This window comes from Trifolium pratense, linkage group LG6, assembly GCF_020283565.1.
Source record: "Trifolium pratense cultivar HEN17-A07 linkage group LG6, ARS_RC_1.1, whole genome shotgun sequence".
NCBI classification, from domain to species: Eukaryota; Viridiplantae; Streptophyta; class Magnoliopsida; order Fabales; family Fabaceae; genus Trifolium; species Trifolium pratense.
Window position 1 is genome coordinate 3,041,729 of NC_060064.1, and position 72,089 is coordinate 3,113,817.

Genomic DNA, 72,089 nt, shown 5'->3' on the forward strand with positions numbered 1-72,089 from the left:
TGTATCTCTATCTACAGCTGAAGCAGAGTACATAGCTGCTGGTAGCAGCTGCTCCCAGCTATTATGGATGAAACAAATGTTGCTGGAGTACAATGTGGTACAAGATGCTATGGCATTGTACTGTGACAATCTTAGTGCCATCAATATATCAAAAAACCCTATCCAACATAGCAGGACAAAGCATATTGATATTAGGCACCATTTTATTAGAGATCTTGTTGAAGAAGGAGTTGTGAAGCTTGAGCACATTGCCACTGAAGAACAACTAGCTGATATTTTCACTAAAGCTCTTGACGCAGTTCAATTTGAAAAATTGCGAGGCAAACTTGGAGTTTGCCTGTTTGAAGACTTGTAGCAATTACAGTTTGGAGAGCGTGCAGGTGATTTCAGTTTTCATTCATTGGTGCACGCAAAATTAGGAAGTAACTACCACAACTTCCTCCATTACACGCTAAAATCTCTCCAACTACTCCAATTCATTTTTTCGCATTACTCTCTCCCGTTCTCTCACTACAGCGATCATCCAACTTCTCGGTTCAATCTCCATTCTCAAAAACTTCATCCTATTATCAAAATCATCATGTCAAACTCTCCAATCACTTCGCCGACCAAGAACAACGACGAACCACCACTAACACCTCCAATCGACCCACTCTCGCAACAAATCACCGTTGCTTATCCCTTACAAACCGTGTTTCCAGAAGAATCGACAACGAAGAAGGTCTCGTCAAGTAAGAAGGGGAGTCGAGCACGCAAATCAACTTCATCCCCTGCTACAACGAAGGTTTCGAATCAAAAGGGTAAGAAATCGAAATCTAAATCTGTTTCCAAATCTGTTCATACAATGCATGAACTATACATTAAGAACTTAGAAGAACCAAATGTTGATGCTAGTGCTGGAGCAACTGTAAATGAGAAAACAACCTCTCCGTTTGATTTAAAGTCTGTTCCCTTAGGTTTATCAAACCCTAGGTCTGCTGAGAATTTGGGGAAAAAGGATTTAGAGACCTCTGTTAGTGCTGATGATGATATTGGGGCTTATTCTAAAGCCAAATTTGACTCTGTGTTGGAATTAATTAAGAAATTTTCCACTGAGCAGGATGCTGCACATCATGCTACAGCATCTACAGTGCCTGTTGATTTTAATAGCTCTTTGGTGGCTGATTCTCCTGAAAGGAATGTTGGTCCTAACAACACTCCTAACAAGACTGTCCCTAATTCTACTGATCCTAATACTCCTATTATCCATCCTGTGTCTGATAATGTGATTGATAATACTCCTGATGCTGATCATTTGTCTAATGCTGCTGCTAATGATAATCCTGGTAATGGTCATCAAGTTGTAATTGATGTTGACAACTTCAATTCTAGTGGTGTCAGACAACCTCCTGCCTCTATGTCTAGGAGGTTAAGAAGTAGTGCTAGCAAAGAAAAAGATGTCTCTGGTACCCCTGCCAAGACTCCACAAAAGAAGGCTACTGCTGTTGGTCCTAAGAAGCAGTGGAGTAAGGTTATTGGACCCTCTGAGTCCAAGAAGAAAAGCCTGAAGAGAAAGGTTGTCTCCTCAAGTGATTCAGACTTTGAGGATGATGCTGCAGCACCTATTGCAGCATCCTCACAGAAGGCTGCTAAGAAAAAGAAGACTGTGGAAGATATTCCTCCTGTTCCTATTGATAATATATCCTTCCATCGTGTAGAAAATGCAGAAAGGTGGAAAATTGTAGTTAACAGAAGATTGGCTTTGGAAAGAAACTTGCATGAAGACTTTCTTGATTGTCAAGAGATTATGGACTTGATCAATAAGGCTGGGCTGCTGAAGACTGTGACTGGTCTTGGAAACTGTTATGAGAAATTGACCAGAGAATTCTTGGTCAATGTTACAGCTGACTGTGGTAATCCTCTAAGCTCTGAGTACTTGAAAGTTTTTGTTAGAGGAAGATGTGTGGACTTCTCTCCAGCCATCATCAATCAAAGTCTGGGAAGGAGTACTGATCCCACACCTGAGTTAGAAGTATCTATGAAAAAGATCTGCAGCATTCTCACAGGTGGTGGTATGAAGACTTGGCCTAGGACTGGAAAGTTGCCTGCTGCAAAATTGACTGCCAAATATGCACTTCTCAACAAAATTGCAGCCTCTAACTGGGTCCCCACTACACATTCCAACAGTGTAGCTACAGGTCTGGCAAAATTTATATATGCTGTAGGTACTGGCACATGCTATGATTATGGCACTCATATTTTTCATGCTACAATTCTCCATGGCTCTTCTACTGCTGTAAAAATGCCTATAGCATTTCCCACTCTGATCTGTAGTATTGTTTTGTCTCAACATCCTGACATCTGCACTAACTCTGATGTGCCTGTCTCTAGACCTTCAGCTCTAACCATGGATTTTAGATTATTGGAAGGCAAACATGTTGCAGACATTGCTGCAGCATCTGCAAAGACACCAGCTGTAGGAATGACCAAGCAACAGATGATTGCTAATCTCAAGGAGGTTAGTAAAATGCTTGGTGAGAAGAAGGAGCTGGTAGATGGTGTAATCCAAGCCCTAGAGTTTGCTCAGCCACAGGCTAATGAGGATGGAGTCGGTCCCTCTCATGATGCTTCTCATGATGATGATCTTGCAGGTGGTGATACTGTAGAAGAGGAGATGGCCTCTGATGAAAGCCCCTCCATATGAGCTGCCTATTTTCTTTTGGCTGTTTTGTTTTTGTCTTTATCTGGATTTTATTTTTGAAGGCTTAGGCCTCTTGGGTTGTAATATGTACTATGTGATCCCCTATCTTCTGATTTCTGTGACTTGGTACTCTATGGATCTTTGCTTTGATCCTATTCTATGACACTGACTTTATTTGTCAGAATTTATGGCTAAAAAGGGGGAGTAAAAGTGTTTGTGTGCATGATGTGATGAAGAATGCTATAGCATCTAGTATAGCATGTTATATGTGATATGCATGTTTTGAGGGGGAGTGAATGTTTATGCATAAATTGAGGGGGAGTAGGTAGAATTTATTTTTCTACTACTTTTAATATGCATGCTTATATAGGAATTTATTTTTCCTATTCTCTGTGGCGTTGCTTAAATTTTAAGGAGTTTATTTCTCCGATCTTGAATCCACTATGTGAGAGTTTATTTCTCTCTATCTGTACTTTGAGGCTAAGATGTGTTATGTTCCGCTGTTGCATGCCTCTGATGCTTACATGCTAGCTACCTTTTCATCTGATGAAATTTTACTTTCTTTCCTAGTTGTGTGCTCATGTTGACTTGAAGGAAAGTTTAAATAGCCTAGCATTGTTCTACTTTCTTTCCTAGTTGTGTGTTTATGTTGACTCGAAGGAAAGTCTAGACAGTATCTCTCCATGCACTGGGCCAAAGTTGTTTTAGCCAAAATTTGCCAAAGGGGGAGATTGTTGGGTTTTGTGTTTGGCTACATTTTGTAAAATCCAACTTTGCCAGATGCTGGACAAAGATGCTGCAGCATCCTCGTACAGCATCCTGATGCTCTGTTTTAAGTGCAGAATTTTTTCTGTCAATCTCGTTCAAGATTTGCTTCAAATATTAATTCCAGCACGTGTGTATATGCAAGACGAGACTTACTGCACAAGAATTGTCCAAGTCGGCCTAAGGAAAGTTATTAAAAACAAAAACATATTTGGTACAACACAAAACATATTTTCAATTTTAATCTAGGTTTGGCCGCAGCTGCTGCAAGGGTTTTTGTCTGCAAACCTAACTTGGACATCAAGACATTGAAGACTATAAATATGTGAAGCCTCAAGCTATTTTTTTCATGTATTTTCTAAACCGTGTATTACTAAAGCGTGAGTTTTTTTAAGGTTTAGTGTGTCCTTTTTGTGAGCCTTTCTTGTGTCGTTTTTGATGCAAGTTTAGGACTGTGTTTGGGTTGTTTATTGTAAGCTGCTCCTAAGCTTTTAAGCACGGAGTTAGTTTGTGTGATTCACTCATAAGCTTTTAAGCAAGAGTGTGGTCTAGTTTCTAGGAGAGTGTCTCCATCTTGATCGTTATTATTAACAGCAACATGGTATGTGTTGTTAGAGGGAATTTGGGACGGGGTCTCATTATCTAAGAGGTTCTTAGGTAGGATTGCACGGGTAGTGTCTAGGTGATAAGTCAAGTACCGGGTGTTGGTCGAGGGCTTTGAACTAGAGCTATTATAGTGGATTCATTCCTGGATTGGTATCCCCCAGAGTAGGTGACGTTGCACTGAACTGGGTTAACAATTTCCTGTCTTATTTATTGTTCTGCAATTTATTTATTTATTTACTGTGTTCTGCGACTGTCTTGCTGCAACGTGTGCTATAGCATCTTGTGCAGCATTGTGTTCACTGCGTGCCAGATTTCAGGCTCAGCATTTGTTCCTCTATTGCAGCTCTCTTGGTTCTCTTTGGTCACTTGTCAGCTCATGGATTGGTTCTTCTTCGGTGACTGCTCAGACTATTCCAGAACACTTTGTTCAGTTTACGGATTCAGCAGGTGGTTCTAGAGATCGACGTTCTTTCATGCAGCTTGTATGGCTTGTTTGTGTTTGGGTTGTGTGGACCGAAAGAAATCATCGATTGTTTACAGGCTCAGCAAATTCAGTGCATCATATGTTGGATAAGATCAAGACGTTCTCTTTTAGGTGGTTGAAAGCGACGAGTAGCACTTTAGCTTTGAACTGCCATAGTTGGTGGTCTAATCCTTTGCTTTGCTTGGGCCTTGTATAGTTTCTTTTGGTTCTTGTATTTTTTACTCTATTTGTAACCTTGTTTAGTCTTCTTGGCGCGTCTTGTGCTAAAAGACTATTATATATATATATATATATATCATTTTGGCTTGTTCAAAAAAAAAAAACTAATCTCATTAGATTAGGAATTATAGATGATTCTCTTTGAAACTATCTGAGCCATGTAACTACGTGTTCTAGTTTATTCAATGAAAACTTATAATTATTCAGTTAATCTTGTGTTTATTGCTTTTCGTTAATTGATCACTTTCGAATTGATTTTAAGTTATAAATCACTATTGACCCTAGGGTTTATACTGGAACTAGATTAATTGTTTGTCAATCGTAATTGCTATAGGAATGTAGAATTAATTGGCATGATTGTTAATATAACGTTCGTTAAAGCTTTTGATAATATTAGTTTCGCCTAAGGAATTATGGTACTTTATTAGATAAACGAGATTGATGAGCCAAGGAATTGGACTCGGTCTATTTTGTTATATTGTCGTAATTATAAGAATTTCATTGTTGAGGGCTAGAACCTAGAGTACCAATTAGGGACAAAGAGAGGATTCAAAATAATTCCTAATCGTCTTTCTCTCATAAAAGTTTACGTTTCAACTTTCTTGCAATTTTAATTATTGTCATTGTTACTACAAATCAATCTGAAAACTCCCCTTTGCAATTTATTTATTAATCCTAATTTAATTTAATTGTCTAGTTGAAAATAAGAACAATCCCTGTGAATACAAATCTTATAAATTTTATTACTTAACGACGAATTTAGTATACTTGCTAAAATTGTCATCGATAACAAACATGATTTCCTACATAGTTCTTACGTCATTATCTCATTTTCAAAACTAAAAAAGTTTTAATAATTAATGCTAATGAATTAGAACAAAATGTGTTGCCAGTGTTTTAAAAACCGGACCGGTCATCGAATCGGCGATGACACTGGGTCACTGGTTCATTGGTCGAACCACTGGGTCACTGGTCGAACCGCATGACAAACCGGATTAAACCAGATTAAACCGGTGGAATGAACCGCTCTCTATATAGTTATCGAACCAGTATCTATATAGTTAAAAAAATCATAAAAAATTTGAAAATTTGAAAATTTCATAAACTCATAATGTCACAAGTTCTTAAATTAAAATCCTAAACATTGTCATCATCCTCAACCTCATCCAAATTTAATTGATCTACAATAACATCAATTTAGAGAGCTTAGCAATTGACATAGTAATAAATTAAAATAACAAAATTGCAATCACAATAACTAACAACATATCAATTCCATTAAGATAATATCAATATATAAGTTTTTTGTTTGAAACAGAATAATATTAATATATTATTATATAAGTTAAAAATATAAGCAGATGCACATGAAGAAAAAAAAATGCGAACTATATGTTTCTTTTTGGAATGGAAAGATCCTACTTATAGCATTTTTATTAAGTATTTTAATATTACTCGTATTTATTTTAATGAATTTTTATATTATTATTATTATTATTATTTTATGGCTTTGAATCAATTATTATTTTTTGGAATTTTTACATTTTAGACTAAAACAATTTACTGTTCACACACATTCAAATGTTATTGGGCCAAGCCCAGCCCAGTTGAAAGTAAAGAAAAATACCCTAATTATATTGAGTTTCTCTTATTGCTTTACAACAAACAAGTGCCGTTCTCCTTCTCTCCATGAAAAAGCAGCAACAACACTATTCTTTGTTCCTATTGTGTTTGTTTCTCTTACTTCATCTTTCTCTTTTCTCCTCTTGTGTTGCTAAAAGAGATATGGAAGAGAAAAAGAAAACACAGTTGTTCTCCTACTATATTCCCATTCTCCTACTCTACTCTCATACTCACTGAAAAAACGTTGTTGTTCTCAGATCCTCACTGAAAAACGCTTCTGTTCTCGGATGCAAAAGAAGCTTGTGTCAGCGCCAAAAAAAAATAAAAAATATGTAAAACGACGTCGTTTTGGATCTGTCAATGCAAAAAAAAATTGCATGTAATCAAACCGACGGTTCGGGAAAACCGCCGGTTCATCGGTTTTTCCGGTTTTTTCCGGTTTTTTCCGGTTCCCACCGGTTCAATAACATGGCCGATCCAACGTCTGGACCAGACCGGTCAGCTTCCGGTTCACGGTCCAACCGGTCCGACCGGCCGGTCCGGTCCGGTTTTTAAAACACTGTGTGTTGCTTTTCCAGTGGGACATTCACGTATAAGTCAAAGCCATGTGATAATGTTTGATGACTTGACCCTATCTTATCCATCCGATTAATGAGTATAGATGAATCAGAGCCGTCAAAAATTGATGTGTATAACCTTGGTAGATAGGACCCAAAAAGTAGTATTATATGGAATGTCCTGTGAATTAGAAAGTCAGATATATATAAATTCAAAATGACAATGTCCAATCACAACTTTTTCTTTCTCTCAAAGGCTCTTTCTTTCTATTTTTAACTTCTAATAAGTTCTAATAATTCATAAGTTCTTATTCTTATGCTATAGCTGCTACCTCTTCCTTCAGAATATATATCCACGTAGGTTCTGACACTTGAATTTTAATAAACATTTGAAAGGTGTTAATTTGAAGGAAAGTGCACATGGGAAGACATTCTTGTTGCTATAAGCAGAAGCTTCGTAAAGGTCTTTGGTCTCCTGAAGAAGATGAAAAGCTTTTGAATTATATCACCAAACATGGTCATGGATGTTGGAGTTCAGTTCCAAAACTAGCTGGTATATTATATGGTACTAACTATATGTTAATTTTATATTAAATGTTTCACATAGTTAATTAATATATAGGACAATTATCATATATATGTCAGGTTTGCAAAGGTGTGGTAAGAGTTGTAGATTGAGATGGATAAATTATCTCAGGCCTGATTTGAAGAGAGGAGCATTCTCACAACAAGAAGAAAATTCCATAATTGAACTTCATGCACTCCTTGGCAACAGGTACTATAAATAGTTTTTTTTTTATTCTGTACGAATCGAAGCAACAATGACTGAATAACCATGTGCTGATGTTTTGAATTATCAATTATCAGGTGGTCACAAATTGCGGCACAGTTACCGGGAAGAACAGACAATGAGATAAAAAATTTATGGAATTCAAGTTTGAAGAAGAAGCTTAGACAAAAAGGGATTGATCCAAACACACACCAACCACTGTGTGAATTAGCTGAGATCAATGACAAGGACAAGCAATTACCTGCAGATGACAAAAGCAATATTCTTAAGAAAACCTCTGTGGGATCCAATGAAGTTAAGAGTCTTTTTGATGATACACCAAATCCAAATTCTATTCCTATAGAAAACTGCAATTATCATCCACTTGAAAATTTTACTTCAACTTCAAAAATCAACAATTGCTTCATACCTTCTTCTGATATGGTTGGATTAGGAGGTTCATATCTCTCTTTTCAACAACTTAACTATGGAATCAATAACATAGCTTTATCTCCAAATTCCAACAACAACAATAACAATTCACTTTGTTTCATACCAAGTACTAGTGGTTCCAATTCAACTTGCTCTCAAATGATGTCTGAACTCAATTCTTCAACCATGTACCATTCTATGTTCCAAACAGCTCCAATCACAAAACATATAAATCCTTCAAATTCTATATCCTCTGGTGATGTTGATGGGATTCAAAACTGGGAATTCGGTAACAACAACGCGAGCAAAAGCAGCAATGGAAGCAGCTGTAGCAACATTAACTTCATTGATCATGAAGACATTAAATGGTCTGAATATCTAAACAGTACTACACCATTTTTTCAACAGCAACATCAAAGTTCAATCATCTACAATGATAATGAGGTTAAACAAGAAATGGGATTCATTAATAATAGAGATGAATCAAGTAGTACTACTATATGGAATAATAGTAATAGTCACCATCAGCAACATTTTGAAGGTGCTAATTCAGATATATATAGCAACAAAGATCTTCAGAGATTCTCATTGGCATTTGGACAAACACTTTAGCTTCACTGCAACTTGACAGTGATGCCGACATTTCCAACGTGAATTTGATCATAAACTTGTCCTTAAAGGTGTGTGCTGTAAATTTATTTTTTTCTGTTTAATGTTTTCTACTTCATATTGTAAATGTGTCTGATACAAAAAAAAAATCTCAGAAATTATCAGCATTATATGTTACATAAGGCTTGTTCCAGATCTTCCATTCTTACTCTCTTAGTTAATTAGTAAAAAAGTTATTTATTACATTTATTGAATAACTGATATATCTTGTTTATACTATAAATCAGATAAGATAACATTAGTTACCAAATGAATTTAAAAAATAATATATTTTGACAGTATTTTTTACATTTGTTTATCTACCTCAACTTCCTAGAAGGTTTAATTTGTTTCTCTCTATTTTAGTTTTTACGGTTCAATTATTGGTTCAATTTTTTACATCAGTTACCAAATGAATTTAAAAAATAATACAAGTTCTAACAATCTTTGACTAGTATTTGAAAATGGCTCAAAAAGTATATAACTACTTACTACATCGTTGTCTAGAATTAAAAGTTCACCATATTTTTTTTTTGTTAGAAAAAAAGTTAACCATATTCTTTCGTGTTACGATTAAGATGGTGGTCTGATCAGTATTAAGTTGACGCATATATAAGGAAACATAAATATGCGTTGAGTATTTACGTTTTCTCTTGTTTTTGTCAAACTTACACTGATCAAACATTATAAGATTTTAAACTTCTCCTTTCAAAAACCGACGACGACACGAAAGTTATGGGTCAAATACTTGCCTATCATCCAGTGTTTTAAAAACCGGACCGGACCGGCCGGTCGGACCGGTTGGACCGTGAACCGGAAGCTGACCGGTCTGGTCCAGACGTTGGATCGGCCATGTTATTGAACCGGTGGGAACCGGAAAAAACCGGAAAAAACCGGAAAAACCGATGAACCGGCGGTTTTCCCGAACCGTCGGTTTGATTACATGCAATTTTTTTTTGCATTGACAGATCCAAAACGACGTCGTTTTACATATTTTTTATTTTTTTTTGGCGCTGACACAAGCTTCTTTTGCATCCGAGAACAGAAGCGTTTTTCAGTGAGGATCTGAGAACAACAACGTTTTTTCAGTGAGTATGAGAGTAGAGTAGGAGAATGGGAATATAGTAGGAGAACAACTGTGTTTTCTTTTTCTCTTCCATATCTCTTTTAGCAACACAAGAGGAGAAAAGAGAAAGATGAAGTAAGAGAAACAAACACAATAGGAACAAAGAATAGTGTTGTTGCTGCTTTTTCATGGAGAGAAGGAGAACGGCACTTGTTTGTTGTAAAGCAATAAGAGAAACTCAATATAATTAGGGTATTTTTCTTTACTTTCAACTGGGCTGGGCTTGGCCCAATAACATTTGAATGTGTGTGAACAGTAAATTGTTTTAGTCTAAAATGTAAAAATTCCAAAAAATAATAATTGATTCAAAGCCATAAAATAATAATAATAATAATAATATAAAAATTCATTAAAATAAATACGAGTAATATTAAAATACTTAATAAAAATGCTATAAGTAGGATCTTTCCATTCCAAAAAGAAACATATAGTTCGCATTTTTTTTTCTTCATGTGCATCTGCTTATATTTTTAACTTATATAATAATATATTAATATTATTCTGTTTCAAACAAAAAACTTATATATTGATATTATCTTAATGGAATTGATATGTTGTTAGTTATTGTGATTGCAATTTTGTTATTTTAATTTATTACTATGTCAATTGCTAAGCTCTCTAAATTGATGTTATTGTAGATCAATTAAATTTGGATGAGGTTGAGGATGATGACAATGTTTAGGATTTTAATTTAAGAACTTGTGACATTATGAGTTTATGAAATTTTCAAATTTTCAAATTTTTTATGATTTTTTTAACTATATAGATACTGGTTCGATAACTATATAGAGAGCGGTTCATTCCACCGGTTTAATCTGGTTTAATCCGGTTTGTCATGCGGTTCGACCAGTGACCCAGTGGTTCGACCAATGAACCAGTGACCCAGTGTCATCGCCGATTCGATGACCGGTCCGGTTTTTAAAACACTGCTATCATCACATGATCCTTTTTGAAATTTAAGAATCCAGTCATATGGTACCATTTTTCTTAAATGGGTGTCCATCATTGTCTCCTACGATAAAGATTGATTTTATGATTTGGACATATTTGAAACTCAAAATATCCATTCGAGTTAATGAGCATACATAAGAAAATATTTCACTTACGACTTTCTAATGGACTTCTGGCAATGTATGTACGCAATCAAAATCTGTTGAATTTTTTAATACCCATGAGCTTAATATGATTGATTCTAGTATATGTAGGACAAAAATCCACCTTAAAAAAGAAGGGAAAAAAAAAAAAACTTATGGCATGCCACCGACTAATTAAGTGCATAAACGCCACAAACACTTGTTTAGAAGAAGATTTTTTTAATGTTAACGTAAGGACACGAATTAAGAAGCCAAATTGACAAAATAATGAAAAATGAAATGGACATTTCCTTAATTTTGCTAGAGATAAAACTGGGTTGTCAAAAAAGTTGTGAATGATTAAAGTGAATTTTCGTTTTAAAATCAAATATAATTCATGTCTGGTGATAGTTTTTTAAGATTATATTTAATAATTTTAATGTTGCCTTTTTCAAAAAAAAATAATTTTAATGTTGCTCGTCCACCTTTTATTCATATGTAATTATTATAATTATAATATATATCAAATATATTTTTCATTTTTATAAAATTAACGAATTTATTTTAGGGATGAAAACTAAAATTAGCTAATTTTATAGGAACGAAAAATGTATTTAACCCATAAATTTATGAATTTTATTAAGAGGATACAAAGGTAGTAAAATTTATTGATTAGTTTTAAATTATTTGCATTGATCGATAAAAAATTGTTCTCATAAAAAATTAAATTTGAGTTCTTTCAAACGATTTGTCTTAAGGGGAACTCATTTATTTGAATACAATGCTTCGTTTGTCTGCATTGACATTTGAAAGCATACTGATGATCAATAACGTCTCATAATTTAGGTATCGTTTGACCCAACTTTTTTTAGGTGAAAAAACTATTCTAACCATAAAGCTTTTTTTTTTTTTGTTAAAAGTTGTTTTTTTATTATTATATGAGGATTAAAAGATATGTTTGATAATATATTATAATTTTTTTAAAAATATTGAAGCTTATTTTTTTTTACTGGAACTTCTAAAGAAAAAGAAGAGGAAAAAAAACTATGTCAAACGGTACCTTACACAAGATTTATTTTTTAAAAATTTCTTAACCCTCTAGTATCCAGAGGAAGGAGGTCCGATAATTCAAAGTTTGACTGTGAGGTAAGTAAAGTTTAACCAATAATTGTTTCCACTAAAAATCAAACTCGGATTCTTTCGAACGATTCGTCCTAAAATAGCTCATTAACCACTTGAATTTAATGTCTTGGTTACACCCGGTTTAAAAGTTAAAATTTTAGCTACCAAATTATTTGAACATTGTTTTTAACCCAAATAGACATTTGTTAAGATATTCTAGTACCTCTAAGATATTTTACGGTGAAAATTTCGTACCTCTAGCTTAAAAAAAATAAAATTGAAATTCTTTATAAATCTTTCTTCTGAATAAATTTTGATAACTTAGTTTTTTTTTTTTTTATGTGAGAGCTTATTCACTTTTGATTTGCAGCCATTTATGTATATTATATGCTCAGAATCTCTAAGCATGTGAAACAAATTAGTGGTTCCATTTTTATCTATTTTTCTACTCAATGGTTCCATTTGCTGGGTCCTACAATTATAATTGTATAGAAACATAACAAATTAAAATTTCCCGGTTGGGATTAGGGATTGTTGGCTAAGCAGTGTCCACTAACACATACAACTATACTGATATCATAATCAAATAAGCCTCAGAAAGTTATTTGTTTTGAATTCTTTGCTTTTATTTAATCGTGTGAGGATTAATAATATATATATATACACACACAAAAGCCCGACTGATAAACTAATTGCTATTATTGATCGATGATAAAAAAAAGGCAATTAAACGATTTAAATAAGGGTTCCGCTAACATGTGCCCTAAGGGCACATTTTAAGGTTCATTTAATTAACTGATATCTCATTTAATTTACTTCAAAAATAGCAATAATCATCTTTATTAATTTAAAGATATGGTTCACTATATTTATTATCCATCTTAAAAAATGCATAGACAAAAATATGATACTTGCCAAATATGGATGACGTGCTTGGTAAAAAAAAAATCTACAAATTTTTTTTTTTTTGTCAAACCTTTTTTTTAAGTTGAAAAAATAATTAAATTATAGTAAGTATTATAAAATTCTAAAACATATTAGCAATTCAAAAGCTAAAATAGTACTAACAATCATTACCATTACAACATAATACTATAATACTCGATCTTGTTCACCGGAAAAGAAAAAAAAACAAAAAACACAAGTTAGCATAATGAAGTATTATCAGGAGTACTATAAGCTTGATTGTTAACAAACCAAAAAAATTGGATGCATATAATTGTGGTCATATTACCAAGAACGTGATCATAAATCAAATTTGGCAGCATATTATATTTTATCTTTCCAATTCTTTTAAATGGGTAATAAATATAGTGACAATATATTTTAATTAATAAAGTTGATTATTACTATTTTTGAAGTAAATTAAGTGAGATATTAGTTAATTAAATGCACCTTAAAATATGCCCTTAGGGCACATGTTAGCATTTGCCTTTAAATAATGATTGAACTGATTTTTTTTTTTTGACTAAAAATAAAGGATATTCATTCATTCAAACTGATAGAGTACCTCGATGTAATACAAATACAAATTTGCTAAAAACAAAAAGGATGAATCTGCAAACAAACTCACAGCATCCATGTTAATAGCATAAAACGGCAAATTACATAAGCCTACATATATGACTATATTGAAGTGTCTGGAATGTCCATGCCCCCAGATCTGCAGCGTTGATGACACAAAAGTCGACATTGGATAGATTTGTACTTGATCGGATCTAATCCTTCAACCTGAAACAAATGAACACCGCACAAAGACGGGAAAACAAAATACACCGCACAGAGACGGCACAACAGAATACATTGCACAAGGACGGGATAACAAATAACACAAAACCAAACAAATATGTGAAAAATCACACTTATTTAATAACGAGAAAGAAAAAACAATTTGGAGGGGTGATTTTAGGTCAAGATTTGACCTGAAATCACCCCTCTTTGATAAACTAAGAAGAAGAAAAAAGGTTAATGATTGAACTGATGATCATGACAAAAAGTTGATGAAGTAAATATAAAATAACCTTGTCGGATGATATTTTTTCTAGGTAACGAATATTAATGCATATTCAAAACAAAGTGATGCATCTTATCTTAATATAGTAAAGTTTATTGCATAATATCATGCTCTTAAACTCTCAATTAACTTTCACAAATTTACGATTTTGATCTCTTAATTCTCAAAATAGCACTTTTAGATCACTGATTCACCGTAAATTAATGTCTTCTCAAGAATTTTTTCCAAGTACTTCTTAAGACCCGTTTGATATGTAGAAGATAATTATTAGACAACACAATATTGGACAGAACGATAGTACATGATAACCTTTTAAGGATTGAAATTTTTTTTACCTTATAAGATGTTTGGTGGACAAAAAGTTAATTGCCTTTTTGTCATGATATTTTTTACCTTATAAGATTTTTGTTGTACATGAGACAAAACGTTATCTTGTGGTTTAATCATGCACAAAAAATATTGTCGAGTCTCTTGGCCCTTAATTTGTCCAATCGCAAATACAAATTTAAAATCAAATAGAGTACAACAAGAATTAACACATGCACTCCTTTATTTTTTATTTTTTTTTCAGATTCATTGAATAAATAATATATCTAGTAAATATATCAATTATTTAATAAATATGAAAAAAGAATATTTATTTGTATATTAGAACAGAGGGTGTAGTGAGCAATTGTTACTAGCAAGTAGCAACAAACATCTTGTAACCCATCGGCCATTGTACACAAGGCCCAATAAGTTGAAAGCCCATATTCATTAACCGAATTTTGGCCCAAGCATATTTTTGACACCAGTAGTTTTTTTTATATATTTTTCATTTCAAATCAACACCAATAAATAAGAGCTTATAAAAATAAAATAAAAAAATGCTATCTCACTTGTATGATTATAAATTTACAATGATAAAATTGTATTGCTTTTATATTAGTAAGCATCAGTTTTCATAAAGCAAATAAAAAATGTCGAACTTTAGACAAATTCACATAAATTGCCAACCCCATAAACATTTGATAGATAATTTGAAACTTGAAAATAATTTGTTTCAATTAGTAAAACAATTTTTAATGGCTTAAAAATGTGCTTTGCAATAACTTGTATAACTGAGAAAAGAGAAACAGTTCTAATCAAATTAATCAAGCTACTACTACTTTGGATAACCATCTTCATAATCAAGCTAAAAGGGAAATACTTTAGATATTAATAAATCAATCCTATGGCTTAATACATAATGCTGTTAAGGAGCAAAGAGGATTTGCCTCAGCATTCATCAACGACTAAATCAATGTAATTTTGATAGATCAAATTTTCAATTTCAGCAACCTTTTTAATTTATTGTTTTATGTTAACTTAATCAAATAGCATAATCCTCCATTGATCATGTTGATGGATGAACTTTGCTTCAACTGAAAACCAGATGGTGACATGTATTATCACAAGGGTAAGGACAATCAATAACCTTAACACCTGCTCGGTCGAAATACCAGTCTCCAACAGCTAACGCAATTACCTAGATATTGTCGATGTACATCATTAGTATTTGATGCATAAACATCTTTAACTTAAAGAGTATTATCATGAGTTGATAGTATAATTAATGTGTAAGTGCAATGTTCACCTTGTTCCCAATAACCGGAGAATTGTCCGAAAACCATGTATCTTGCCTCTCGGTTTGGCAATGAGCGAAACATGAATTAATAAATAATCCATTTTTGTTTGATCTTGAGAAGTCTTTAATAGAGTTCAACATGTGATTCCTGAATCCTGTATCCAAGAGACGGTGAAATTTATTAACCAACTGAATAATAATATTTATTAAAGATTTCTCTTCACTTGCAAAGTTGCAATGAATGGTGTTTTTGATACATTACCTTGCAGAAATTGGATTTGTGGCCTAGTACATTTAGCAAAATTTAATCTGCAATCATGCCAATAGCCATGTGGATCTGCTGATGGAGGAGCTAAACTTGACTGGATCTGATGAAAAGTAGGAAAATGTGATTGTTTAGTACAAATAATTTAATGATCACTACTATGTGGCACGGACACGACACTAACATTGACACATAATGTTACATTTAATCAATTCATTACTGGTGACTACGTGTGAGTGTCGTGTCTGGTATATGTGTTAATGTCGTGCAACATATAATATGAATTATTTATCACAAGTAAAGATTATCAATTGATAAAGTTAGGCAATTTACCTGCCATGAATCATAAGCTGTATTAAGAAGAAAAAGCGGTGTTCTAACACTGGCAATCAAATTCTGAGGGAAGAAGCACTGAAAATGAGTAAAAGAAACCAGTCATTGAAAGTTCAAATTTATAGGAAGAAATAGCTGAGAGACCAGTTTTCTGCATATTCTTTCAAATGAAACTGATATCCCTAACTTTTTGACAAAACTGAAATCAATGATTATGATTACCGAGGTAGGATCAAGGTGATTAGTACAAATTTGTGGTAGATTTTTCTGCGCTTCCTGCAATGATTAAACAAAAAATTATCAGCACACCTTAAAAATGTTACAAACATGCTATTAATTGGTAGCCTTATGATTTGTGTGGTACCTGCAACCCTACAACACCACTGTACATATTCCGAAGGGTTCGTTCGCCAGATATATCAATCCTATAATTTGACAGAAAACAACAATTAGCAAACTAACTAAAGAAGAAAAAAAACCTATATTCATGGTAGAAATTGCGATAAAAGCACGAAATACTGTAATTTATTTGTTGCTTACGAATCAAGAAACAGCCCTGCGTCACTTAGACATTTCACTTTAATAGTCCTTGGAAAGAGACCTCGAAATTCATCGCAGTGTATAATAGTAGCTAGGCCACCGGCAGAACATCCGGAAAGAAGAGCCTGATTAGCGGAATGCATTCCCTTTGACATCAAATCTTCCATTGCAGCTGCCCAAATACGTTGTCCTCTGAATTGGAGTTCTGCAACCTATCTCACCAGACAACAAATGCAAGTAAAATAGTAAATCCTCATTTCATCATATGAATAAGTAAATTCAAATCATGTATCTCAACTATAGTGTTATTTTTTTTCTTTCTGAGGCCTTACTCTTACAATTTTACTACTATTAGTACCTGATCTTCGCCATCCCCAGCAAATGAGCCACCGTCGCAATAACGAAGTTTTACTCTATTCCAATTGAAAAAATCTGCAAACAATAACATGGTCAGAGCTGCCAATGTCTATGACAAATGTTAAAAAAAAGATGAGAATATGAGTATATCAAATTGAGTAAATTAACCTGGATTTTCTTCAGGTTTATTACTCAGTATTCCTGTGAATGGTATCTCTTTTTCCATGAATAATGATGATCCACGCCGTGTTTTCTTGCGATAGACGCAATTTCTAACATTGTTACACCATCCACCACCCTGACACAATATTTTCTATTTAGCATCACTACGATTTTTTATTTTTATAGCAAAGAAGGAAAGTAGCTTGACAGTTGGAGACTGAAAACTTAAATTATTTCTAAATATTTTCAGTCACGGCATGGCATCTTGGCATGTTACAAAAATGGAAATTAAACAATAAATCCACAAGACATGCTTTTGAAGTTTCGTAAGAAAGACTTATTCTTAGAATTGAGAGTTGGACCTAATTCAACCCTACAAAATCGGCCCAGTAGTATTGGGCTCGGTGGGTGGCCCAACAGATCTTGGAGAGGCTCTGATATCATCTTAGAATTGAGAGTTGAGCCTAATGCAACCCTACAAAACTGGCTTGTAAGGTGAGGATTGCCTCTACTATATAAACATATATTTAGGTCATTTCACAATCGATGTGCGACTTCTTAACACTTATTATGAACATTAATACTAGTATATGTTATGTTCATTTCGGTTGCATGACATATTTGACCTGGTGTAGAAATCAATTGGAGAAAATACAAGGAAGCAGAAGTAATAGAAAGATGAAATGATATACCTCTAAATTAACAAGCCAACTGTTTGCTCCTGATCCATATCCACGATGCAGATGGTAACCTGGTAATGTTCCATCCAAGCACACTGCCAGCGGCAAAATATGTCAGTGTTCGTGTCGTGTCCGGCGTTCGTGCTTCATTAGCGAAAGAAAGGAAAAAAAAAAAAAAAAGAACAAAGGTTGTAGTCTTGTAGTTGTAGGTAATACCTGCTCCTTTAGTAGCTGCATTGTGGATAAGGGTGAGTCCTACAAGCAAAGGATTTCCATTTCCCTCAAGCAAGGATGAGGAATAGAATGATTCATGTTCATGAGCCTCTAACAGAAAGAGTTCTTCAGTTTCATTGAAGTGATGTTGATCATATCCTACAAACCCATAAACCAAGTTGGTGAAAACAAGTCCTGTTGCTATGCCAACCAAGAAAACTTTCGCCATTTCTTCTCTTCTCTCTGTTTTTGTTTTGTAGAACTAGAAACAAACAACACTCACTAATGAAGCAAACAATGCATAACTAAATCTGATATAAGAAAGAGCTACAACATATAATTATAAGACAAAAAAAAAAAAAAGTAGAAGAAAGGAAAGGAAAGAAGAAGCGGTGAAAGATTCTATCTATCTATTCTATACATAGAACAGAGTTTGCCGGGTGAGGCTTCTTTCAAGTCTTTTTATTAGTGCACGTTTGGAATCTTCCAAACTTTTCAATATTTTTTTTGGTTTTTCACCACCAGTTGAATCTGGTTCAGAGGTCATTTATGACATCAAGTGGTTTCAGCCCCCTCCCGATTGAAGTTGCGGGGGATCGATTCGCGGTCCTCCCTATCAAGTTTAGCGCCAATCACCACTGAACCAACTAACGATTGGTTTTTCAATATTTTTTTGTTATGTGAGAAAATAGAGACAAAACCAAGCAAGTAATTAGACTCGTCCCAGTGGTTAATGAACTTCATTTAATATTGAATTTTTTTGGGAGAATCCGAGTCGATTTTGAATTTTGTGTTTGAACAATTATTAGTCACACATTATTTATCTCTCGGCCAAGGTTTTAAATTACAATTGCTGCGCGTGGACTTCTTCCGTTGTGGTCATTGTGATGTGAAATAATATTAAATTTTAAAGACTACACAAAGTCGCACCACTACACCACTGTACTATTATTTACTTACCATTACCGAGTCTCAATTTGCTAAATAGATTGAAATTTGTGGTTCTAACATATTAATTTTTTGTGAAAAGATCTAAACAAACATGAATAAAATTGTCTTAATACCGTTCTTCATGTAGTTACAATGATGCAGCCATGCATGTAATTAAAGACCACACCACAATTGCGGTGCAACCACAACATCAATATTGCGGCTCAATTGCGAATGCGAACCGCAATTTGAAGTCATGCTCAACAGCAATACATGTTATGTTACTGTATTTTTTCTCTCCTTTGAATGTGTATACATCCATACATATATGGGGGTCCTTAAGACACTTACCATTAACAAATTAACGTATTCACGGGATTGAGGCAAAGTATTATTTGGAGAGTGTTTGGTTTGTGTGCATTTTTTGGTTCTTAACAAAACTAAGTCTGAACGTGACTCACACTATTACTGAATACACGAGACAACACGGTGATGAATCGTTGTATTATTTTGTTTTGTTATCAACCTTTGCCATCGTTCTAAAATTTATTTGTCTCATATTCATCTTCCTTTGTCACCGCACATTCTTTTTTTTGGACTAATTTGCGCATGTTTGTCATTGTCCCACTCACTCCCTCATGACTTCAATCATTTCTCTATCTATTGTATTTTTACTCATCTTTTTTCAATGCTATTTATAAGGATATTGAATAAAACTAACCGTTTACTATAATTGAAAATCAACCATTTTCTTTTGTTTTTATTCTATCTTATTCTTTTTTTTTTATATATATAAACTACTCCTTCATAAGTTGCGACATTTACCAATCAACCGATCAAAACAAGTCATATGCATATATATATATATGAAATAAAAGTTAGTTAGAAGTTAATTGCAAGTACCACATACAAATCTACTTATATGACTTGTTCTAGTTACTTAATGGTAAATACCCCCGAATTATGAAGCGGTAGAATCGACATCACCCTTATTTTTTCCGATTTTAATTTAATTTGTGCAATAGCCAATAGATACCAAACTTCAACGTACTTAGAGGGATCAAATATATATATGCTTTCCTTTTCAATGTACATTGCCCTTATTAAGGTTTAGTACTAGTAGTAGTATTATATTAATACTCAATTGTAACAACAATGGGTTCTTGAGACTTGAGGTATTGTGGCAAATTGCAATAGCGCTTCCTTCTAGTAGTAGTATATAGTATCAGCGTTACGCGTACGCAACTAACCATTTCCGTTACCAATTGTGCCTATGATCATTTTGTGTTGTGCTTAGTGCTCTAGCTATGCCTAAAATCGATGATCAATTCTTGTTATCTTACATTAATAATTCCATCCATTTGCATAGAAGCCAGTGTAAACCACATGTTGTGGTGTTGTGATCAATGTGTGTATCTTAACCATGAATGGTAGTTAACGATGTACACTAGTAGTTTTATTAACCGTATGTGTTCTGGACTGCGCTTAAGTTCAATTCGGCATCAAGCTCATTTCACTCAAACGTCGAGCACAAATTCAATATATAGCATGATGGTCCAAAGATCACACATTCATGTTCAACAACCACATAAACTGACACTGGTCGACATCAGAATGATTGACATTTGTTGTCAATCATGACTCTTCGGTCGTTATTCCAATTTAATTACTGTCTCTCCCAACCAGAATGATGAAATTACTTTACTGGTTACTGGTAGTAATAAAGGTAGTGCATGCATGTGAGAGCCTTCACTGAATCACATGCGTGACGCATTATTCATTTCTCTTCTTTTGGAGGGGTAGGTGGCAAAGGACACACAACACAAACACAACTAAGAAAAGAAAAAGGCAGCGACCGAAATTGAAGGGCAATAAAATGTTGGTCGTTAATATGTCCGGCATCATCATCTAGTAATACTTATTTATTCTCACCAGCTTATAGTTACATTCAGATCAAAATTAATAGTATTAACACAATATGCTAATGAAGATCAATATTTATTTTTTATTTTTTTTATAATGAAGATTAAATTAGAAGATGGTCAAATTAACTAATATATTTGTATTGATTGATAAAAAAAATATGTGTCAAATTAACAATATGTGTTTTGAACTTTATTATTTCCTCCAAATTGGATCTGTACTAGTAGGTGAGAACAGTTTCGGAATGGGTCAAGGGTCCAATCCAACGTTTTACCGAATTATTAGACCCGTAAACAAATAAAGTTGATTATACAATGGACACACTTTGATTATAGGTGATCACCACTCAGCAGGAACATATGGACCGTCTGACATTGTCATCCTGCTATTAAACAATACATGTCATAATCACAATGGGCAAAAGAATGTTCTCGATTTTATAATCCTAATTCTTTCTTTATATAAAACATACTCCCTCCGTCCCAAAATATAAGAACTCTTTGATCACTCATCACTGCATGTATGCCAATACATACTTTTAATTACGAATATCTTTAATTCTCTATTAATAAAAATTATGAAAATTTGATATTTGAAAAATATACATCGAAATAAGTCAAATAAGATATTATATGATAATATTTACATGTATATATCGTTAGAAAAATAAGGTCAAAACAAGGCATATGAATAGTGCATTTAGTCAAAGAATGTCTTATAAAATGGGACGGAGGGAGTACAAAAATGCTACTTTAGATATGCAATATTCCACTGACTTGATTAGCGAAGTGTATGTAGGTACCACCCCTCATTCACAATCCGGGGAAAATAATTAAAAACTAAAAAAAAAAATATGAGAGAGATATATTTTCCTTGTTCAATGTTAAAACCTGAAGTTAAATTTTTATCAATGAGACTTTCATTTTGAATTTGTAAAAATATATTTCTCTTAAAATGATTAATAATACCATATATAATATTTTTTGGTGACTAAACAAAAAAATTTACTAGCCTAACAGAACACTATATTTTTTTCGTCAGAAAAAAAAAACTATTTTTTAACATAATGCAAATAAAACACTTGGCCCGGCCCATCTTCAAACAATCATATGTTCGTGATATATTTAATGGGCTTGAAAATTAAGATCCCCCAACACCCTGTTTTGATTATTTTTTTGTGTCAAAAATAAAAAAAAAATGTGGCAGTTTTTTTTTTTTTTTTTTTTTTTTTACGAAAAATGTGGCAGGTTGTTTTAAGAGTTTTAGTTTTGTCACCCTACTGATTCTGGGACGCGCCCTACAAAATTATCATACTACCCTTAGGTCACGGAATACTGTCCGGCATTTAAGTGACGGACGTGTTAAAATTATTTAGTTTTTGTATCAGTTGAGATCTCACACCCTACCAATATTTTTATAACGTCAGCTACTTAAGTAGCGGATATTATAAAAATTTCTCATTTTAGTAACTTTTGTAATATTTTAACTATATGTTGTACTTTAAATATGAAAGTTGTACTTCAAATGTGAGACTTTTTGCTTTATATATGAAAGTTGTACTTCCAATGTTAGACTTTTTATGAAAGTTGTACTTCAAATGTGATAATTTTTGCTTTATATATGAAAGTTGTACTTCAAATGTGAGACTTTCATTGCTATTCAGGATTTTGTTAGCGGACGTGTAAAAAAAAAGAATTTTTTTTTAGTTAAAAACACCCTACCAAGATTTTTATAGCGTCCGTTACTTAAGTAGCGGATGTTATAAAATTTTTAGTAGAGTGCATTTAACTCATAAATTACTCATTTTTTACATGTCCGCTACTTAAGTAGCGGAATGGTAAAATGAGAAACTCGTAGGGCGCACGAGTAACCGGTAGGGTGAGAAAAGTAAATCTCTTGTTTTAAATTGTTGATATGAAGTCTTTTTCTTTGGGCTCGTATGTTTTCAAAATGAAAATTGTTTTATGACCGCCCTAGTTGGTCCTAGCCCCCCCCCCCCAAATCTCAAACGGTTAATTTGGTTCTTACAATACAAAATTACATAATTTCGGTTTGTACTTACGAAGTAGTGTTTAATGGCCGCAACAGCTGTTCGTAATAATGCTAATGCTTTTGAAAAAATAAAAATAAAATCCTAATGCTTATTTTTTTAAGAGGTCACTCACATGCATTAAAAAAATAATATTGAATCCATTCCTTACAAAAAATGGTTTGCAACTTGTGAATGAAATCACTTTTTATATCAACTATATCTTTTCTCAATTGAGACATGAGTTTCTCTGGATGTACTCTTTCACGTCTAATATTTTGAGTTATTTTATATTGAATCTAACTCATCATTTTAAAATAATTTTATAGGTAAAAAATCGTCACTCTTTATAGATAATACTAAAGTAGTATTCCAAAAACAAGTATAAGTTGATAAAATATGATCTGAACAAGTAGAATAAAATGAGATTAGAAAATAAGCTAGCATGGATTGTTCTTAGCCACCATTTTGTGTGTATACATCTTCTTACTAGTGCAAAACTGTATATGAAGTAGAAGCACTCTATTTAACATTTAACATTACTTAAAGGGCAATTACAAATCAAGATTAATCAACTTAATTACCTTATAACTATAGGAACAAGTCACAACAAAAAAAAAAACCTTTAAAATCTGAATACATTATAGGGCTAGAGCCAACAATACCAACCAATCATACAAGCACACATGTACCATAACACATACTTCAAGCACTACCAAAAACTTAGTACATAGTAGCAATTTCATGGTTATTCTTTCCAGTATAATCAGTCCAAAACATCCATTCAATTCTTGTCTTAACCTTGTGCTTCCATTCTTCTTTTCAATCTTGAATGTTTCCACCAATGTTACCTTCCCAATTTTGTTTTGTCCCACCAATCATTTTGTGAGGCATTTCATGTAAACTCTTCAAACCTATTGAGCTTGAATCTTGGTCTTCAGATTTGTACTTATATCTTGAGGCCCAATAAAGATAGTTGAAAAAATTAAGACAACTTAGTATAGCTAAGAACCAATAGAAAAGGTTCAAATTACTTTGATTCAAATCAAACCCATGTAACCAACCTTGTTTACTAGGAGTAATCCTTTTTGTAACAACATTAATCAAATTGACAAAAACAGTGCTTAAGAAGTAACCAATTGACATAGATAACCATGTAAAAGATGTTGACAATGATTTCATACTTGAAGGTGATTCCCTATAAAAAAATTCCAATAGTCCCACAAGTGTGAACATATCAGCAATACCAAATATGCCATATTGGAATGAAAGCCAAAATAGGCTTATAGGGTTATTTGGGTCTTTTCTACCTTGGTCTCTTCTTTTCACTTCAACAATTCCAGCTACTGTCATTGATATCACTGAAAGTACTAATCCAACACCTACCCTTTGTAGCTGTGTGATTCCTGAAGGGTGATTAGTGATTTTTCTTGCAAATGGAACAAAGAAAAGTTCATAAATTGGAACTAAGATGCTTATGAAAATAAGAGGGATGACAGGAATTGATGATGCTGGAACTGTAAATGAACCAAGTTTAAGGTTCATTGTGTTTCCTTGTTGTACTGAGAATGTTTGAAGTTGTGCTAAACAAGTGTTCATGATAATTGTGCTAGCTACTATTGGTAACATTCTTGTTAGGATTTTCACTTCTTCAACTTGTGTAACTGTGCACACTTTCCATGGTTGTGGTTTCATGTTTTCTTGAAGAATTGCTGCTTTATCAAGAAACCTGATTCAACAAAGCATTACATCTTAACATGCACTATGTATGAATTAATTAGTTTTTACAACTAATTTTGTTTAAATTCATTTAAGCATAAGTGAACTGAACAATCACCGAAGTCTAGCGCAAGTAATTGATGTACATATGAGCTGAGTGTTAAAAATTCTAGTACACTGAGTTCGATTTCTATTAGTAAAATTAGTATCGTGTTCGTACCAAAAAAAAGTGAATCAGACACATTGGTTCACATTTAGTTTATGGCTAAAAAATAGGGATTAAGATTCACTGTCGTAAATTTTACACGCAGTCGCACACAGTTTTCAATCACAATGCCATAAATCTCGACGGACGATTTATATTGAAAACTGTGTTTTCTTAGTGAAAACAATGTCGACCGTTAAAATTAAATCGGACAGCTTTGATTGATTACTGCATGCAGGAAATCCTTTTCCAAAAAAAATAGTACATTTAGAGAGAAAAAAGTTCCAAATTTCAACTCAAAATCACATTAAGAGGAGACAACAATTTTACTACTCAACAACATAGAAACACTTCATGAGTAAAAGAAAAATAGAAACACTTAAAAATCAATTTTAGGTGTGTAAAATTAATTTTTATAAGAATGACTTTTACTATGCATAAAAGTGAGTGATATTATATTGTACTCAAAGTACAAATCCCAAACAAAAAATAAAGCTAGAAAAGGTAGTCCTATGCTATTCCCTAAGTTGCATATTTTTCAGGGAGAAAAACAACAAAAAACATAACATTGATTACACCAAGTAGTACAGTACTACTATTCTTTATCATGACCTCTAAGTTATGTCAGAAAACTTTTGTTACTTTTATCTTTGTGTTAAGCAATTTACACACGGCATAGATATTACTACTTTCATAGTAGTACTATCTATGCTTCTCCAAATCATGTAGATATGTATGTGGGTCCAGTGGTCCTTTGTCCTTACCTACTACCATCTACATGAAAAAGAATCCTAACATGCCAATTTGCTGGACCATTATTTTCTTTAGTATACTATAGTCTTATCATTTTGCAGACAATTATTAATTTTGGTTTGTGTATGCATTGCAACTTGATTGATAAACATGAATCAAGAAAGATTGGTAAGTCACCTCATTTGTTTTGTGTGAACAATTTTCTCTACTGTTGCATCTTTGTCACTCATTTCATATAGTTCTTCGTGTGATCCTGGTTCTGACAGCTTTCGGTTTTTAAATGCCACAACAATAACCTGTAGTCAACAAAAAAAAATCATATTTTTACACTGTCATTCAATATCAACCATGTATTCCGTCAAATCACCTCACTATAGTACACCGCACTTTCATGGTACAGGAATAGTTAATTCTTATTGGACGTTCATGTAAAAATATCGTACACTGACTTAGTATGTTCGTTAAATTCTTACGAAATCGTAAATAAAGATCATATACACCAAAAACATATTTAACTCATAGATTAATCATTAATTAAGCATTTTTTTAAGGAGAGTCAAACTGAGATTGAGATTAGACCTGAGCAATTCTGATTATAGGACTATCTCCTGGAGTTTTGATTCTATAGAAAGGTTTCCCAAGAGCAAGAGTAACAAAACCAATAGAAGAAGCAATGGTAATTATGAAAAATCCCCAATGCCAAGCTCTTTGAGTACTAACCCAAACAACACCAGTAACACCAGTAATTGCTCCAAGAGTTGAACTAAGTAAAAGCCAATTGAAAAAGCTAGCAAGAGCTTTTGCTTCATTTGGATCTTTTTCTTCAAATTGGTCAGCACCAAATGCAGTCATAGATCCTCTTACTCCTCCAATACCTAATGCCAATAAACTCAATGATGTGTAAAACATGAATCCTATTCCACCTTTCATACAACTTGATTTCCCACATGCATTTGGATGTAAATGATCTGAAGCAGCTTGAAAAGTAACCATTGCCAAAGCCTACAATTATTATTAAATCAAAAAAATAAGACAATGTGTGCGAGTGTTGTAAACTCTGGAGTACCTGAGTTCGATTCCTGATAAAAAAATTGAGATTTTGAAGAACTTACAAGAACTTCTAGTGATCCAAAAATCAAGCAAGTGGTGAATCTATTCAAATAAGTATCTGAGATGAAACCACCAACAAGTGAAAGCAAGAAAGTTGAACCCATAAAGTTTGTGAGAGTATTTGCAGAACTTGATAGATCAAAATGCATCACTCCATAGAAGTATAGAACTAAGCTAACCATGTTTGCAACAAAACCCATGTTGTCCAATGCTGACAAAACTACATCAACAAAAACAAAATCATATCTTTGTTATCAAATTCAAATCACAAAAAAACAGAACAAGCAAAGAGTGTTTTTTTCTTTTACTTTTGCTTACCAAATATAAACATGGAAGCTCTAAATCCACCTTTCTTTCTCTTCCATTCAGCAAGAAGCTTGAGTTCTTCTGTTTCCTCTTGATTTTCCTATATTAAAAGATTTGAAATTCATAAACTATATGCATAGAAAAAACAAGATAGAAAAATGGTTTAGTTGAATGAGTAGAAGAATGAGAATCTTACCATTGTTAAGACAATGAGTTAAGTTACAATGAAATGGTGTTTGTGAAGAAATAGCTTAAAATTATTTGCTTCTATCTTTCACAAGTTGTGTACTCTCCATGCTACTTATCATACACTATGTATCTACTTTTTGAAATTCTCTTACCTCACTTTTTTGCATTTTAAGTCCAAAACAGTAATTAAAAAAATTTGTACTGTACTAAATTAAAGGTTGAAATTAATGATGCTTAATGAATCAGTTATCATAATCAACTTAACATAGATACCCCACGTTACTTGTTACTTGATGTTTGTCATTGATGAAAAATCCATTACAAAGGTTGTAACAATTTCCTAAACCAGAAGCTTTCAAATGAAGGTAATGAGTGAAATTGATGGAAATGAAAAGACTTGTTATAGAAATTGGATAGACTTTTCCTTGCTTGATTAATTGGTCATATCATACATCAACTATTCATTAACGTTAAAAGCTGCATGTGGGTTTGTTAATTATTGTATGAGTAGTACTAATCAAGAAGTTAAGTGTGAAAATTGTTTAATGAATAAAGGTATCAGCAACTTTGTGTTGTGTCAAAGCTTAAGATGGTTAATTATTGTGATGATAATACAGTAAGAAAGGACTAAGGTTGAAGTTGAAACTTGTATTTTTGGTGAGACAGCATTGTCAGAATGAAAAAAGATTTTATAGTTTTCTTGCTAAACACTTGTTGTAGCACAAGAATTTCCATGCGTACGAAAGTTACAATTGAGATGTGTACAGTACAATTATCCAAAGCTGACTTTCCATCCTCCAAAGGCTGTAAAAAAATTGAAATCCAATGTTGGGGTTGACACGTTATGGTTATGGTTGAAGTTGAACTATTCACTTACATTTGTTGTCATCAGGAAGATAGTCACAAATTAAACTTGTGTTGTGTCAACATAAAAAATAAGGAGGGCCAAAATATAAGGACTAGTTGACTATTGCACGTACCTCAATAATAATTTTGATTATCTATATTTTTAATTGTCTACTAGTAAAAATTATAAAAATTTGATATATTATAAATTTATAGTTTAATTGTCTATTAGTAAAAATATATTATTTTGAATTTTTTTTTTAAAAAAAAGTTTGGAAACAGTTTATTCTTACAAATTTATAGTTTATTTTTACTGATTTATAGTTTATTCTAGTAACCTAATTTAATCAGTAATTTATAACTTATTCTCTCCAATCTCATATATAGTATAAATAAAAATCGTAAAAGTGATATATTTAGTTTATAATATAGACTAAATATATAATTCTTTCAACTAATATATTTAAAAAATAATAATTTTTGTTTATATAACCGAAGGAAATATTGCATATATTTGTTATTCAACGGTGTTTGTGGTGAGGTGATGTTGCAGTGCGGTTGGCGCGTACGGTGGTGGTGGCGACGGGTTTGACGAAACCCCTCACGGGTTGTGTTCTGTTTCTTGGTGTTTTGGCTTATCGTCATCGTTTTCGCGATGGGTCGTGGTCTTTTTCTAGTTGCTGCTAGTCATTTGTGTGTTGGTTGCTGGCGCGTGTGCGGATGGTTTTCTAGATATTTGATTTTTCGATTGCTTTTTCAAATCTGTTGAGATTTGCAGGATTCACGGTCTCTGATTGACCTCTGCCATGTCGATGTCGATTGTTTTTCCTCGGGTTGTGTTCTGTTTCTTTGGTGTTTGGTTGTGGTTGTTTCGGCATTACCAACCTCGTAGTGGTGTCTTTGTCGTATGGAGTGTAGGCTATCTTCGAGATGAGCTTGTCTGTCTAGGTTCTCATTCTATCTTTGCCCATCAGTCTTGCGCCTTATGGAGCTGTTTTTGGATCCTGATGGATCAATTGCTTTTGATTCGAGATTGGGGTGTCTAATAGCATATTTTTGGCCCAGGTTTGTGTCTTCTTTGGTGGCATGAAAGTTGATGATTATCTTTCTATTATGGGATTATGAGGTGAATCTCAATTATGTGGTATTTATTTTGATGTTTATATTCGATGTTCCGCATATGTACGATAAAGGAGTATTAACTAGACGCCTCTTTTATGTAATTCCTTTTTTATCGGTCTGTGTTCATCTTGTACAGAGACCTGATTAATAATATATTTGTCGTCGAAGAAAAATTAATAAGTTGGTTACTATTAAATGACCTTCTTCCATTGTGAATGTGAAGAGTTTTTGTATATGGAGGTTTTGTGGACTGTCCTTATCTTGGGCGCAATTGCGTTTTTAATTTAATTTAGCCCTTAAATATAGTCACTATTAAATGGTGTTTGAAACTCTTGACCAAAAAATGGTGTTTAATTTGAAACTTTGTACAAAAAATAAAAATGAAAAGGAAAGTATTTCATACAATGTGGGTCACCTGGTACAGATCACATGGTTTCATCCATGTTCACTAAACCTATCTTTTTTAATAAAAGTCCATCAATGTCACTTTCCTCCTTCTATTATGCATATCACACAGTAGTTTTGCTTTTATGCTTTTGTTCTGTGATCTAATTCTATTCATATAATCCATTTTAACTTTGAACTGTCTCTTTCAAAATACCAGTCTAACTTCTAGTATCTCAATCATGCAGAATCTTTTTTTGTTTGTAAATCACTATCAAATGAAAACACACTTTTTTTTTAAGTATTCCACACATCCTGTTTGATTAGTGGATGTAGCAAACATGTGCTTAGCATGCATTGATGTCATGCATTCATCCATTTTTTAAGGGACTTTTTTCACCTTTGGAGTAAATCCCTTTGAAAGCATGGGGCCATAGGAAACAAAAATCTATATCCTTATGTTATGTGTTAATGTTGCCATACATGGTAGTTTTCTTTGTCTAGCTACTAATGGAGAAGCAAAGATATTAAAGAGCCTATTAAGTATTAACACATGTTTGCAACTTATTGTTTGTCAAAAAGAAAAGTGGAGCAAATTTATGGATATGAATTGCATACTCACAAAATTTCGTGCATTCATGAAGTTCGAACCTCAATAATGATTGGATTAAAATCAGACAATACACATGACTTTAATTATTTAACCTAAGATACTAAGCTTAAAATCTAATTAATTTCTTTAATCTAAAATACAAAAGCCTTAAATTTAAATCATGTGATATTTGATCAAACGACTAATATGTTTTGAGAGCATGAATGTATAGGGACCCGGATCCTATACGGTCTGTGACTGCTGCAGTCGTCAATTATGTGTTTATGACTGTCTGATTTTGATTTAAAATTCAGTCTTTGGTTTTTCCGGATATATCAATTCCAAGTGATTTTGAGATGAGAAAAGTTCCTCCCAAAAAAAACTCACAAGATAATGATATTGTTCATATTTGGCAATTCAACATGACCATAGCCCAAAGAAATTAGCTCAAATGACTAATCAATAATAACCATTGCTGTGAGATATTGATCATGTCCCCTTAAGATTTTGTAGCAATGAGTCTATATCATGCATATCTTTGTCGTGGAGGTGGATTCCCATTAATTAATGAACATATTTTCAAAGAGGTAGTCGATGTTTCTCTATCTCTAAGACAAAGTGTTATGGTCCATATAATTTATAAATGATATTTTACATAAAGTTTAACTTGTTAACCCTACCTTCCATACCATATGCTTTTTTAATAACACCTATTGTTATCACTTTTTCCATAAATTTGTTAATGCTTTTTCCAAAGTGCTCGAGTGATTGAGTTCTCTCAATATCTTATGGGCTTCCTATAATCCTATTGTCCCTCTATTTAACCTTTAAGCACACGTTCTTATAGTTATCGTTAACAATCCTTTTCCCCACAAAGACATAAACCGTGCACCAAGTGAGGTCAAACATAATTAATATGAATGATTTTTGAGACATGGATGAGTCACCACACATAGTAAGATTAATTTCAGCTGATCATTAGTACACGATTGAGTTTTGTAAACATAGTTCAACTTTGATCCACATGATTTATTTATTTTTGGAATGAAATAGCAACTTTTTCCCTGAATTTACACACATATCAATCAAATTCGTTCCTGAATTATTCGAAACAGCTAAAATGTTCCCGAATTTGTGGTTTTTTGTTTGAATTTGTAATGACTTTGTTATGACACTTGTTGCCTTTATTAACGGATGGATTAGTTTGATGTAACTTTTACAAATTCATGGACGTTTAGCTATTTCGAATAATTCATAATTGAATTTGATTGACGTGTGCAAATTAAGTGACAAAGTTGCTATTTCACTCTTTATTTTTGGAAAAATTACTTCTTCTTTTTTCTACGGAATTTTGGCAAAATTACTTAAAAAATCCCATAACTTAATTTGAAGTTTTGGATTTTTTGTCTATTGTAAAATAAATAATTAATTTGAATTGATCCCTTCTTTTTTATTCTTTTCTCTGTTGATCGATTATTAAAGTCTAAAAGTTGTTACCGTAAAAAAAATAAAAAATCTGAAAGTTGTTCTTCACACTTCGCATTGCTTATCCTAGAAAAAACACTATTATAAAATATCTTCTAGTAATATATTTATACTACCAGAAGATATCTCATAAAAAAATTTACACTATTCCCACAAAAATTATCTCCTGATAAATAAAGACATGTGGGAATTCGTAGTGAACAACCATCTTGGGTAGTTAGTGGAAGCTATTTGGCATTGATGTTTTCTCTCCCAACCTCCCTCAATTCTTTTCTACTCCTGAATTTCCGTTTTTTCCTTTGGGAGTACTGCGGTTTATACGAACCGAAATAATATTACATGCTGATAAATTTCGGTAACCACTTACCAAAATCTGGGACATTTCGGTTCGCAGGTACCGAAACAATTATTTCGGTAAACTGCTGCCGAAAATGGCCTAATTCCAGCGACCAACGTACCGAAATCTATCACATTTCGGTTCGCGGGTACCAAACAAGCTGACGTTCGTTTTCTGTGTACTGAAAACGCTAATGTTCGGTTTGCAGTTACCGAAATGGTCTAATATTTGGCTTCAGTGAATATAAACCGAAGTTTTTTGACAAAAACGTTTCAAACCGCATGGGGCAAAATTGAATTTTTGGGAGGTATAAAAGAAATGAGGGGGTCGGGAGAGAAAACATCTTTGGCATTTTGTTTTTGTGCTTGGGTATTTTGTGGTGCATTGTTTATTTTTTTTTCCCGGTCCAACAAATATGTATTGCTTATGGAGCCCAGTTTAGATATATTGCAATGGGCAAGCCTGAATTATGTTGGATCAATTATTCATTAGCCCAACAATAACACTTTTTTTTTTTTATGATCACCTTTCATTTTTTTTTACGAAATGACAAAGTCATTGGAAACTCACACAGACAAAGTGGAGTGACCGGGGTTCGAACCCCGATCATGACGTCCGATGTAACAATTTTGACATTTCACCCAGTTAAATTAGGATTTATGGACCGATCACCTTTCATTCTAAATAAGTGGCGAAATACAATTAGGATTGTGATTAAACACCTTACCAGCTAGCTGCCCTAATAAGATTATGATCACACCATTGAATTATCTCTTTCTAAAATCAACATTGCTTTGTTGATAAAAGAGAGAAGAAAGCACATTTCTTTTTTTCTTTTCTTTTTTTTTTTGGTAAAAAAGAGGGGCAAAACCCCAAAGAAAGCACATTTCTACAATCCAAAATAATAACTTCAACTATAATTTATATACATATAGGGGATGTTTTAAATGAGAGAAGTAGTTATAGTGAGAGATGCGAGGAATAAACCACAGCCATTAAATCTAAATAAATGGCTCAAATATTAAAAACTCTCTTTTAATATGAGTCAGTGACTCTTTTCTTTACTCTTCTTCAATCTTTCTCACTTCTCACTAAAAAGTGTAAAAAAGAATTAGGCCAACTTAAGAAAAACCGTAATATTATGAAGGACTAAAATTACCATTAAAATTTAATAAGGACTAAACTTAAAAGAACATAATTTTATACGGACTAAACACAACGTATTATAAAAGTTGAATTTTGTCACAATAATTCTAAAATAACACATATCACATAGACATAGGATTGATTGTGAGTGTTGGTGGTGCAAAACTTTCTAAGCCAACTGTACATGAAAATGAAAAACTTGACTAAGTCAATATGGGTCTCTTTTAATACTAAAAGTTAACTTTTTTAACAATTTTTTTTCTTTCAAAATTATGTGATTCGAAGAAACGAGTTGAATGAGATTTTTTTAAGAAGCCGACTGAAATATATTTAAAAATAAGTTAAATATAAGATGCGCCGACTGAATTGGATTGTTCGTGAATTTACAACAATCGAGTTTGAACTAAAAAAACCGTATAAAACTCAAATTGAATATCAAACTGAACCAATTTTATCGAATTGAACCGAACAAAATCGAATCCACTAGTCTCATTTCCAGCCTTACTGAGATGTCATCCCATTGACTTACATGCATTTTACTTTTACTAACTAATAATGGGAGGATCCAATCAACAAGTTGCATGTGCTTCTAGAATCTAGTATAGAACCTGTACAAGTTTTTATAAACATCTTATTTATAGTACTAATTAATCCATAATTATATAAGAATTTGTCATTCGATTTTTTTATAAGGGAACATTTTATCCAATTTAATTGAAAATGTTCCATAATAAATTATGTTGATTGATTCCTTGATCATTAGCTAGCAGCGTTCCATAAAATGTTGAGCAAGCCAACAAAGATGAAAGCAGCAATTAAAAGAAATTAGGAAAGGAGTACTAAAATTCAAGGAGTAGGTTTGAATTATATGGAGCATGTCATGTCCTGTGTCTTGTTTTCCCTTAACCAAGATTCTAAGCAATCTCACGTCATTATATACCTAATGTGTACAATTATATTAAAAAAAAAACCTATATAAAGGAACATGCCACAGTAATGGATAAGGTCTTAATAATACTTATGATTGAAGAGCAAGTTGTAATTATGAATTGAATTCATATTAAAGAAATTAAAAGGCATCTAATTAAGCTCAACGTCAACGTTTAATTTTGCAAGAATATCAACGTCATTAATGGCGCGGGGACAACAAGTGAAGCTATTTTAATACATGCTGCATGTCCTAAACTTCAAGTCCATGTTCTAGAGAGCCATTAGTTTTTTACTATTAATTTTCATGTTTATTCATAATTCATATTAGAATTTTTTTAATGGTAAATATATTAATGTATTAATATAGAAAAAGAAGAGAAAAAAAAATGTAGAAGAAGTACACTCTACCTGTGGTTCATAATCAGAATTCAAGGTTTAATCGAATACAACTTAGGCTTCATAATCCAAATTCACACCCCTCTTTGTGTTATAGGATTTTGGTTTGGGAGACGCTGTCACTAACTATCCATTCTAAATATGTAGTAAATTAGTGACATGTTTTTACACGATCTTAATTCTTATTCTTAAAAGATATAATATGTATAGGTCAATCAAAAAAGTTCCATCTATTTTATTCTCAATGGAAAAATAGTTCATTTGTCACTTTCAATTCCACATTATTTAAAAATATAGCATCCATTGTTTAATAAAATGGGATATCTTATTAGAAAGGGCTGTGCTATTTGGTACGATAGATAGATATAAGAAAGACAAGAAATACACTTAAGAAACAAAAATCAAAATTGAAAACATGTGATAGTGGGACGTGGCAGAAATCAGGGAGGAGTTGGAGATAAATGCAAAGGGGTGATGGTTCCTGTATTTCGTCAACACGTGATTCGTACAAAAAAACATTTCCCTATTAGAAAAAACATGTCATTTTGTTTTATAAATTGAGTAAATACTACATGCTGCCAAATATTGCAAAAAATAAATCATTATCAACCGTCTAACCGTATTCATATAAAAGTCAGTTTTTTCTTTTATAATATTTTTCTCCTGCCAAATATTCTATCTTCTTTTTTATAAGAAGAATTAATTTATGTATTCGTCTATTATATATTACATTTTATTTTTTGTATAATTAAGACATTATTGAAACGGTCTAACCCAAAAGGATAGACAATGAAAACTACAAACAAATATCATCGAAACAAGATTCAACCTAAGACGGTGTGAGTTTGTTACGGATTATGTTATGTATTTTCCTTTTTTATCGGTATTTGTTCGTCTTATGCATAAAAACACTTATTCTTCAAAAATTGCAAAAAAACAAAACTCAAGAAACACCCACTAAAAAACACCAACTCCTCATCATATTATATATTACATGCTTTAGGAAAAAGATAAAACAAGTATTACAAAAAAAAAAAAAAATTAAAATATAATTAAAGGTATCTATTCTTGATAAAGAAATAACTAATAACATTAATTAAAAATTTGGAAGAGTTCTTATGTAAGTCGACAAGAAATAAGTCTCAGTAAATTTTTTGTTGATAATAAGTCTTAGTACGTAGTAATTGTTTATGCATATAACTTATTTTACACAACAAGAAAAAACAAATCAAACTTATTCTGTGGAAGAAAATTGACTAAAATGAAAACAAGAAATAGTCATAATAAGCAGGTAACATAAAAACAATTGGGACTCCCCGTGGCATGTTTTGCATTTTCCATAAATTAATCTAATCTAATATGTTCACAGTACGACGACGTGGATCAGGCAAGATGTTTGTTTTTATTTTAAGAAAAAAATAGAAGTCAAAGCTCAACTTAGTACAAGAAAAGAGACCAAACCAAAACAGTTGCCTTCCGGATGATCCCAAACCAACGACTTTTCTTTCAATAACTTCTCAACAATTCTTTAAATTAAATAGATAGATAAGCATGATGCATGCATCTATGTAAATAGATGCTCTATTGATGTAATTTAACAAAATGTGGATTAGAAATAAATATTGGGCCTAACTCAACCTTATAAACCAGCTTTGTAAGGTGATGATTGTCTCTAGTATATAAACACTTATTCAGGCCATCTCGCAACTGATGTGGGACTTCTTAACACCCCCTCACGCCCAACACTATTGGGCTTGGTGCGTGGATATAAACGGTGGGTGGCCTGATAGCAGAAACCTAATAACAGGTGGCCCAACGGATCGTGGAGAGACTCTGATACCATCTTAGAAATTAGTATTAGGTCTAACTCAACCTTACAAAACCGGCTTGTAAGGTGAGGATTGTCTCTAGTATATAAGCACTTATTTAGGCCATCTTGTAACCGATGTGGGACTTTTTAACAATGTGATCTCTTTTATCTTAATCAAGATCATAAATTTGACTATGAACTTAGAATGCATCGATGTCAATTTTTTAAGAAGAATTTACCACTCATTTGAGTCACACAAGTTTTTAGGAATTAATATCTGCAGTTGTATGTAGAGAATACTAGTTTACACACAAAAATATTATTTTCTCTCACTATTCAATATTAATCAAGGTAACAAATTTGATTCTGAGTTTAGACATGCGTCATTAATTTGTTAGGGAGAATTTACCGTTCATGTAAATTTTAAGAGTTAGTCTGCAATTGTATGTAGGGGATATTAGTAATATAATAATATTCAATATTAATTTTTTTATATAAAATATAGATCTAACTAATTTTTATAAAATTAGTTTGTAATTAAGGTGATATAACTGTGTCTTCTTATATAAATCATGTTCATACTTTATATCATCCAACACGATACTTTTAATAGATGGGAAGACCTTTGATATAAAGTTCATACTTCAAATTACAAATAATGCTAAGCTAATATTCTTTTTTATCTTATGTCTAAAAAAAAAAATATAATAACATTTTATTTTTGAAAAGTTGAATGTTATTACCGTTAAATATGCTTGAATCTCAACCCCAAAAACTGGTTTCAAGGGTGAGGTTGCTCTCACATATTTATACACTTCACATCCCGAGAACCTAATCAATGTGAGACTTCAAACAATTTCCGATAAGACTTTCAAACAATTTATTATATCTTCTTCTAGTTTCACCTTCATTTCAATTTGAAGTGAGAAAATTCCTCATACTATATTAATATTCTTTTGTCTCTCTTGCAAGTCTTCTATTGCTATAAATAACCATATCCCACCATCACTTCATTCCAACACATCATCATTCAAATTGCCCCTTCTTATTCTTATACATATATTTTGCAGTGTGTTTTGTTTTATCTACTATAACATATATAATTGCCTTCAAAAGTCTCCGGTTATCATATACAGCTAGAAAATGATGAAGCTCATCGCAGTATTGTTGCTTGTGGTGTTTACCACCTTCACCACATCAGATCCTGATAATCTTCAAGACCTCTGTGTTGCAGACCTTGCTTCCGGTACCACTTTTACATTAATACTAATTTTTTTCTTTCATGTGTATTTTTTTTTTTTTTTTTTTTTTTTTGGAAAACTCATATATTAAGAATCATATTTACCATATACTTTCATGCTTCCCTAGCTATATAAGAAAGATTATAAGAACTAATAAGTTAGAAGTGAATTCCCTCTTTCATTTTCACTTCCCCTAAATCATTTTTTTTGTTGGTAAAATAAAATCCTCTTGATCATTATATATTCAGTATTTTTTCTTATATTGTTTTCTTTCAATCATGTTAATCCACCAAATCAATTATTAGGCGTACCAACTCCTTTTTTTTTAAAGGTAGCAACGCCCTTTTTTTTTTGGGTACAAAGTAGCAACGCCCTTTAATTTGTCTTTTATTGACTCTACTTTTAATAATTCAATAATTAAAACATATTATTTGTAGCATGATTGGCAAGTGGCAACATGAATTATTTATATTGTAACATTTTATAAAGTAGTAATAATTACTCAATGATGTAATTATTGGTTAAATTTTGTTTTGCATTCATGCAATCTTCTTATTAACTGAGATATTGTTATTGTGTTAATTAACAGCGATTCTCGTGAATGGATTCACCTGCAAACCAGCTACAAACGTAACCGCGGCCGATTTCTCCTCCAACATACTAGCCAAACCAGGTGCAACAAACAACACATTTGGTTCCTTAGTAACAGCAGCCAATGTTCAAAAAATCCCGGGACTAAACACACTTGGTGTGTCATTAGCAAGAATTGATTACGCACCAGGGGGAATTAACCCACCTCACACTCATCCACGTGCAACAGAGATTGTTTTTGTTCTTGAAGGTCAATTAGATGTTGGATTCATAACAACAGCTAATGTTTTGATATCAAAAACTATTGTTAAGGGTGAAACATTTGTGTTTCCTAAAGGATTGGTTCATTTCCAAAAGAACAATAATGGTTATGAAGCTGCTTCAGTGATTTCAGCATTTAATAGTCAATTGCAAGGGACAGTGAATGTTCCTCTTACATTGTTTGCTGCTACACCACCTGTTGCAGATCATGTGTTGGCTCAAACATTCCAAATTGGCACTAAAGAAGTTCAGAAAATTAAGGCTAAGCTTGCACCCAAGAAATAGTTTGATCAACAAACAATTGATGTGATGGTTATTTGTATTTTTTTTTTAAAAAAATAATTTGTGTCCTCTAGTTTTATTTAACTTTGTTGATTTACAATTCATGTTTTGAATTCATAAAACAATTGGGGCATGTTCAATATCCATTTTCCTTTTGGATAATTGACCTTTGAATGATCCCTAATGCGTGCTTGTAATTTTTTTTAATAAAATGTGCATGTTATTTTTGCAATTATGTTATGTGGAGTTTTTTTTTTTTTTTACAAGAGTGTTCATTTATTTCTTAATTAAACACTAGTCTTAGGTTTGGTGGCTTAAAATATAAGTACATCTTAATTTCATTTAATGACGTACTAATGATATTTTTCTCAAAATATAATTAAACTAGTCGTACTAGAAGAGTAAGAAAGTGATAATTCTAAAGTAAAAAGTAGGATACAGATAAAAACAAATATATACATTGTCAAAAAAAATAACATAGCTCATAATATTTATGTCAATATACAATAAGATTAATGAGATTATTCTCTCTAGTGAGTGGAGAGGTAAGTGAAAACATGATCATTAAATTTAATGGTGTATTATCACATGAAAAAATTTCATAAGATAGAATCCATTCCTTGATGTTTATTTTTTGTTGACAGAATTCCTTTTGGTTTTTACTCCTTCAATGTTCATTTTTTTGTTGGTCAAAGTCTAAATTCATCTTTGGATGTTTTTTCTCCCGACTCCCCGTGTTTCTTTTATACCCCTAAATTTTCAATTTTACCCTTGAAAAAACTTCGGTTTGTAGAAACAAAAGTTTTTTTATTGTCTTGAAAACAAATTTCGGTTTCTAAAAACCGAAATTAACTCTGAATTTACACTAAAACAAATTCGTTTTCTGTGAACCGAATTTTTCTGCAAGGACAAAATTGAAATATTAAGGAGTATAAAAAAATCACGGAGTCGGCATAGAAAACATCTCATCTTTGAATGGGCAACAAAGCTGGCAACCTAAGCATGGGCGAATTGGTTTGTCATAAAGCAAGTATGGGCCAATTTTAATCAACTATATAATACCCATGAACTGGCCTTGGCCTTCTGGAGCAGTACAACTACAAATTACATGATAAACTGACATGATAAACTAATAAGTGGCAGATATTACCTACTCTAATTAATAATATATGCATGTTAATTGTGTGCAATAGATATTAGATAATTTGACGCTGAACTTAATAGGGATGACCACGATTCGATACCCTCAACTGCAATTGGGAGGGGACTGAAACTACTTGATGTCAAAATTGATACTCGAATCATATTAGACAGTTCAGTAGACCGGATACTGAGGTGAAAAAAAATTTAGATAGATTGATTTACAACAATCTAGGGCGGCTTTTGGTAGATGTATCCTTATCTTGAGTTTGATCCTTAACTTCGGCTAAATAAAAATAATAAAAAAAACAAATATTGCTTAAATTTCCCCTTAATAAAATAAGTCTCTTTATCCGACTCACCTTTAGTGAAAATCTCCACACCCCCAATGACCTCTCAACATTATAAAAAACAAATATTGCTTAAATTTTCCCTACAATAAGAATTCATATTTTTTTTATTAAAGGAAAATTTAATTACTATATTGTTCCCACATTTTCTAGATTATTTTTCTCAAAAAAGCTTAGCATATTTCTACAATAAAAGGAAATATTTCAAATAAGGTGACAAATAATGTGAAAACAATAAATATTTCAAACAAAACACACATGGACGAATCTCACTCACTTGGCTAGAGGAATACTAGTACTATATTGTTCCCACATTTCTAGATTATTTTTCTCAAAAAAGCTTAGCATATTTTATAATGTTGACTTTTAACTATCTACTTAGATTTTAGAGCACTGCCTTTCAGCTTGGCAACCACCTACTGGAATATAAACCTTTTGCTTGTGGGATTCCTCTGTTCCTAATCAAAAGTGTAAAAGCTATGGGAATAAACGAATCTATTAGGTATAAATTCTCTACGGATGAGATAAAGATACCATTAATTTTATCTTAGTCAAAGTTGCAAAGCTTTGCACAAGAATAAGAACTGAGTGATAGTGTATATGATAAGTTATACTTAAAATGCTAAGGTGAATCATCATCCTAAGAGAAGAAAATACTACTACCACCACCATTTGGGGAAGGGGCAGTAGCCTGTGAATTGATGAAGAATAACTTTTCAAAAAAACTAGTAATGATGATAAATATAATATGCCAGAAAGTCAGAAACAAAGATTACAAAGAGAGTACAGTATCAAATAACTTTTGGTGACCATTCTTTGAATATTACATTTCGAAGTAGCTTCAGAAATATGGAAACAAACCCATCTCTGTCTTCTTCTATTTCCACCCCAACCCCTGGTTTTCTTGTTTTTTGTCTGTCTCCTCTAGAATGTACATCATCATACAGAAAGAATAACGGCATACACAGAAGGAAGTCGTCTTAACCATGTAAAAAACGGACGAACGGATCAAGATTCTCTCCATTGAAAAAAAAATACTTGAGAAAATAATGTGGAGACTGATCAAAATTTGCCGCATTATTTCCTAAAGTTTTTTTCTTCTTTTCAACAGAGATAATCCATTTCCAGGGTCAGCAGCAAAAGAAATCTGGCCAAACATTGCACATCAGCGGCCATCTAGGAAGCATGGGCAACAATGTTTGCAAACCCATGAAATTATTTCCAGCACAATAAACTTGAATAACTTTGACTAGAAAATATCTATCTTAAATTATCAAGACATACATCATAAAGGGAAGCATGTGGTGCATTCAAATGCTTTCATAATTAAAGTACAAAATGTCTTTACATTTCTATATGTCAAAGGACTACTTGACTATGGTAATGTAACACTCCTACTTATATCTTGAATTTACTATCCATACAGGAGCCACTAGATCACAAGGCAGAAAGCCTCACAAACCTCACTTTTATTTTTTTTTAATCAACATGTGAATGGCATGAGATGCTACACAATCAAAAGAAAAGGGTTTCAAAAACAAATTTTAGTCAAAAACTGTTAATTTTCTTAAGATGAAGTGAGAAAGCTATACACTGAAAGTGGTAGAAAAAGTCTAAAATGTACATTTTAGCATTTGAAATAACTTGACAACATTTTTGGATAAGTTATAATACAAACAACTATAGAGAATGATAGACTACTGATTATCACTTATCATGGGAACCCATTGATGCCATCTGCCTACCCAAAAAGCATGATATAATAAACAAATGAAGTATGTTAAAAACAAAAGCAATTAACATAAGCCAGACCAATCTATGACCCAACTTTGCAATACAGAAGGCCTCCAAATTTTGTTTCCTACGTTTTCTTCACCTTTCCAAATATATGAAGATTGAAGTATGCAAGGCATTGCCAAATATCATCGCACACTGATATAAAAGAATCAGATTATGCCAGTCATAATTCAACTGGAAAACAGAAAGAAAGACTTGTGTTTCAGTTGCTATTTTTATAAACAAAAAATCACTTAAAACCAATCACAGAATGAACGTAAAAGATGTGTACATGAGTAAACCAATAAAAAATTTCTAACAGCTAAGAAAGACAATCAAAATATAGCAGAGTTCAACAAAATTCAGTTTTAAATGTACACAGTATACCGCATCACGATTGAGGACAGGTAGAAGTTCCTGAATGTCAAGGAATCCAGTTTTCACTAACCTATTCACACCACAGCAGATCAAGCAGTCCTCTTTTATCTATAAAACCCTTTCATTTTTCCAATGTATAATAATCTGATCTAAATCTTCAATCCGTAACCACTCAATGGCCGCAAGCATTTTATCCACAACTTATTGGACCACATTGCTCTAAATGAAAATGACAACAGGATATCCTCACTCGAGTTTCCCTACATGTTCCGATGCTACTCTCACCCCTCAACTCTTCCATCTTTTCCTTGAACATCATTCCAATGAATACCCCAAAATATGTTCTGAGCTATAATGCTACCTAATTTCAAAATGAGGCAGCACAGAAAAACCCAACAACTCAGACAAATTCCATCTTCGATTTAACAAAGAATAATAATACTCAAACAAGCACAACAAAATCAAGAACGTGTCTCCAACCAACATTACTAATCAATCAATCAATCAATAAATGATTCAATATGTGGATTGCAATCTTTGGAAAAGAAATCATTCTTTTCAATCAAAGTCTTCAACATAGAATTAGTAAAATTTGGATCATTAGGGTCACTACTAGGTGACCCATCAGGGGTTTCCAATACATTAGGACGCAAAAAACAAAACTTGCAACGAATTCGAGAACTAGTAACAGTATCATCACCACCGCTAATAATCATCACCTTATCTCTGCTACTAACATTTACATTTCTAGAAAAAGAAGCAGTTGTTGATAATGATAATGATGATGAAGAAGATGAAAAAAGAGGCTTTTTACTTCTTACTCTACGAATTTGATTCTTAGCTTTTGTGAATTGATTAAGTAGCAACCTCTTCCCAAAATCAAATTTTCTACGGTGCTTTTTCTTCCGAATTGCATCTTCTTCATCTTCGTCGTCATCGGCGTCACTACCACCTCTTTGGTAACCGTCTCGATCACCACTGGAGATCTCTTCATCGGAAGAACCAGACATGAATTCTAGTAATTCAAAACCGCGATTGTGATCTAACGAAATAGGGATTCATAAATTGAAGGAAATTAGGTCAAGGAAATGAATGGGGATTTTGAAATCGATGAAGGAATTGAGAGATTAGAAAAGAAAATAATTGGGGAAGAAGAAGTTACTGTTGTTGTCTGGAACCCAAGTACTGAGCACAATTATCGGTCATATTTTGAGCGCCTCTTACCTGCAAAAGAACGTCTTTTGTCGGTATTCAGGGATAATTGGTATTTGTTATGCGTCCATAAACTTGTTATCGTTCTTCTGTTTCACAACGGCACTTATGTGCCACATATGCCATGTGATTTGTTTTTTTCTCCTTCAAACAATTAAATGTGTAAAAACTAGTTAGGAACCCGTGCAACGCACGGGCGAGGACGATTAAATATATCACTTAGACATTTTTTTTTTCTTTTTTTTTTGACATAATAGACAATTGGTTGTTAATATAACATAACCATATAAAAAAGACATAATAATATAATTGTTGTTATACTTAGAACATAAACCAACAAACAAACAACTTCCACTTTTAAAACCTACAATTTCTTCTATACAAAGTTGTTTCCATAGATTGAGATAACTTGAAATTCCTTCCCTTCAGCATCCATATAGGACACTCCCCGTGTTTTGTGTCAATAAACTGTCACTTTTAAAACTTATAATTTTTTCTATACAAAATTGTTTCCATAGATTGAGATAACTTGAAATTCCTTCCCTTCAGCATCCATATAGGACACTCCCCGTGTTTTGTGTCAATAAACTGTCACTTTTAAAACTTACAATTTTTTCTATACAAAATTGTTTCCATAGATTAAGATAACTTGAAATTCATTCCCTTCAGCATCCATATGGGACACTCCCCGCGTTTTGTGTCAATAAACTTTTACTTTTAAAACCTACAATTTATTCTATACAAAATTGTTTCCATAGATTGAGATAACTTGAAATTCATTTCTTCAGCATCCATATGGGACACTCCTCGTGTTTTGTGTCAATAAACTTTTACTTTTAAAACCTACAATTTCTTCTATACAAAATTGTTTCCATAGATTGGGATAACTTTAAATTTATTCCCTTCAGCATCCATATGAGATACTCCCCGTGTTTCGTGTCAATAAATTTTCACTTTTAAAACCTACAATTTCTTCTATACAAAATTGTTTCCATAGATTGGGATAACTTGAAATTTCTTCCCTTCAGCATCAATATGGGACACTCCCCGTGTTTTGTGTAAATAAATTTTCATTTTTAAAACCTATAATTTCTTCTATATAAAATTGTTTCCATAGATTGAGATAACTTGAAATTCCTTCCCTTCAGCATCCATATGGTACACTCCCCGTGTTTTGTGTCAATAAATTGTCACTTTTAAAACCTACAATTTCTTCTATACAAAATTGTTTCCATAGATTGAGAATACTTGAAATTCATTCCCTTCAACATTCATATGGGACACTCCCCGTGTTTTGTCTCAATAAACTTTCACTTAAAACCTACAATTTCTTCTATACAAAATTGTTTCCATAGATTGTGATAACTTGAAATTCCTTTAATTCAGCATCCATGTGGGACACTCCCCGTGTTTTGTGTCAACAAATTTTTACTTTTAAAACCTATAATTTATTCTATATAAAATTGTTTCCATAGAATGAGATAACTTGAAATTCCTTTAATTCAGCATTCATGTGGGACACTCCCCGTGTTTTGTGTCAACAAATTTTTACTTTTAAAACCTACAATTTATTCTATATAAAATTGTTTCCATAAAATGGGATAACTTAAAATTCAATCCCTCTATAATATTGACATTTCAGGGGGAGTGCCACAAAAGGTAGCGTGTTGTAAGAATTGAACAATAGTGACAAAATTTTAACTATCAATGGTCTTTCGTTTTGTTTTCTTCATTTCAACTCAAGGACTGCCTATTGCCTACTACTCTTTGTTCCTTTTCAAAGTGAATGTTTACACTATACCAAAGAAATTTTTCCAAAATAGAGAAAGAAAAAAAAATTAAAAATTAAGACAAAACTATGCTTCACTTACCTCATTTTCTTGGTATTTTTATGTTAGTAGACTTATAAGTTATATCTATATCCATTAAAATATAATATACTTGTAATCCTACACTACACTACAAAAAAGAAAAGAAAAACGCCAGTACTTCTATGTTTTTCTCACATATTAACATGTTCTTTTGGTGAGAATGTGGTATGAGAGGCAGTAATTCTCAAATATTTTGTGCAGAAATTAAGCATTACTTCTTAGATAATAGAAATGGAAATGTACTTCTTCAAATATTTTTCAATGTACTTGTTAAGAAATAGAATGAAGTTATTACTACAACTAAGGTTACATAATTCACTTACCCAAGGATAGAAAACATAATAAGAAAAAAAAATTAAATCATAGTTTTCGTAAAACCCTAAAATACATAACTTTTGTCTAACTCCAAATTCAAATTTAAGCCATTGCATAATAATCTCTTCAAATATAGAGTCAACAAATTGAATGTGTGGTTTTAAATGTATGATAGCATATATGTACATTACACGATCCTCCCTATACTATGCATCAGTTTTACCATTCTATTCCTTTTTCTTCTCCTTATCCCTCAACGTTCTTATCATGTGCATCAGTGTCTTATTCTATCTTCTCAAAAAGCATACCTACTATAGGTGCACCTGCAATAAAAGAAGTGTGTCAAATATATGGTATGAAAGTTGAGAAAGTAAAGTAACAAAATGCAACATGTTTCATCCAATAGTAGGTCAAATATATGGTATGAGAGTTAAGTAACAAAAGGAGCATGTTTCGTCCAAAATACATGCCCCAGTTTTTGTGTAAAAGCTCCCAAACTTGAAACACAATTTTCTTAACTAATTCAAAGTCTTATATAATGACAATAGAAACCATAGTTCATGTGCAGAAAATGTAACATAATCAAAGCAAATATAGAGAAAATAAGCTTAATCCATTATTGCAAGCCTTGAACTCATTGGGTCATGTTGAAGGGCATATGCATGATGCATGGTTTTTAATATAACAATCCTAGAGTTTATCTATCAAATACTTCTTAGCAAACGATATGTGTTGTTAGATGCAGGACAGTGAAGATATATGGATGCCAAGCTAGCTGCTAGCATGCATGCACTGATAATTGACACCACAAAAAGCCATATGATTAGAAGCATCATTGAGCTATAAGCCCCTTGGTATTTCTAAGTAAAATAATTACAAAAATCTAAACCTTAGATGGACTACCAACTATGATTGAACACACATCACATATAAATTATTCCAACACTAACCCAAATCTGATCTGAACACTGCCAAGTCTGATTGACAAATTGAAAGTAGCTATAATTTTCATATGAGATTGACAAACAAAAAATGTGCAGAAAGTAGCTATAAGAAACAGATAGAATCATTTCAAGTCTCATTGATTCACTAATTAGCTTTAAGAAACAAATAGATTGAGCCAAGACTTAAACCATTAGCTTTAAGAGGCTTGCATATGTTCTATACTTAGAAAACCTTTTTTTAATATACTTAAATTAAAAGACCTTAGAAGTAATAAATATAAATTAAAGAGGATAAAGTATGACCTAACCAAATCAATTATTGATATTGAAAAGCAAAGGGGGTAAAATTTGAATTTCAAATATTCTTACCAATAAAGCATGGAAAAGTGTTGATGGGGGAAGAGATTTGATTTTGAGAGTCTTGAGGAAGAAAAAGCCTTGTAAACCAGCTGAACATTGCCAAAAGATGTGGAATTTTTTTGTCTGACAGTGTTTCATAGTTGACTTGTGTCAGGTTATCTGCCATGAATCAGAGTCAAAACCTCACAAAATAGAATAAATTAAAGCAATCTAATGACTTGTGTCATTTTAAGCCAATGCAGGTTATAATTTAAAAGTATGGAATAAATACACCTGATCCTTATAACAAAGGAGAGCACACTTATGTCGAGTAGCCACAACACTAACACCAAATCAACTATGAAGTATCATGTATATGCCTAAACTTAATGGATCATAAACAGATTTTATTAAGTTTAATTTATGATATAGTGAATTCCTCTAGTTTCAAAATTGGAAGCGACTTAGCTACATCCAAAGAAAACTAATCCTTTCAATTACTTTGTTCTCATCCTCACTTCCACTTACTTTTTCATTTGTCTATTTCCTCATCCTTGCACTAACTTTCCAATATATATTCTTCCTCGCTAACATCAGACTGAATACACAAAAGCTACACTTAAAACTAAAGATAATTTCATCTGATAATTTTCTATATTAAAATTAGAACCACAAAAAAAAAAAAAAAACAGAAATTAAACTTGCATTTGTAGAACGAAACTCACAAATTTGATGGATTCTCATCTTATAGAAAGAAGCGAAGTCTGCCCTACTGAAACAGGGGACTATAAATCAAAATAATATAAATTAGCTGTACTCCAGTAAATAAAAAAAACCACGGTCAAAACGTGCAAAGAGGGTTTCACTCTCATAGCTTGAAGAGACGCATGAGACATACCTTAAGTAATATGTAAAAAAGAAAATGTGAAAGCCCATACACAGAAAATACATGAGAGCATGGAAAAATAAGTTACTTACCATTCAAACAAACTTGTTCTCTTTTCTCCTTTAAGCAAATGAGCACTCCAATAATATGTGACTTGACAAACATCTTGTTTGCATAAGCAAAAGCAACACCACCGAATTAGAAAACAGATATAAATGACCTTAATCATATTGTTGAATCAAAATATAACCAAGAATAAAGAAGTAGTAGTCGGGTAAAGTTTTCAATTCAATTATCCAAGTACAAAGTCAAATCATTCACATAAGACATGTAATGGTGAGGAGGAGAAGGAGAGAACTACTAAATGTAGTGTGCTTCATAAGATCAGAATCAAACAACAACATAATCCAAAGGCCGTGACATACCATGACACTATTTTGTTATTGCATTCCTGACAGGAGCAGGGCTCTATGCAGTAAACACCGGCAGCAAGCAAAACACTCACAATAACTGGAAAAAAAATAATAATATCGTTAAGGTGCTTGGCAAAAGTCATTTAAACATAGATAAAGCATAGCTTATTTGGTTTTCAAGGTTTTGATCCAAGAGAGAAAATGAATAAATAGAAGATAAAAAGCAAGAAACAAATAGAGTCTTTAAAATGTGATCGAAGAAAATTAGGGATTTGGAAAAGGATCGAAACTGAAATTACCTGCGGGATGGATCTTGAAACAGGTCGAAGGATTCGATCGAGAAGACAACCTAATTTGCAAACATAGACAAAAAATTAAACATTTAACATAAATTAGATGATGAAATTAAATCATGAAATAACAGATGGAGAAGCAATTTGAAATATTTGGAGAGAAGGAATCAGGAAAAAATGGAGTGAGATGAGTAAGAAAGTGAGTTAGAGGGAGAAATTGAATTTTGAAATTTGAAATCAGTCAACAAAACAAAAAACAACAAAAAACAACAGAGTAGTGCTGCAATATTTTGCTTTGAGAGACAGATGAAAGTGACGCTACATCTTTTCTGCCAAAGCTGAAGAAATTTGAAAGTTTTGGTCAAAGCTTGTAGAATAGGATTGCAAAGCAGCTTTTGGTTTTTCACCAAAATGGAATGGTGCCAAGACGGAGAAAGAAAGTAATAACGTGTGGGAAGGAAAATAAAAGAAGGAAACCAAGCTGCTTTGGAATAACAAATTAAACAAATTAAAATTGAAACAAATCAAATAAAAAAAAATTGATACAAAATCTAAAATTTAACAAAAACAAATCAGTCATATTATATTTGAGAAAACCATCTAAATCCAACTAACAACTCCTAAAAGGTAGCGATTATTATTAACTAAAACATAGAAACAAATCCTAATAAATATGACAACTAAGCAACAATAATTTCAAAAAAAAAAAATAGAGAGAGGATTTTAAAATCAGATATAAGAAACACAATTGAAGAAAAATAGGGAATTCAAATAAAAAAAAGACATACATTTTTCTTCAAATTCATGAACAACAATCTCTGATAATTGATTTCTGAAACACTATATTCCATTTTCTGATAATCAAAACAAACCCAAATTTTCTGATAAAATTGAATTCTGAAACGAAAACTTACTCAAATCCCAAACATCAACTAAATACTACTCAAATACAATCAAATAAAGTTTAGAAAACTTACACAATCAAACCGTAATTTTGTGAACCTGAACAAACAATAAAATTCGCAAAAAAGAAATCAGAATATGAAATGAAATATATGAAATAAGGAAGGGATTTCAATTATATCTTCATGGGTTTCACATACCTTCATTTTTTAGAAGCTCTTTGAACATTCCTTTATGAGGATACCTGCATGTCAATTGACCAAAGAAAACACAGAACTCATTAAACAGAACAATGGTGTGAAACCCATGAAATCCAAAGCCAAGAAAAACAATACCTTAATTCCAAATCTTCATCGATCTTTGTCGTTGCTGGGTTTGTAAATCTGAACAAACAATAATTTCATGTATCAAATGCATTGCAAGAGAAAATAGATATATAAATGCACATGTGTGTGCTAAGTCTGAGTAGTTGTCATATGAACCATGAAATCATGAGTAGTTTGTCGGTATGAACCATGAAACCATTTACAAATATGAACAAAATATTCACAATCACAAAAACTATCATCTATCCAAAAGATATTAATGGCTTAAAGTGGGAAATAAAATGAAAAGTAAGAACATTATTTGTGACATAAGATTAATAGAGCAATTGAACAAAAAGTCCAATATTACGTAATTTGGTAGTTTTCTTCCTAAAATTATTCTAACACTATCCCAAATATCATCTGAACACAACCAAGTCTGATTGACAAATAGAAAGTAGCTATAATTTTCATATGAGATTGACAAACAAAAAGTCTACAGAAAGTAGCTATAAAAAACAGTTAGAATCGTTTCACGGATGCGAGTCTCATTGATTCACTAAATAGCTTTAAGAAACCATTAGCTTTAAGAGGCTTTGAATATGTTATATACTTAGAAAAACCTTTTTTAATATACTTAAATGTCCTATTTTAATTCATGATATAGTGAATTTTCCTCTAGTTTCAAAATTGGAAGAAATACTCCATATTCCAAAGTTCTAAATAATAAACTATTAATAGTAAATACATTTGGCACAAGAGAGTATATAATTTTTTATTTCAAAGAAAAAATAGACAAAACAGTTACTAATTTGAATAATCTTTTCAAAATATGTTTCCAAAATATTTATTGTAGCATCATGAAACAGTTTGATTTATAGTTACCTAGTTAAATTCATATGAATGAAATATCTATATAATCTGAATAAACATTAACATTCCAAAAAAAAAAAAAATCAGAATATGAAATGAAATCATGAAATAAGGAAGGGTGACAAAGCTGTAGAAGCATATACCTAAACTTTGAGAAAGAAGAATAGCAGGGGGAGAGAGAGTCCGAAAAGGAGAGATAGAAATAGGGATTCAAAATTTGAATTGAGTTTTGGAAGAGGGGGGAAATGAGATGTGATTTGTTTCAAAGCTGTGATGTGTAGAGAGAAGAAGAGAGGGATGTTGCATAGATTAGATATTGTAATTTGTTTGAGAAATAATGAAAGCCAAAGTGTTAGCCAAAATGAGTAGTCAAACCTGTTACAAAGCTGAGAAAGAAAGTGACCATTCAAGCATGATCCTGCAACACATATTATTTTTGTTTGGCCTCAAGCTTTCATTCCATTCAAGTGTAACAACAACCAAATAACACCAATTAAGTGGAGAATAAATTCAATAGAAATAGTGGATGACTTATAAGCTATCTTTCCTCCATACCTTCACATAATTTACCTCTGCATGATATGATTCAGGATTGTCATAATATATCTATATTTACACCTATGTATGAACTAATTTAACTCTATTAAACAATGTACTAAACAAATCAGACAATAGAAAATACTATTTAGAAGCAACACAGACAAATGCAAAGCAACATAGAAAAATATAGAAATCAATAAATACAAATAAAAAGTTATGAAAACCCATCAATAAATAAACAACCATAAAAAAAAAATATGAATAAAATAATTTTCTACATATTATAGCTTTCATACATTGGTTCAATTTGTAATATCATGTAAATATCCAAAATTAAAACACCGAAATAAAAGTTGAGTTTATCGGTTCAATTTTAAATCTCATTAAAGATGCTATTCTCAATCCATTCTATGCCTTTCGTTTTAATTGATAATTTGAAATTATATTAAAAAGAAGTTGCTATCAATATGGGTAACTTGAGAAAAAATAGGAACCGATATTCTCCAATAATCCAAACTGATTTACCAAAACAAACAAAAAAGTAGTCCTTGATCCAAACTATTCAAAATAGCAACTCACAATTAAATAAAAGTGTGCTCATACAAACTGATCTAACAGATAAACAAATAAGCATTAAATTTTGGAGGATGCAGACCATCCTCTAAATTTATAATACCTGAAAGTTGGTGATGTAAAAGCTAACAAATTATCTAGTTTCACTAATTCTTTCCCTAATTGCATACAAATGATGGTTTAGAAAAGCACAAAAAAATAAGACCACAAAGCCATCATTTTTTCATATTGAGACATTTCCTCAAACAGGTTTCACTCTCACTTTCACAATCAAATGAGAGTTTTCAAATACAAAGAAAGCTATAGTAAATAGAAATGTAAATATATATATACCTTTAAAATCTTCGCAGAAATAGCAAAACCATGAGAGTGAAACCCTCTTTGAAAGCAGCAACTACAAAATAATATAAATTGAAGAGAAAAATGAAATCTAGAATGAACATGTACATTGAAGAAATTGTAGAAATATAGTAAATAGCTATAAACTGACAAAGCCAAAAAAAGTTCAACTTACCTAAATGTGACCATTCAAACTCCATCATCTCTCACTTCTGCAGTTGTAGCTGATATTTGTAGCGGCGGTGTAGCAAGGCCTTTTTCCACAACCAAAAGTCTCTTCTCAAGTAAAATGAAAAACCTTGAATTAATTTTGGTTAGTAGAACCTGAAAAAGGAAGTAATAAAGTTTATGAAAGGCATGGTTCAAATCTTATTATAAGATACACTGGTGCAAATCATACCATATATACTATTATAGGTTTGTGAAAGAAAACCTACATAAATGAAAAACAAAATGAAATAGGAAACAAATTAACCATCCCTCACCAGTTCTTTCTCTATTGTTCATAAAGCCACTGTGAAACTCCCCCAATACATTCTTGTTGCCTTTTAGTTCAAACCTGCAAGCCAAGTTTGTGGAATCGAAAATTAGAATACAGACTGAAATAGAAAAACAAATAAGTAAAAAATAAAATACTGAAATAAAATTAAGTAAAAAATTAAAAATTAGGTATTTTGAAAAAGAAAGAATATACCCAAAATCAAGCATTACAAAGGTTAAGTGGTGGATGTGAATGCTTACAAAGTCCAGTTCGATTGTACTGATATAGATGTCAACATATGAATCATCCTGTTTGAATAAAATAGAGAACAATCAATTGAAACAAATTCCAATAGTAGCGAACAATCAATCATTAAGCAGAGGAGGGAAACAAACAAAAAATGAAAAACATAAATAAATAAAGCTGAAGGAAGTTTAAAACATACTTGAGAACAACTTCATGGCCACTCATAGGTTCTTTTTTTCGAAAAACACCTAAAAACATACACAGAAGATCTATTTATGTCAATCTAAATGAATCTCGGTCATCTTCTTCCTCCTACCATAGGTTTTGGTGTTTTTAGAAATGGAATTGGAAGGAAATTTCGATAGATAGGAAGATAGTGAGAGATAGAGAGACAGAGTGTGTGGAAGATGGAACTAAAGAGGAGAATTTGAAATTTGAAACCAAAGAGAGAGGTTTTTGGAAGGGATACAAAACTCTGCAATGAAAGGGATGGCGTGAAACTGTGAGAAGAAGATGTTGCATGGAGGAGTGATTGAAACTTTTTGGTTGTGAGAATTGTTTCAAATTTCATAGCCAAAAGAAGAAGAGGAGTTCTGCATTCTGAAACAATGAAAACGACTTATGATGCTCTTCCACTGTCCTGTTTTGCCCGCATGCGTTTTTTTGTTTCTTTTCAACAAACCGGACCGGGCTTGGTTGGGCCTTGTTGGACTGGACATATGTTTATGGCCCAGCAAGCTAAGTGATGAATGAGAGGGAAAGAAAATTCAAAATCATGGCCAAAAGAAGCAAAAAAATTCAAAATCTTCCAGCTAGGAATTGTGCAGATTGGATGTGTGATTGACATTTGTCAAAAATTTCCATTTAGCTGTGGTCTTTTTGTGTAGTTAAAATGATGTGGAGTTCAATGAGATCATTTGAGAGTTTTTGATGAGTTGTATGGATATTTAAAAAATGTAGTTTGGGTTTTAAATAATTGGGAAGTGTGAAATAGTATAAAAAATTAAATGGGACCCATTTAAAGAACTCAAGTGAGTGTTATGGATGTGTATGCTCGAGGATTGTGCATGTACTACTCCGTCCCATAATATAAGCAAAAAAAAATTTCACACTTATTAAGAAAAGTAAAATATGATAAATTCAAGGTTGACTTTTTGTGTTTGTTGAAATAAGTTTCATGGGAAGATGTAAAAACAGTTTTTATTGGTTATTGGTTATGGGGAAAAGAAGAGAGAGTAAATTAAGTAAAAGTTTATCTTGAAAATGATAAAAGTTAGTTTTTTTTTCTTATAATTTGGGACATGAAAAAGTGATTTTTTTTGCTTATAATATGGGACGGATGGAGTATTTATTTATGATTTTTGTCACTTTTTATGTTTATGCTTCGAGCCTTCCATTCAAATAAAACACTCCACGTATGTATTATTTTGGCTCTATGTTGCAATTTTAGTTATTTTTTTTATTAATTTTTAATTCCATTTGAAATTTTTTATAAAAATATAATTTTCTTTACAAAAAAACATTACTCCGTCTCAAATATTTAATCTTTTTAGTTTTCTCCTCAAATTGTAATTATTTTAATGATATTTTACTATATATATCTTTACAAAAACTAAACATTCATTGTATGGATTTTTTGTTAAAGAACAGCTGCAACATCATTAATAAGAAAATGACATATGTATCTCCAGATTACAATCTAAAATGAAAAAAAAGTTTTAATTAAGCATTGTTGTCATCCTCGTCTTTTGTAGATTCTGCATTGTCCTCAGCTGTATCCTCAATCTTTTCAAGCATTGTTGTCATCCTTGTCTGTTGTAGATTTTGCATCGTCCTCAGCTGTATCCTCAACTTTTCCACGTATGTATTATTGGCTTCACGCGACTCCAACCAAAGATAGCAACTTCGTCATTTCATCATGTTCATGTCATTCACTCATTGATTTTTTATTTTTTTTTTGCTTAATTAGTATTTTAAGCCAAAAAAAATTTTAAAGATATTTTAGTGGTTTAAAGATATTTTTTATTTTATATTAATTCCTTAAAGAATTTTTTTTACTTTGGTCTTAAAGATATCATTGTTTACTAAATTGGTGTCTTCTGTTAGTTTTTTTGTAAAAAACGTTTAACTTTTGCATTAATTAAGTATATTAATAAAGAAATTTTGTTTTAGATTTATGCGTTCAATATTTTAAAAGTATAAAAATTTATTTTACCAATTTTAATTTGTATTTATATTTTTAGTATGTTTAAGAAAGTGTTCTGAAGGATTGATCGATGAATTTATTGGAGACTGGTTAAGGGAGAAAAAAAAGGTAAATAAAGGATAAACTCATTTTTAAAATGTGGGGCGCATACTAGAAAATATCTATGTTAAATGATCAATGCATAAGGAAGAGAATTATACAATTATAATTTATAAGTATGGATATAAAAAATAATTTAAAAATGTAAAAATACATAAGAGTGAATTTAAAAGTAGCATTAAAATTTGTGATAGTGTTAAGTCCAACCACATCCTCATTTATTGTAGCTTCTGTAACCTCAATCATGTATCTGTAATTTTAGAAAATAATTGATATAGTGCTAACTTTTTGAGATCGTCTTGTTGGTTAGTTTTTGAAGCATTCAAAAGAGTATCAACAAAACTTGCATCAATCATTTCTTATATATAGGAACGCTAAATCTGACGTTAAAAGACACTTAAAAATGAACCGATGAAACCGATGAAGCAATATATAAATTTTTTATATGGAACACTTTAGAAAAAAAAAATTGTTTTTTTATAAGAAACTTTGACCAATTTTACAAATGTTTTAAATGTTTAATTTTACTTATACCCTTATTCATTATGAAAAAGAATTTAAAAATAAGTAAGTTAGTTGAAGTAAGAGTAATTAAATAAAGGTATACATGGAATAAAATTAAATTTATAAGAGTATTAAATTAAAATAACTATGTACAATATGCTTCTTTGGTTGTGTGATTTTTTTTCAAATTGTTCCTTATAAAAAGGACCGGAGGGAGTATAAATTATCATATGACATGTATGAATCTAAGTATATTGGCCGTGTTATGAATTAATGTAGCTGGTTGGTGGTATGCATTGTATTGTAATTAATATGCATGATTAGAAAAGTCATGTTTAACGAATAATGAATTGATTCAAGTGGTAAGGGTCTTGGTCCCTTTAAGTATGTGGTTAGAGGTTCGATACCTGACTCATGCGTATGGAGAAAATTCGGTTGTAAGGGGGGAACCCACTTTGTGTGTTTCAAGGTCTCCGACGGGAAATTAGTCACCACTAAAGACGGTAAAAACTTCATATCAATATCATGGTAATCCAAAAAAAGAAGAAGTCATGTTTAATAAATGAGAGTGAGGGAAAAATATATTGTATATGATTTTTTTAAGGAAATATTGTATATTTATTAATATTTAAAACTTAATTTTTTTAATTTAATTTTATAATAATATATTGGTAGTGTCGTAGTTGGTTGGTAGTGTTCTTGAAAATGGAGATATATTAATTTAAGAGATATATTTAATACATAAGAATGACAAAAAAGTAATTGCATATTATTGTAAAAAGACTTATAATTTAGTTTTTTTTTTTTTCTTCTCAAAGCGATTTATAATTTGGTACGGATATAGTATTTGATTTGTGTTTATAATTTAAGACATTCAAAGGTCGAGGATAGTGTTTGTGTGTGACTTCTAGACTATTTTAGGATTTCAAGTAGGGGTGTACGTGGGCCGGATTGGGTTGGGTTTGGCCAAAACCAAAACCAAACCACATATGCTACTCCGGGTTGGGTTTAGTAAAATAACCACCCGTTATAACATTGGGCCGGGTTGGGTAAATCCACCAATTTCTGGGTTGGGTTGGGTTGTGGGTAGAGCTGTAAAAAGGGCCTTAAGGGGCCGGCCCTTTAAGGGGTGGACCCACTTATTCCTGATTATTAATTTTATTTAAATTTTAAACACAGTTTTTTTAGGGTGCCGATCGTGGACAGTGCTGATTGAAGAAAAAGAGAATAAGTTCACGACACTAGAAAAATTGTTTAAAATTTAAATAAAATTAATAATCAGGAATAAGTGGGTCCGCCCCTTAAAGTGCCGGCCCTTTAAGGCCCTTTTTACAGCTCTAGTTGTGGGTTACCCATATTATTTTTCTATTTTTTTATATTAAATATCTAAATGTTGAATCATCATATTTTTTCATAAAAATAACTCAAACAATTTATTTTCTTGAAAAATAGGGTAACTTTTTTTCACTATAAAAAATAATCACCCATTTTTTTTGTGTAAATCTATTAATTTACGGGTTGGATAGCGTGTTATCCAAATGATTTTTTTGCTTTTTTTAATATCAAATGACTAAACCATGAATCACTATATTTGTTTATGAAAATTATTCAATTTTTTTAAATTTTAAAAAAATAATGTGAAAAATTATCATATTTGTTCATAAAAATTATTCAATCTTTTTTATTTTCGTAAAAAATAGTATAACTCATTTTCAATATAAAAATATTTAATAATCAAATGAAAAAATCTTTAGTATTTTCATAAAAAAATTCAAGAAACATAGCACTAGTGGGTTAGTGGGTTTTTTGGGTTGGGTCCGGTTTTACCCGAAACCCGACTTTTTTAATGGGTTTTTCATTTTTTAAATTCATATCCACCCACTTTTTTGGGTTGGATTGGGTGGGTTTGACCGGGTCAACCGGATTTGCCCAACCCATGCACACCCCTAATTTCAAGTGGTAGAATTTGTCTTTTTTTTCTTGATAAAGAAAAAAAGAAAAGAATTTACCTTTTTTTACTAGTTAAAGAGGAAAAAAGAAAGGACTACATACGTGATTAAGAATTACTAGTCGAGAGAAAGAAAAGTGTAACAAAAAAAAAGAGAGAAAGAAAAAAGAACTTTCTCTTTAGCTTAATCCTTTGAGTTATTAGTTAAAGAATAAAAGATCTATGGTTCAAGTTCTGGCGAGTTGAAAAAAACCAACATTTATAATTGTTTTCTCTTTTAAGAGTTTCACTTTGTAACCTCAAGATAAAATTTAAATTCCCTCAAAAACATTTGTAAAATGGTCATTAATATTACATTAATTAATAGTAATATTTAATGTGTTCTTTTATTTAAAATCTATTGAACAAGAAATACTTAAAGAGCATTGCTATATGTCCCGAAAAATAAATTCCCGAATATCACGAATTGACTATTATTAATTGGATTGAAATCCTAAAACACGCTTAAGTAATACTCCGTACTAACTGAATAAAACAAACTCAAATAAATTGCCCCATGACTAACTTTTTTTCTAATTTGCCACTCTCACTTTATTTTGTTTCCACTTTCCACCAACCTTCTGCAACCTTCTCTCCTTATAACCAACCTCTCTGCCTATTCTCTAATCCATTCTAGAAAATAAAATGCTTCCATGCTAAATTTGTTTTTTATGTTCAAAGCAATAGAATACCCTAAAAGAGTTTCTATGATTTATTTGTGTTTTACCGGAAAAGAGTTTCTATGATTAACCATAGTTATAGAGAAAGACATAGCCCAAATTCTCTAGTAATAAACAAGTTCTATAAAATATTTTTTGCATCCCTTAGACTGACATAGGAACTAAGAAGTGCATGGTGAGTGTGTTGGGAGAGATGATTTTTGCATCTAACAAATTGTGGATGAGGATTAATTGTTTTCGGTGGATCCCATAGTGTGACGGTATGTGAACTGTGTAGACATTTTGCTGTCAGAGGGACCAAACACGTAATTCGTGAGTTTTCGGGAAAATAATTTCGGGACATCTAGCATTTCCGATACTTAAACTATAACATGTCTCCAAATAATGTGAAGAATGTTTTATCCCAAAATCATTACATACGTGATTAAGAAAATTCAAACATTTCTTCGAGAAATTTACACAAGCTTTCTTTCTCAAGAATAATAATACAAATTAATTGGGGATCAAGCAAGTCAGTAATATGAACATGAAGAAAAATGGAAGTTTTAATATAATCCAACAGCTAAATGTGAAAGATTTTTATGTAGATATGATATAGATATGAAGCATAGCATAATTGTATAGACATGAATATTGAATAAAATTAATGTAACCGTGTACCTGGAATGACAAAAAAGAATCCACTGAGTAACCAAAAAAAAAAAAGAATCCATTGACTGAAATTGAGAAAGAATGTTGAGAGATGCTTCAGCCTCTCACCGATGAGTTATTATGCGTGTTTTTTTTTTCAAGAAGTGTAATATATACTCATCAGTGGAGGTAGAGACCTCTCAACATGCTTACTATGAGAAACAACCAAACCCATTACAACTCGTTTCTAAATACAGCTCATTTATAGAATATAATTCATTAATTTTAAGTGCTTAATAACAATAGACCATAATTTATATAACCAATAATTTCCAATAATTGATTATTGTCGATCCATAATTGATTAATTAATCCAACAAAATGAGCTAATAGCTTATCACACATGGAAAGAGAAAATAACCACCTAAAGATATGTTTTTACTTCAAAAAACCATCTAAAGATAATCTTTCAAACGTGTAATGTTAATCTTTGCAGTAAAAATGAAGGCATCAAGATAACTTTAGCAACAAGCAACTTAAATGTCAACATTACTAGGCACTGTCGACCCCAGGGATAATTGAATTAAAAATCATCGAAGTGAAAAGGGACAGCGTAAATTAAACATCAAATTTAATTGTTGTGCATGTAAACCACATATATCTAGAAAACTAGAATAATTCAACTGAAATTTCACAAATGGGTGAAATCGTTGGCTAGGAGCATAGTTCAGCTAACAATTGCCGGTCAAAAATTGAATCAGGTAAATTTATATTTTTTATTGTCGCGGCCTGTAAAAGTCGCGCATTTTGTTCTCTAAAATAGAGACATACAGATTGGTTGCAAAAGAAGAAAGGACATGGATTAGTAAATAATTGAATGATGAGTTTCTAAGATGGATAAATGGTAATCCAATTAGACTGTAGTAATTATTACATGAATGAATAAGAACAACTGTCAATACTAACAACATGCATATTCCATAGTTATTGAGCAGAAAAAGAATGAAAATGACTAATAGAAAATCACTTTTCTGTTAGAAGAGACCATTACACTCCTTGAAGGATGATGAGACAGAACAGGGAGACCCCATTGAGTAGGTAGAACAATAACCGGATAACTACTTTCCATGTTCATAATTCTGTTTACAACTTCATTGTAGATTCTTACAATTCTACTTGAAAACAGAACCGTAGAGAAAAACTTCCTAGAACGTGATAACCTTAGGCCACGTAGTCTTCCATTCAAAGACTTCACCCAATTGCAACGTTTTCTTACTCTCATCATCCTTTTATTTGTAATTAACTTTTCATATCCACATGAATTCATGCGTTTGGTAGCCAAATACTGCAAACCCATTTGCAACATGAATTAGTAATCTTATCTTAGTTTAATCTAAAGACTAAGAATTAGAGTTGCATTATATAACATATGCTGTGCTACTATACTTCAATAAGTAGAGACAAAATTAACTTATTTTAAACATGACAACACATGGCTACAAATCACTCACGTTGCATTTTGAGAGTCTATAACTTGTTACTATGTTTTTATTACATTCTTAAAAATCCAAATTAATTAGTTGGTGGCTAAAGGAATATTGGATGCATGATCCAAATTAATTAGTTGGTGGCTAAAGGCATATTGGATGCATGTGCAATGATTGATAAAGCCAATCATTTGTTTAACTGTGGAATGTATGTGGCTTTGAAGTTTGATTGCAAAGAAATATCTAATTCATTAATTCTAAGTTTGTTTGATAGTTTCAAACTTTCAATATCTACTAATTAATTATGATGCTTTCTCTCCGGACCCCGTGCGTGATTCTTTTATACTCCAAATATTCCAATTTTGTTTTTGCAGAAAAATTCGGTTCGCAGAAATCGAATTTTATCTAGTGCAAATTCAGAGTAAATGTCGATTTTTAGAAAACGAAATTTATTTTCAAGGCAAAAAAAAACTTCGGCTTCTATAAACTGAATTTTTTTTAAGGGTAAAATTGGAAATTCAGGGGTATAAAAAAAACACGGGATCAGGAGAGAAAACATCATTAATTATTACTTGGTCTATAAACCTGCATCATACTCTTTGACTGATGACTTAACCAGCCATTTTCTCTAGCTAATAATTTGATTTATTCTAAAAGGGCAAGCTGGGATCATACTATGAACCTGACTATATTCTTAAATGGACTCTACTTATGGTTAATAATTTACTATTAGTCCAAATTCCAGAGAGGCATAAACAAGGAGTAGCTAGAGATTCAATATCACCACAAAAAATTATGCTTTGAACAACCTCCTCCAAAGAGGTAATGACACGGTAGAGGAGAGGATAATTCTGGTCTCTTTCAAATTGACCGATGAACCGTCTAATTTTGGGTACCAACTTGAATATGCAAAATCACACTGCACAACTTAGTCATAAAGTCAAATTTATTCTGATGTCACACTTTTAGTATGAAATGTGTTATTGAGAACTTTTAAGAGGTATTGGGTTGGAAAGATTGATTGTTTATTAAGTACTATTATTAAAAAATTATAAAAGAGTGATGTGTACACATCGATCCAGTTAAGTACTCCATTGTGAATACTCTAATGGTCCTAATATTTATCACACAACATTATTTTTAATTTACTAACAATTTATCATTTAAAAAAAGAAAAGAAAAAATAACTATATAAACATTTTTTGTGAGTTTTGGACGAAAAGAAGGGTTCAGACAAAATTCGGACGGATTGTGTCACGTCCGAAAAATCCTCGTTGCTAATTGAAATGTTCGGCTGAAATTCGTCCGAAATTATTTCAGACAAATTTTAGACGGAATTGGGACAAAAATTGCCAACCAAATTTGTCTTACTTTCATTTTATTTGAGACGCATTTCAGACGGATAGCAAAACTTTTTTAGATAGATTTCAAACATAATGCACACTGCACTAGTGAAAAATATATAGCCAATATCATATTCATATGTACGTGGTTTAATTGAGAAATTTACCTTGAAAAGAATATATAACCTGATGTAAGTTTGTCCATAAAAATGATATTGATTACTCCTTCCGGTCTTATTTATAAGCAAAATTTACTTTTTAGATTCATCAAATGACGTATCTAGCTTAAATATAAGTCAGATATATTGATTTTTCAATGAATCTAAAAAATAATTTTTGCTTATAAATAAAGAGAGGAGTATAAAATAAATAAAATCAGAGGAAGATATTCTGTTTTGTTTTGATGAAGAAAATACTCCCTCTAGTCGTCAATATAATTTATTTTTTTACTTTTTAGCTAAAAAGCTAAATCAAGCAGTATCACATTCAGAAATCCATCCTTATTGTACTGTTCAAGCTATACGCCATTTACCTTTTCTGTGTAGATTCCAGCGCCAGATCTAGTTCTGTTCAAGGTAAAATTTTCATTACTATTTGTTTAATTAACGATAATTCATTGATCTGCTTAGGCGCGGGTACGGTACTAGTACCAAATACGGATACCGGTACATGATACAAGACATTTTTAGAAAAATTAATTTACGTGTATGAACATAAATTAAGCTACGGGTATCTACCCGGTACTGATACGGGTACGTACTCGGCCCGGTAGTGATACTCTCTCAAATGGAGTACCCATACATCATAGTCATTGATTGATTATGCATTAGTTCCTTAAGTTACAAACATTAAATAATTTAGTTTTTAAGTTTGTTTTTTGTTTTATTTTGTCCCCTTATGTTATATATACATTCATCATCTTTGACAATTTAACCTCTCTATTAGGACCAAAATATCTCAATAGTTGTATTTTAAGGGATTAAAGTGTTCAATATTTATAATTTAATGGATCAAAATAAAACGATTTTTTTTAAAAAAATTTAATAATCATCCAAAGTTTATAATGCAAGAGACTAAAACAAATAAAACTCAGGGGAACAAAATAAAACTTAAAATTAACTTTAGGATCAAAAGTACTATAATTTAGCCAATTAAAATTAAACACTTTGTCAAAAAAAATAAAAATTAAACACTTTGTCACCATAAATATAGCTCAATTAGTTGGGACATTTCATGTAAAATGCGGGGATCGGAATTCGAACGTATTCCCACTATTTCACCTTAAAAAAGTGAAATTTTATCCATTAAGCTACTTGAAGAAAGAAAAAAAACCCTTCTTTTCGAAAAATAAAAAAGTAAAAGATTTTTAATTAATCATTAATAATAGTAGTATGATTAGTAAAAAAAAAAAGTATGCTAAACAGTGTTTCCGGGGCACTTATTAAGCATACCAAAATCGAAAATAAAAGATAAAGTTAATGTTGATAAGACAACATTTTACACTTTTAAAGTAGTAAATGCACAAGTTCCGAGACAAAATTTCCTTTTTAAAATGTTCAACTATTATTCGGGACACTCTTTAGCATTTTCCAAAAAATAATACTCCGCGGTAGTATGAATAAATAAATAAAATCAAAAGAAGATATTATGTTAAAAAAAGAAAAGAATATTTTGACTATAAAATAAATAAATAAAATCAGAGGTAAAATTTACCTTCTACTCGCTATACGCCGGCCGCTTATTGCTTGCAGCAGCAGTGGCAACAATGAAGAGGTGTAAGAAGCTTAAGAAGATTGAGTTGCCTGATTGTGTTATGTCGTATATATTTGTTGAGGAAGACAATTTTAATAGACTAAAAAATAGTGTTTATTAATTTTTTTTATATTAAACACTATTAGTAGATCTATAAAAATTATTCACATCAGCATTGTACCGATACATGTTTAAGGGAGTGTCACATATTGAGTTAAAAGTCATTAAAATGAAATAGGATCAGCGTAAAACAATGATGCAATGGAAAATAAAACATCAAACTTAATTGGCGGGTGTAAACCACATGTATCTAGAAAACTAGATCTGTACAATTGAAATTTCACAATTAGGTGAAATCTTTGGAGAGGAGCATAGTTTATCTAAAAATACCCAGTCGTAAGTTTGATTGGTTAACTTTGTAATTTTGACTGTCATGACCTGTAATAGTGGTGCTTTCTGTAAAATATATGCTGCAAATCGAAGTGAGTCCATGTTGCCATCATAGGTCACGGTGCATAATCTTAAGTGATATGAAATACATTTGGGAACAGAATTTGGACATTTCCAATTTGTGAACGATTTGCCGTCGATTGTCATTGTATACTCCCATTTGCGAAACCATTCTCCGGAGACAATGCTGGGGATTTTGGTAACCTATTTAGGAAACATGATACAAACATTCAAGTTATTATGCTAGTAATCTTAATAAAGTGTGTGTGTGTGTCAAGTGTCCACTGCCTAACATAAAAAAAAAAAATGCTAGAAGAAAAACACACAAATGATAGATAAATGCAACAAACCCTATCAATGGAAAAAATGTGAAGGTTGGGACAATGCTGGAGCACATTCACTACATCATCCCAGCCATATAAGTGATAAAACACTAATTCAATGTGGATCAAGTTTCGAAAGACGGTAGAGCCTTTGAAATAGGAAATGATCTTTTCATTTGGAATTCTTGCCTCTAACTGCAAAATTGGAAAGCCAAAAAACAAGATAAGAAAATGAAATTAAATGGCATAATCAATTAGCTAGGATTAAGGAAGTGATCGATGATATTTATTGTATTTGTACCCGTAGAAATTGGACATTATAATATATTGCTTTAAATAAAACATGGTATGGACCCAAACCCACTCGTGTGAGTGGGATACTTGCACTTTCTTTGTAGCCAACCAGAATATATAAATCCTCAAGAACCAATGATGCAGAAATAAGCCCCTTTAGATCCTCTGAATTTTGTAAATAAACACCTTTTAAATGAAGGATTTTGAGTGAGGGAAGATCAATAGACAAAATGTTACCCGATACACATAATCTCTTGAGTTTGAGAATCACTAGGGTTCGACAGCTGAAAACACCATTGGGTGATATGGTGATAAATTTATCCATCATGGAATTGTAGCATGAGAGATACATTTTGCGAACCATTACGAATTGAAACATGGAGAGTTGGAGATCCTCAATGCCGCGCCTTTTTGCAGCTTCAACCCATTCATCATGGTTGATAAGTGAAAGTGCAGAATGACACCTAAGGTGAAACACTTTGATGGATTGTTGCCTGTCTTTGGATAGCATGACTTTGTTGATAAACATATTGAACAAAATGAATTCCTCTTCGTTTTTCACCGATTTGTCATCAAAACGGAAAACGGTGAGGAATTGGCATAGTGATTTCCACCTCTTTGAAAGAATGCTGGTTGTGCAAGCGAATTTAGGTGGAAGAAAAGAAAGTATATGAATTAGTAACTCTTCTGGTAACTCACTAATCCTATCAACTTTCACTGACTTCCCAATTAACATACATGATTTCGATCCTCTACCACAAAATTTCTCCATATCTTTCTCCAACAATCAATGAATCCTAGTTATTATTAGAAAAATGCACAAAATTACTTTTTCAAAAGATAGTGCGCAGAGGCAATGCACGCTACAACACCCTAAACATATATTAAAAGAAATTTAGAAAAATACAAAATGAAAGGCTTGAACAAAATTACAATGCAAAACAATGAAATTGTGTGTTAGTTATTAATCTCTACTACCAATTTTATAAGAGACAGTCAACTTTTTAAACTCATTGAATAATTGATAGTATAAAAAATGAATTAAATTGACTTAAATGCAGTTTCGGTCCTCTATTTTGTTAAAATCGTAATTTTGGTCCCCCAATTCAGAAATTTTGACCAATTTTATGATTTTGACCATTCAATTTGATGATGTGACAATACATTGTTTACTCTCTAACACATTGTTTCCTTTCAATTGACCTTCTTTTGACGTTGTATACTTGGTCACAACTCATTCTAACACCATATTTCTAAAAATCCTCAACAATTAGACCGTATTTCTAATGTTTCTAATGTTACGTAAGTTAATTTATTTCACTTTTCATCAACTTGGAAGGTTAAAATCATGAATTTGATCAAAAATTCTAAAATGGGGACCAAAATTGAGCCAATTCTCTTTTTTAAAAAAGACTTAAATACATTTTTGTCCTCTTTTTTACATACATACATATATAATTTGGTCCCCCAATTTTAGTTATTTTGAGTTTTGATCCCCACCTAGTTTTAGAACAAATTTCGTTGATGTGGTGTTGTGACTAATGATATGGCGGTGCCTATGTGGACACATTTATATACTCATTATTATTAATTTTTTTAATTGAATAATATTTTAAGAGATAATAAATATTTAATTGACAAAATTTATCATATTCATCATGATTTTCATCAATAAACCCATAAAATTCAAAAACACCTTCATCGAAATTAATCAACTCAAAACAAATCAAAATCATCTTCAATAAATCTAGAACATTTTTAAAAATTAAAATCCTCAAATTTTCAACATATCTTAACTAACTAAAATTAAAATCCCCAAATTTTCAACATGTATTAAGACATGAGTGACAACTTATACATTTCCTCCTAAACATGTCAACAGCAATCAGCAATCAGGGCTGGCTCAAAACAAAATGAGACCTACTATTTGTTTTTTTTTTGTTTTTCTTTTCTTGTAAAAACACAAGTTGGAGGGAGGATTCAATTATAATAAAAATACTAGCATACTATTATTTGTATTTTTATCACATGTTTACCAGACTTCTATAACTATGCTCACTCACAGCCTGACACCGATAGTAATATTTATCGGGTGAGTAGAAATCCTCTCTATTTCTTAAAATAAATGGACATGATAGTGTTATTAAAATTTTAATGTATAGATATAGTTCTCAAAAGACGCCCATTTATATTATTAATTTATTTCAAAACTATAATACTCATATAGGATAGGGTCACTATTTGAGAAGTACCCATGTTTTAGGAAATGGAAAGAATCCCTATGCTTCAGTAACCATAGACATCAATGACTTGGCAAGGAATAACATAACGGTGAACATAGACATCAAGAGCCATACAATTATTAATATTAGAAGTATCTTACCGGAGTTGCCAACTGCCCTTTGGACAACCGTACCTATTCTCTCCGTCGTCAATCCCTCATCAATTTTGTGTGGAGTCAAAATGCCTATTTTTGTTTTCTTTTGAGGTTCTCGGAATAATAAATATAGGGAAAATTGTTGAGAGTTGGAGACCTATTAAAACTGCTTAAAGTTTTCAATGTAGGTTGCCACATCTTACTACCCGTTTCACATTATAAATAAATTTTTTGTAAGACCTACACTTATCAAGGAAGGAGTAGTGTAAAAAAGACTTATTTTTTACACTTATTAAAAAAATATATATATAATAATTTAAAATTTAACTTTGTGTTTTTTTAAAAGGGTTTTTAATTTACAACAAACTAAAAACATTACGGTGTAAATTAGCAATGCGCATATTTTTAATAGGACAAAAAACTCTTAGGGCCCGTTTGGTGTACAGGATAAGAGACAGGATAGGATAACTGTATCATATCCTGCCGCAATCCAGTGTTTGGTGATACAGCAGGATATGATAAGTTAATCCTGAAGCTTATCCTATCCTGTCTCTTTAGTTATAATTCTTATCCTGAATTTGAGCTGGGTTACCAACAGGATAGGATAAGAAAAAAAAACACTGATTTATTTTATAAAATATATTTTAAAATACATAAAATAAAATTAATAAAATATAAATAATAAAATAATTAATTTTTAAATATATATGTGATTTTCTCACAGGGGTAATTTTGTAATTTATATATTCTAAAAAATCAAAATTTTACTAAAATTACAATATTTTAAAGTAAAATGATTATTAAAAAATTGACAAATAGTTATATTAATTTAAATTTTATAAAAAATTAAATATAATTCTTTTGCAATAGTAGTTTTTTTTTTTTCTTTCCCAAAAGAGGAGTAGCAAAGATCTACTGCCTCAAAAAATATATATATATATAGAGAGAGAGAAAAACAAAAGAAGGAGGGGGACTAGGCCAAAACCTCCTTACACACGGATAAGCCTGAAACTAGGCTTACCCAAACTATTATCAACAAAAAAACCACTAATTTGTTGAGGAAGCTCATTCCATATAGTAAACCTATCAATAGTAAGACCAATGTTTGCCAAACCATCTGCACATTGGTTACCCTCCCTATACACATGGGAGACCACAAAATTCATGCTTCTAGTGATTCTGAGACAATTCCTCCATCTATTACTTAGCTCCCAAGGAACTAATACAGATGAATTAAAAGCCATAACAACAAGAGTAGAATCTGACTCAAGCCAAAGATTTTTCCAATTCCTACAATTAGCTAGTTCTATAGCTCTCATAGCACCACAGATCTCTGCCATGAATGCTGATTTCAAACCTGTATTCTCTGCAAAACAACATAAAAAATCTGCATTGTGGTTTTTAAAAATGCCACCACAAGATGAGGTAAAAGAGTTAGAGGCCCCATCTGTGTTACACTTCACCCAATGCTCTAATGGAGGCTGCCAAAAGACTTCTTTAAGAACAGTTGGCTTAGGAGGATGCAAATTAACATTTAAATTTTTTAGAACCATGAATTCTGTCATAGATGGAGAGGCAACACCAATAGTTTTGTTACCTGTGAGAGAAGTGTTAGACAAAATCCAAGCAAGTGCAGTCTTCCAATGAGTTGTTTTGTTATTAAATCTAGCAATGTTTCTAGCATGCCAAATAGAGTTCAGGAGATTAACAATAGCAGCTTTAATTGTTATCTTGCATTGAGGAGACCAAGAACCATCACACAAAAGCCAAATATCTTCGATGGATTGAAAATGCAAAGTAGTGTTCAGACCAGAATTGATTATTTACGTATGAGATATATCATATATTTATTTGGCTTATCTAACATGTATATATTATTGAGTTATTTATTTGATCATGATTCACATAAAAAATTAAACTTGATTATTTTCTCATAATTTTTATTTGAAATTATATAAAGTTATTTGATTACCTATTCATATTTTTTATTTATAAAATTAAAAGTATTACAAAATAATTTTAAAAAAATAACAATTGTTTTACAATAGTAATTTTGTTATTATCATTTAAATATGTTATATATTTTATCATATTATTATGAGCTATTAAAAACAAAATATAATAGTTATCATGTTTGTTATCCTGTGTGCACCAAACACAGGATATGATAACTGAGTATAACTGTTATCCTGCTGTTATCATATCCTATCCTTATCCTGTTTTATATCCTATCCTGTCACTATGCTATCCTGCGCACCAAACAGGCCCTTAACTTATTTAACACAAGAAAATTTAGGGTTAGTTAGGTAAAATTTATTAAATAATGTGCACTCATTTACTAATTTACACCCAATTAAAATAGTAGTATAAGAGATACTCTTCCTAAAATTGTAGGATAAGTATATAGCAAGGTTATCAAAATCGGACCAGACCGGCCGGTCGGACCGTGAACTGGTCATGAAAACGGTTCAATTATGAGCAAAAACCGGATAGGAAACCAACCGACAAAAAAACGCGTGAACCGGTTTCAAACTGGGTTGAACCGGCGAACCGGCCGGCACGGTCCAAGTGGTTCTGCAGATTTTTTTTTAAACGGGGCAAAACGACGTCGTTTTAACTTTTTTTTTTTTAAAAAAAAAACTAAAACAAAACAACACGTCGTAGGAATAGGAAATGTTTGTTTTTCATCGTAGGAATTGATTTTTTTGAAGGTAGTATGTTGTCAATTGATGTTATGGTGTTATTTTGTGTTATTGAATTTAGTTTATTATATAATTTCTAATTTGGTTTGAATTATAAATTTTATTTTATTTTGACTTGTGATATTTTATCTTTTTAATGTGCGAAATTGTGAAATATTGAGCAATTATTCAAATATTTTTATTTATATATTAATTAAAATATATATATTTAATTAAAAACGGTTCGACCCCGGTCCGACCAATTAAACCTTGAACCGATAAGCTCGCAGGTTCGATGACCGGTACTTGCTACATAGTATTCGCCCAAAACAATTAGACAAAAGGAAATCCCTAACAAAAGCAAACTTTACACCCTCCCTTACTCTATCTACCATCCAAATGATTAACACTATTTTCCAATTCAATTTGAGGTGATTTTTGGATTCAATTTCCCCGGGACAACACAGGCACAAGGCGGCCATACCACCTCAATTCAACTGGCAAAATGAGATGGTGCAAATCTCATAAATCACAAGTTATCGCATAATCACATCATCATAAAAATCACAAAATCAAGACTAATCGAAGTATAAGAAGGCTAATCTAACAATAATTTATAAATCACATCGGTCACATATTTAAAGAGACTTAAAAAAAAGTGTATTAATTACTTTTAATATATTGATAATTGGTAGTAAAAGATTATTGATTGTTTGATTTTTGTTAACATTGGCAAGTACATTATGTGGTGATTGGCGCTGAACTTGGTAGGGAGTACCACAGTTCGATCCCCACAACTTCGATCCCCAATAAGAAATCATCTAGAAAAGGATCAATGGACATAGCCAGGAATCCTATACAATGGTTGATACGGGCGATACATAAGTTTTTGCTACAATTGAATCCTATACTATTTTATAAATCAATTGACGGGATGGAGAGACATTCTTAATGGCAGTTTTTTAACATATGAAAAATCACTCTATGGAAGTAGACATTGGCAAGAAAATAGACTAGCAATAGATGTAGTATGTGCTTGAATGAGGACACATGAAAACAACAGAATCAAGCCTTGACTGGGCTGAACTATACAATGGAAGTGAAAATAGGAAGTCGGATCAATCCAGCTCTGATACCAACATGAGAATAACATTATAAGACAGAATTTTATGAATAAGTTTTAGTGTTGAAAACACAGTTGGCTCAGCTTAATGATAGTTACATACAATACAAAAACAATAATAAATGCAAAATACGATTCACAAGAAAAGTAAATAAGCTAACTCAAATTCCTAACAATAACATACAATGGATTCTAACACTACTTGGATAATGGAACAAAAATTAAAGTATTCTTTATCTAACAGTTCCAAACAAGTTACTGATCATCTTAAGATCAAACAAGACATCCTTATAAAATCGTAGTTTTTATTTTACATGACATTAAGATCTTTTTTTATGGTAACATATAACAGAAATATAACTGCTACACTTTTCATGTTCTTCTAGTATTACAATACAACCAGCAACGAGATAGAGCCGAAAATATGAGAAAAGAATAGACCACAAAAATGAAAAATGTTTAAAAATTACCTGCCAATAAGTCAGGAATACAACGGACTTTATGATAATAAACTTTGGAACCGGATTGAATGGCTGAAGCAGATCCTTGCATGCCAGGTAAAACAATGCAAGAGCATAGAGAGCCATTGTATATGAGAATGTATAGATGATTGTAAGATACAAGTATGACTTTCTCAAAAAAAAAAAAGATACAAGTATGACTGCTTTTGGACTGAAATTTCCATCCTTGTATTTGTTGAGAATGTGTAATTCAATAACTGATTTTACTTGTTGTTAGTTGGTTTTGATCAATTGAAAGTTGGTTAAAACAGTTTTTAGTTAGTTAGTTACAACCAAGTTGGTTGTAAGTTACTTACTAGTTTGTTACTTGCTTTACAAGCAAGAGTTTTAGTTTGTATAAATAGGGGATCAATTGTATATATACTTTACTTTGGCCCAATAGTGGATGAATAAAAAATTTGTTTTTTTGCTTAGTCTTTCATCTTCTTCTACCTCACAAAACCAGAAACAATTTTCCCTTTCTTCATCACAGTTTTGCAGAAACTGTGCTTGTGCTCATTGCCTTGTCTTGAGCCTATGTGCATTGTGCATTGTGCATTGTGTGCGTGTGCTTGATGCTTCTGCTGCGCCAACAGTATTTACCCTTAGCATAGA

At 31.7% G+C, this 72,089-nt stretch overlaps 6 protein-coding genes across 10 annotated transcripts; 2 read left to right on the forward strand and 4 right to left on the reverse strand.

The window, feature by feature from the left end:
* The first annotated feature begins 7,119 nt into the window (after positions 1–7,119).
* LOC123891013 (transcription factor MYB61) lies at positions 7,120–8,926 on the forward strand. Of its 2 annotated transcripts, none has more exons than XM_045940792.1 (3): positions 7,120–7,487; positions 7,580–7,709; positions 7,802–8,926. In XM_045940792.1, exons 1-3 carry the CDS (start codon positions 7,355–7,357, stop codon positions 8,745–8,747), a joined length of 1,209 nt encoding a protein of 402 aa, XP_045796748.1. In that variant the 5' UTR covers positions 7,120–7,354; the 3' UTR covers positions 8,748–8,926. The 2 variants fall into 2 exon arrangements, with proteins under 2 accessions (XP_045796748.1, XP_045796747.1); XM_045940791.1 differs by having other exon boundaries at positions 7,155–7,499.
* A 6,367-nt stretch (positions 8,927–15,293) lies between these two features.
* On the reverse strand, positions 15,294–18,706 carry LOC123891012 (pectin acetylesterase 12). Its single transcript, XM_045940790.1, has 11 exons — positions 18,278–18,706; positions 18,074–18,156; positions 17,388–17,517; positions 17,221–17,294; positions 16,863–17,074; positions 16,687–16,747; positions 16,545–16,598; positions 16,323–16,400; positions 15,987–16,092; positions 15,734–15,879; positions 15,294–15,625 (listed from the first exon to the last, which is right to left on the reverse strand). Exons 1-11 carry the CDS (start codon positions 18,501–18,503, stop codon positions 15,518–15,520), a joined length of 1,278 nt encoding a protein of 425 aa, XP_045796746.1. The 5' UTR covers positions 18,504–18,706; the 3' UTR covers positions 15,294–15,517.
* Positions 18,707–23,663: 4,957 nt separating this feature from the next.
* Positions 23,664–27,931, reverse strand: LOC123891014 (protein NRT1/ PTR FAMILY 4.6-like). The gene is made up of 6 exons (XM_045940793.1): positions 27,446–27,931; positions 27,262–27,349; positions 26,946–27,163; positions 26,413–26,835; positions 26,011–26,129; positions 23,664–24,885 (listed from the first exon to the last, which is right to left on the reverse strand). Exons 1-6 carry the CDS (start codon positions 27,446–27,448, stop codon positions 23,979–23,981), a joined length of 1,758 nt encoding a protein of 585 aa, XP_045796749.1. The 5' UTR covers positions 27,449–27,931; the 3' UTR covers positions 23,664–23,978.
* Positions 27,932–37,400: 9,469 nt separating this feature from the next.
* On the forward strand, positions 37,401–39,093 carry LOC123891017 (rhicadhesin receptor-like). The gene is made up of 2 exons (XM_045940794.1): positions 37,401–37,732; positions 38,317–39,093. The coding sequence occupies exons 1-2, from the start codon at positions 37,630–37,632 to the stop codon at positions 38,862–38,864; spliced, it is 651 nt and encodes a 216-aa protein (XP_045796750.1). The 5' UTR covers positions 37,401–37,629; the 3' UTR covers positions 38,865–39,093.
* Positions 39,094–42,420: 3,327 nt separating this feature from the next.
* LOC123891018 lies at positions 42,421–43,800 on the reverse strand. Its single transcript, XM_045940795.1, has one exon. The coding sequence runs from the start codon at positions 43,513–43,515 to the stop codon at positions 43,006–43,008; it is 510 nt and encodes a 169-aa protein (XP_045796751.1). The 5' UTR covers positions 43,516–43,800; the 3' UTR covers positions 42,421–43,005.
* Positions 43,801–46,001: 2,201 nt separating this feature from the next.
* Positions 46,002–53,929, reverse strand: LOC123891019. 4 transcript variants are annotated; one of them, XM_045940796.1, is made up of 15 exons: positions 53,238–53,929; positions 53,006–53,100; positions 52,797–52,870; positions 52,487–52,635; positions 51,415–51,431; positions 51,235–51,277; positions 50,017–50,064; positions 49,882–49,925; positions 49,756–49,780; positions 49,567–49,675; positions 48,785–48,834; positions 48,498–48,582; positions 48,165–48,237; positions 47,217–47,366; positions 46,002–46,226 (listed from the first exon to the last, which is right to left on the reverse strand). In XM_045940796.1, the coding sequence occupies exons 4-12, from the start codon at positions 52,498–52,500 to the stop codon at positions 48,513–48,515; spliced, it is 420 nt and encodes a 139-aa protein (XP_045796752.1). In that variant the 5' UTR covers positions 52,501–52,635; positions 52,797–52,870; positions 53,006–53,100; positions 53,238–53,929; the 3' UTR covers positions 46,002–46,226; positions 47,217–47,366; positions 48,165–48,237; positions 48,498–48,512. The 4 variants fall into 4 exon arrangements, with proteins under 4 accessions (XP_045796752.1, XP_045796754.1, XP_045796755.1 ...); XM_045940798.1 differs by lacking the exon at positions 49,567–49,675 and adding an exon at positions 47,912–47,971 and having other exon boundaries at positions 53,238–53,682; XM_045940797.1 differs by lacking the exons at positions 46,002–46,226; positions 47,217–47,366 and adding exons at positions 47,373–47,784; positions 47,912–47,971.
* Between the last annotated feature and the right edge of the window lie 18,160 nt (positions 53,930–72,089).

What these genes read in the sequence shown, in the direction of transcription:
- LOC123891017 (XM_045940794.1), top strand. Translation starts at nt 37,630, where the DNA reads ATGATGAAGCTCATCGCAGTATTGTTGCTTGTGGTGTTTACCACCTTC. An exon ending in TGTTGCAGACCTTGCTTCCG is followed by an intron (nt 37,733 to 38,316) that starts GTACCACTTTTA and finishes GTTAATTAACAG; the next exon opens with CGATTCTCGTGAATGGATTC.
- LOC123891012 (XM_045940790.1), bottom strand. Translation starts at nt 18,503, where the DNA reads ATGGCGAAAGTTTTCTTGGTTGGCATAGCAACAGGACTTGTTTTCACC. An exon ending in TAAACCTGAAGAAAATCCAG is followed by an intron (nt 17,295 to 17,387) that starts GTTAATTTACTC and finishes TATTGTTTGCAG; the next exon opens with ATTTTTTCAATTGGAATAGA. An exon ending in ATCACCTTGATCCTACCTCG is followed by an intron (nt 16,401 to 16,544) that starts GTAATCATAATC and finishes ACTCATTTTCAG; the next exon opens with TGCTTCTTCCCTCAGAATTT.
- LOC123891013 (XM_045940791.1), top strand. Translation starts at nt 7,355, where the DNA reads ATGGGAAGACATTCTTGTTGCTATAAGCAGAAGCTTCGTAAAGGTCTT. An exon ending in ACTAGCTGGTATATTATATG is followed by an intron (nt 7,500 to 7,579) that starts GTACTAACTATA and finishes TATATATGTCAG; the next exon opens with GTTTGCAAAGGTGTGGTAAG. An exon ending in CATGCACTCCTTGGCAACAG is followed by an intron (nt 7,710 to 7,801) that starts GTACTATAAATA and finishes ATCAATTATCAG; the next exon opens with GTGGTCACAAATTGCGGCAC.
- LOC123891019 (XM_045940796.1), bottom strand. An exon ending in GATGAAGATTTGGAATTAAG is followed by an intron (nt 49,926 to 50,016) that starts GTATTGTTTTTC and finishes ATTGACATGCAG; the next exon opens with GTATCCTCATAAAGGAATGT. An exon ending in TCATGAATTTGAAGAAAAAT is followed by an intron (nt 48,835 to 49,566) that starts GTATGTCTTTTT and finishes TTTGCAAATTAG; the next exon opens with GTTGTCTTCTCGATCGAATC.
- LOC123891014 (XM_045940793.1), bottom strand. An exon ending in AGCTTCCATGTTTATATTTG is followed by an intron (nt 27,164 to 27,261) that starts GTAAGCAAAAGT and finishes TTGTTGATGTAG; the next exon opens with TTTTGTCAGCATTGGACAAC. An exon ending in CTATAATCAGAATTGCTCAG is followed by an intron (nt 26,130 to 26,412) that starts GTCTAATCTCAA and finishes TGTTGACTACAG; the next exon opens with GTTATTGTTGTGGCATTTAA.
- LOC123891018 (XM_045940795.1), bottom strand. Translation starts at nt 43,515, where the DNA reads ATGTCTGGTTCTTCCGATGAAGAGATCTCCAGTGGTGATCGAGACGGT.